This window comes from Haematobia irritans, chromosome 4 (assembly GCF_050003625.1).
Source record: "Haematobia irritans isolate KBUSLIRL chromosome 4, ASM5000362v1, whole genome shotgun sequence".
NCBI classification, from domain to species: domain Eukaryota; kingdom Metazoa; phylum Arthropoda; class Insecta; order Diptera; family Muscidae; genus Haematobia; species Haematobia irritans.
Genome location: NC_134400.1, coordinates 44,801,034 through 44,873,122, shown reverse-complemented (window position 1 = coordinate 44,873,122; position 72,089 = coordinate 44,801,034). Strand labels below are relative to the sequence as shown.

Below are 72,089 nucleotides of genomic sequence, written 5' to 3'. Positions count from 1 at the left end.
GCCAACGATGACAAGCTAAACATTTGCCCAAAACCTTGCATACAAGGTGAACGTTCCTAGTTGTTTACAACGGAACAAGGTCGCTTATCATTGAACTTGAAGGCACCTTGAGTAAGAATTTACTATAAACAGCACAATGTCATCAAAAATCGAACAAACGATCAGGTCCTCTTTCGAACAATGAGTTTATGTTCACATAACATAAACTCATTGTTCGAATTCGTGCCACATACAATAAAAAGCAATAGTAAAAGGTCCGTCGACAATTACTTAATGCGATGAAGTACTGAAATCAAGATATAACATATATAGAAATTTGTGTAGAAAATTTTGTCAAAACTTTATTTGTATAGAAAATTTTATTTTTAAATAAAATTTTGTCAACATTGTATTTCTATAAAAAAATTTGTCAAATATTTATTTCTATAGAAAATCTTGTCCAAATTTTATTTCTATAGAAAATTTTGTCAAAATTTTATTTCTGTAGATGATTTTGTCAATATTTTATTTTTATAGAAAATTTAATACAAATTTTTTTTCTATAGAGATTTTTTTATAGAAAATTTTGTCAAAATTTTATTTCTATAGAAAATTTTTGCAAATTATTTATTTCTATAGGATAATTTTGTTGCTATAGATAATTTTGTCAAAATTTTATTTATATTTTACAGCCAATTTTATTTCTCGCGCATTTAGACGACGCATAACATAAAAAGTAGATGATTCTTTACTGGGGCCGTCATTCGGTATTAATCCCGTCTCGAAATACCGAGATTTTATGGAAAGGATTTATCCCGAATCCCGGAATATTTCGAGATCCCGAAAAAATAGTATAAATTTGCTGTTTAGGATTTTTATTAATAAATTGGTCTTTCTTCAGTATAAACGACCATTAGACCAGTGTCTACTGTGAGAGATGTTTTGCATCTGCAATAAGATAGAATCGTATCGTATATCTGATGAAATTTTGGATGCCATGACATTTTTAAGAGGTTACTTAAAACGATGAGGTCTAAAAGAAAATTAAAATCTTTTGTTGAGTACGAAAGCAATATGAAATAGTTTTTTTAATTTATTTTTGTCTTCATATTTTTTGTTAAGGCCGGTATGCACCCCTCTAGCGAAATTTTCGGTAGCAAATTTCGTTAGCATAAATAGCAATGCATTCCTTATGGGAATAAATTTTTCGCTAGAGGTGCATACCGGCCTTTAGGTAGTAATTTGAAATTGCTTTTTAATGTACTTCTATGTTTACTTTTATGTTTTTTTTTTTTTTTGTTAAAAAAATTGAATTAAACCAAATTTGCTTGATGTACTACAATTTGTTGATGCTGTAGATTGTTATTAATATTTATTTAAAGAATCATAAAAATTTCGTGATCCCGAAAAAATCCCGAGATTCAATATTTTGAAATCCCGAATACCGGGATTTATAAAAGTCGATCACGAATGACAGCCCTATTCTTTACACTCACAAATGTTGTGGAGTTCTTTGTTAGTAGTTTTAACGTAAATTGGGGATTTACCAAAAAATAGAGTACTAGCAAATTAAAAAAAATACTTATTTGACACTACATTCGACAACTACTCACAGACTTGCTTTTCGAAATAGAAGAATAATCAATTTTCTTTCGTTTGGAATACGAAAAAAAGCTTTCATATGAGATAGGGGAATATGATATTACTGAATTGCAAGGAATTTCCGTATCTTTATTAATATTTTATACTTGCAATTTCGGTTTCCATTAGAAAAGCATGAGCTTAGTACCTACCTCTGTTGAGAACGTAATATTAGAATTCGTGAAAGAAAAACATCTGAACGCCCTCTATCATATTCTCTAACAAGTTTGGTGGCAACGCTGTGAATATCTTCAAACAACCCTGTTCTCCTAAAACAGCATGCCTCGTAATCATCATAAAGTCACAACAGCTGTTCGATATAACAATGCCTTTTTGCATGCACTCAGCCCCTTGAGACACCCTGTCTCGCCTTACGCAGATATTGCGGTCGGGCATTTTTTATTAGTCTCCCCAAGAAATTAATAATTGTCTAAGAATAAGGCAATCAAAAGCTCTAAAACCAATTCACAGGCAATCTCTACAACACCATAATGTTGAGTAATATGGAGATTGCTGATTTATTTTGTTAATGGACGTGAAAAAGGTGCTCCAAAAATATTAACAAAAAAATTAACAAAACCCAACCAAGCCAGTACAGAAACAACACACACACAACAAGATCTGCCTGACTCTAGGAGAGGTAAGAATGACAGAAAATAAACGACTAATGGAAAAATTGTCAAAATGCCTGCTGCGAAATCAATGTTTTTTTTTTTGCTTTTGTCCTTTTTGGTGTGACATTCGCAAATTTGTGTATGGCAACACTGTGGGGAACGTCAGAAATATGTGTGGGCTTGGTGTTGCCAAAGTGTTTTTAAAAAAGTGCCAAAACAAATCAAAAATAGTTATTGTGTAGGACTGCTGTACAAAATAATGTTTGTTGGAAATGTTTAGCAAATTCTTATAACCGAAACGATTTTTTTCGACTTAATTGGCACAAAAGGCCTGATTATTGTTCATCGGATGTTTTAGATATTTGGGTCAAACAAAAATGTTTGTTTTGATTGTGAGAAAGTGGTCATTATATTTTGAAAATTAAACATCCTCAAGTCGTATTTTTTGATATTTGAAATGAAAAAAATTCTTGATTATTAGGACTATATATGTAAACATTTAAAATTTTCCTTGAAGATAATTCGACTCTTTTAAATTGAAAATAACCGCCCATTTTGACTTAAAAAAGACGCTTTCTTAAATATTGGAAATTACGTTATTTTGAAATTATGAAAAGAACCCACTGTCCACAATTTAAATTTAAAAACGGAAAGTTTCAATTAGTTGAAAACTACAGCATTAAGTCGGTGAGTCGTTAACCCAAAAGCAATGTGTATTATTATTTTTTTTATATACTCCAAAAGGAGTATATAATTTATAATATACATGTATAATTTATAACTTTTTTAAAATTTGTGGTTGCTAGTACGAGGCTACATAATTTGAAAATATGTAAACACTTTTATTTTTTCCTCGAAGATCGAAAAATTCTACTTCAACTTTGTTAAAAAATTATTCTTGTAAGTCTTTAAAAAAAAGACATTCATGTTGACTATTGTTAGAATAATTACAGTGGGTTATAATCAGAATTAATTCCATCAAAATTCGGGACTCCAAAAATTTTAGACAATTTTTTTTAAATCATCGACATTTAAACATCTTTAAAAATTCATTTTCATGTAAATTAAAATGAGATCCCTTGTAGCCCTCATTGATAAGAGATAAGTCCACCAAGTCTAAGTGAGCCTAAAATAACGGGCTGCCACTATGAAGATAGGATTCCAGTTTTTTTGTGATGATTTTGTTACGATATTGAAATTTTAATTCGGCCAAAATCTCGATTTGTAAAAATTTGAGATCATGAAAAGTCGATTTAGACTTTTTACAAGATTGCCCAGCATGTCTGCTTTGCACCGTTTAGTAAGATATCCACAGACACAACGATTTTATTTTTATCCTCAAATCGGTGCCAATAATCGCTCTCCTCAACAGTTACATCTTAAAGCCAAATTTTCATAATTTTATATCACATTTTGATAATAATACCTTCCATTTTTTTCAGCTTGCTGTTTGTTTTCTTTTTTTATTATTTTCTTTTTTCACCCATTTTCTTGCTGAAATGTCTTCAACTCCTGCGCCAACCACAACGACTACAGAAATCAAATATGTTACCGAAGTGCCTAGTAGTCTAAAACAATTGGCTCGCCTAGTGGTACGTGGATTCTATACAATAGAAGATGCTCTCATCATTGATATGCTGGTTCGTAATCCTTGCATGAAAGAGGATGACATTGCTGAACTCTTGCGTTTCGAAAAGAAACAAATGCGAGCGCGCATCACCACATTGCGTAGCGATAAATTCATACAGATCCGTTTGAAAATGGAAACTGGACCCGATGGCAAGGCGCAAAAGGTCAATTATTATTTCATCAACTATAAGACATTTGTGAATGTAGTCAAATATAAATTGGATTTAATGCGCAAGCGTATGGAAACGGAAGAGCGTGACGCAACCAGCAGGGCGAGTTTTAAGTGTACGAATTGTAATAAGACTTTTACCGATTTGGAAGCCGATCAACTGTTCGATTTTAACACTCAGGAATTTCGTTGTACATACTGTGGTAGCACTGTGGAGGAGGATAGTTCAGCAATGCCAACAAAGGATTCACGTTTAATGTTGGCAAGATTCAACGAACAATTACAGCCGTTATACGATTTACTAAGAGAAGTAGAAGGTATCAAATTGGCACCGGAGATTCTCGAACCTGAACCAGTAGACATAGACACAATCAGAGGGTATGTAATATGGCTTATTATCCAGAGGAATATCATTAGATTTTCATGTATATTTCTGAATTTGACAGGCTTAATAAGCCCACTACATTTCGTGGCGATGGACAACAATGGTCTGGTGAGGCTACACGTAATCAAGGCTTTGCCGTCGAAGAGACTCGAGTCGATATTAATATTGGCGGTGATGATGTACCCGATACAGTGGCTGAACGCAAGGCTCGACCCATATGGATGACAGAGAGTACTGTTATTACGGAGGATAATACAGACAATACAGATGCCATATTAAATGAAGCTGCACAAAATTCACAACAACCTGGTCTTTCTGCGTGGTCATCATCTACTTCTACAGGCACGACCACATTCAATAATAATCGCAAGAAAGAACAGGAAGATATTATGGCTGTACTATTGCAATATGAAAAGCAACCAGGACAAAAAACAAATCATACAAAAGGATTACGTTTTGGTTCTTCCAATGCTAATTCTAGTGATTCGAGTGATGCTGAAAATGATATAGAAAATACCAAAATTCGTAAGTAAAAACAAAATATTATTGATCATATTAAATTGGCCAGAAAGAAGTTGTATACCAAGATTATAGATCTAAAAGTCCATGCCAAGATTATAGATCTAAAAGTCAAAAATTTCCAATTTGACATACATAAATATGTCAACGCGATTTTATGGGAATTTTATAAACGGAAAACTTTTTGAATTTGTTGAACTTTGAAAACCTTAATTGGCTCACCCACAAAGACCGAACTCCATATCACTTTCAGTTATGTTAGTCTGAAATGTTAAATATTGTTTTTTTTTTACGACAAAATTATCTTCCAATTTGTCTGAAATTTGTGAACTGGCGTTATAGATGACCTATGAGCGGATATTTTAATATAATCGAATTTTGGCAAAAGACTCGATAGTTTTTTAATTGAGACAGTGGTGCAGTGGTCACCATGTCCACCTTGCATACAAAGGGTCATGGGTTCAATCAGGACTGTGAAGTCGGAGTTGTAAAAACTTTGTTCGACTCCGGCTAAAATCAACATTTTAAAACTACACAAATATTTACGCAAATTAGATTCCATTGAGTTTTTCAGTCGATAAATGCGCTGCAACTTCCAAAGATGGAGATTATTCTATGTTTACCAGAAGGTTAGGCTAGAAGATGGGCTGCATCGATCCATTTGTGCTATCCAACATAAAATTTTATTTGAAACATTTCAAAAAAAAAATCAATTTCAATTAATTTAGGTTACACCGAGCAATTTTTGTGACATAACACTCACATACAAACCGATCTTCCAATTAGGCTTCTAGAGAACTTAATTGAGGTTAGTTTAGTTTGGTTTTGCCAAAAAGTATTAGAATTTTTTGCCAGCGTGAAATTTTAATACTACTTGCCAGATTTTGAAATGCCTAAAGAAATTTGCAAAATAAGGCTCTTATCTTTCCAAATTTTAATATAGCCTTACATAAACCGATTCTTGAGCGCATAGAAGCGCTCACATTCATTAGATTTGACTAAAATGTTGTGTTTTTTTTTATATATATATGCTAAAAATTCTTGGTATCTACTGAGGGGGCCTCTTTATAGACGTATATCATAATATTGAACTTAGGAGTTTATTTGGCATCAAATGTGAAATTTAGTTGAATCCCTAAATTTCACAATTGATGTGGAATTTGAGTAGGGTTTTTATTGAATAGGGTTTCATCTTCAATCATCTTTTTAATTGGAAATATTTTTTCTGGTCTAACAATCTATTTAATAAAATTGCTCATAGAGACCTGATAAGTGGGCCATATCAGGTCCCTGGACGTTGTGTCACTTTGGTGGCAAATTTGTCACTTTTTTAATTAAATTAAAAACAAACGCACGGACGGACATCCAGAACCATTTCAAGTGCATAGGTGATTCCGACTCCCAATACTTATGGTAGACATATTTCATAAAGATCAAAATTATACTCTGACACCGTATGGAAAAATGACGCATAGAGACCCATTATCTCCACAATGTTACGTTGGCTCAATTTAATTTTATATTTAATTTTAATTTAAAATTTATTTAGTGGCAAATTTGTCACTTTTTCTTGATTTTTTGGGTTCGTTCTAACTCCCAAATTCCTGGCTCTACCGCCGGGGGTGGCGGAAGCGATTAATCACAATAATACTATGGCTACCATCAATAAGCTGATAGGTTGAATTAAAATCTACCAATGCGTAATTGGAGCGTTGTAACTCAAGAAAGGAAAACTAATAATTTTCAGATAGCCTAAAGGTGGCGTTATTGTAAACTTTGATACGAGATCCAAACAGGAAGACATTCCCATTGTAATAAATCATAATTGAGCCACCGTGGTGCAATGGTTAGCATGCCCGCCTTGCATACACAAGGTCGTGGGCCTTGCATACACAAGGTCCTGCTTCGACCGAACACCAAAAAGTTTTTCAGCGGTGGATTATCCCACCTCAGTAATGCTGGAGACATTTCTGAGGGTTTTAAAGCTTCTCTAAGTGGTTTCACTGCAATGTGGAACGCCGTTCGTACTCGGCTATAAAAAGGAGGTCCCTTGTCATTGAGCTTAACATGGAATCGGGCAGCACTCAGTGATAAGAGAGAAGTTCACCAATGTGGTATCACAATGGACTGAATAGTCTAAGTGAGCCTGATACATCGGGCTGTCACCTAACCTAACCTAACCTAATGCGTAATTGGAGCGTTGTAACTCAAGAAAGGAAAACTAATAATTTTCAGATAGCCTAAAGGTGGCGTTATTGTAAACTTTGATACGAGATCCAAACAGGAAGACATTCCCATTGTAATAAATCATAATTGAGCCACCGTGGTGCAATGGTTAGCATGCCCGCCTTGCATACACAAGGTCGTGGGCCTTGCATACACAAGGTCCTGCTTCGACCGAACACCAAAAAGTTTTTCAGCGGTGGATTATCCCACCTCAGTAATGCTGGAGACATTTCTGAGGGTTTTAAAGCTTCTCTAAGTGGTTTCACTGCAATGTGGAACGCCGTTCGTACTCGGCTATAAAAAGGAGGTCCCTTGTCATTGAGCTTAACATGGAATCGGGCAGCACTCAGTGATAAGAGAGAAGTTCACCAATGTGGTATCACAATGGACTGAATAGTCTAAGTGAGCCTGATACATCGGGCTGTCACCTAACCTAACCTAACCTAATGCGTAATTGGAGCGTTGTAACTCAAGAAAGGAAAACTAATTATTTTCAGATAGCCTAAAGGTGGCGTTATTGTAAACTTTGATACGAGATCCAAACAGGAAGACATTTCCATTGTAATAAATCATAATTGAGCTCAACATCATCTGCAACTCTCATGAGTAGGTAATTTACTCAACTTCAGTCTTGAATTGTAGAGGGGTAGAACAAAACCATTATCGTAATGAAAGTGATTTGCTCCAAATTGGAGATATTTTTTTTTTCGTAGGTGGTCGAAATTTTTTAGTTAAGAAACACGGGGATATGATGGAGAATTTCCATAAATTTTTGGTATTTTTTTCGAAATCGGTCTAGTATAATAATCAGGTTTACATGAAATTCGTTTTATTTCTGTATTATTAAAAAAGAAGTGGAGCTAATCGTCAAAGTTTAAAAAAGAAAACTTTGTTCCTCTTTATTCCATGATATACCATGGGGTGTAAATTGAGCATTTGGGCTAAAAGCGGATACAGTATTTTATTTTGGGCACTCAAGTGCTCATTTATAATCCCTCATCCGTGTTTCTCATTGATTTGTATCAATTATAATATAATTTCAGAAATGATGATCATTTACCTTATCTTAATTTTATTTCTTGGGAATTTAGAAGTAAATTCCCATATTAATTTCTCGAGCAGTTGGGATCGTCTACGAAATGCTTGAGAAATAAATATGGGAATGTGGCTCTTCAGTCCCGCAAGCTGATATGACAAAAATGTTATAATTTTATCAAATTTTAAATTATTACTGATTTTGTATAGCATAGTATATTTTTATTATTTTCTAACTTTAATGTATTTGAGAATTTACATTTAAATTGTTTTTTTGGGACGAAAGGGTCCCAATTCGGGGACAAGATCCAGAATAATGCTGACAGGAAGTAGAAATATCTATTTTAAAGAGCGATTTTCAATTGCAACTGTATTGTTGCAAACGTACACACAAACATTTTTTTTCTGATTCAATCACGAATTTAATTGATCCAATTAATTTTTGAATTAATATGTCTTCAATCACAGAAATGATAGTATCAATTAAAAATTAATTGATCCAATTAAAAATAATTGATATTATTAATTTTTGTTATTTTTGTTTCAATTAAAAAATTTGTTGAATCAATCAAATTAAATTTTTAATTGATATTTTTTAAAACTCAATTAAGATTTAATTGAAAAAATTTTAATGATTTTTTTTCTTTGTAGTTTATTTTGCTTGAAGAGTGATATTTTTCAAAATGGACTTTGTAAATTCTGCCCGGCCGAAGTTTAAGCCATATAATTATTTGTTTTTTATTTTTATTGAATATTTTATGATTTAATAACATTTTTTTTATAATATTTTAATATATTTTTTAGCCAATACTGATGACTACAACATTATCAATTCCGAATCTGAAGAAGAAGAAGATGATGCTCCTTCTGTTTTAGTTTCTGGCCGTCCTTATCCAATTGATCAAATCAATGATGTTCTAATTGCCCAAATGTCGCAACAGGAGAAAGAAAACTACATACATATATACCAACAACATTATAGTCATATATACGACTGAGTCATATGCAAACCAACACCACCACCACCTCCGACCGTTAAATCCTTCTTTCTACCTTTGCATACAAATACCCTAAATTTCTCCCATTTTATACAAGTATAATTATATTAATTATTTTTTTGATTTATATTAGTTAATTTTCTGCATATACCAATATATATATGAGTATGAATGATAATGTTTATAATGAATGTTTTTTCTCTTCCATATACAAACTTGTTTTTTAAGCCTCAAAAGTCATTCTCCTCTATCCTACCAACGGCCAATTAGATGTACTAAAAAAAACACACCTACTTCAAAACATTTATAAATAGATACGAATGTTTCCTAGCTTTTTATTTTATTTTTATTTCGTTAACAAGTATATTATATTGAATCAAGAAGAGAGTATAGATAAACAGAAGAATAACAATAATAAAAAATAAATTGTTAAAAAATGTACCCGTTTGTTTTAAATTCCAGGGAATTTGAAAAGTTTATGATTAAGGCCGGTATGCACCTCTAACGAAATTTCCTCCACATTGGTGTAACGCGCTGTTATCGATTGTTTACATTTTTCTTCCATATGCAATACATAGAAAACTGTGTTATCGGCATGAAACATGAATTTTGGCAAGAGCTGCATAGAGGAATTTAGGAACAGACATGCGATGCACCTCCAACCGAAATTTCCGTTACCCATAAGAAATGCATTGCTATATATTTGCTAACGAAACTTCCAAGGGGAGCAAATACTTTCGAAATCCCTCTGAGATCGGAATCGTATTTTGTTTTCTTACCACGTGTGGAAGCAAGAGTGTCTGAGGATTCCAGAAAAATAGAAAAATTGATTTCTTTATTGAATGGTAAATTGTCCAGTAAAAAAATTTCCAAAGTGCATACCGGCCTCCAGGTTTAAAGCTTCGCACCTCTTGCGAAAAATGCCCTTATAAGAAATGCATTTCTATTTATGCTAACGACATTTTCGGTAGAGTTAAATTTCGCAAGCAGGTATTCACCTCTAATAATTTTTTTTCACCATAACGGACAGGGAGAGTTTTTGAGAACTCATAGGAGCTACCATTTTATTGTTTGTTTTAATTAAGAGGTCTGCAAAAGTGAAAAACTTATTTGATGAATATATGGAACAAATATTAAAAAATGTTTAACCGTAGACAGCTTATCTACGTCTAAGAGACGTATGCAGTTTTTAGTTTTTCGCTTTCACAATAAATAAAAGTTTAGCCAAAAACGTATGTATTTAAATGATTAGGATTTGTATATAGAATCGGTGTAAGAACAAAAATGTAAAACAAAAATCCAAAAATTTTGTACACATTATGATAAACTGTGATACGTCCCACAGATGTATGTTTATGTAGCTTATCCGGACTTTCAATAGGTTAAGCTTTCTAGGGTTAATAGCGATCAGATGAATTAATCTCGTGTACATTATGTTTCTCTACACAAATCATTTTTTGTCGGAGACTTAAATAGATATTTGATACCGAAAATTTTGCAAGAAGTACATAGGTTAGTTGTAGTGGTGTCCGGTATTAACTCAATGACAAGGGGCCTCCTTTTTAAAGCCGATTCTGAACGGCATTCCACATTGCTGTGAAACCATTTAGAGAAACTTTGAGACAATCAACAATGTCACAATGTCGACAAGAAGTTTGAAATTCTACAAACAATGTAGTGTTTTTCTGGCTGAAATATTAGCAATAAGAGAGGTGGCTAATTGGCTGAGAAGTAATTTTCCAACAAATGTTGGCATTAATATATATACTCAGATAGTCAACCTGCAATAAAATCCTTGGATTCTGTATTCCTTAACTCGAAAACGGCCATCGACTGCCGCAAATCTCTCAACGAGATGGCTGAGCAGCACAATATTCACCTAATATGGGTGCATGACCATAGGAACATACCGGGGAACTGTGAAGCGGAAGAGTTAGCAAGGCTAGGAACTACCTTACATATTCCAGGAGAACTAGAATTTGTTGGTATGCCTCGGGCTACCTGCAAGCTCTTACTGCGTGAGAAGGCTGTTATGATGGCAAATTTTCGATGGGAGAATTGCAAGGGTTATAACGACACCAAGCAAATATGGCCCCATTTAAACTTAAACCTCACACTAGATATCTAGTGTTCTCAAGACTTCAGATTTCACTCCTGATATCGCCTATAACGGGTCGCTGCCTGATAGGCGATTTTGCAAAAACTATTGGCGTAAAGTATAATGACTACTGTATGAGCTGTCATGATGCGGAGGAAAAGGAATCAATTAAACACTTCTTGTGTGAGTGTCGTGCTTTTTGTGTAAAGGTGAGTACTATGTTCGAGTTTTTCACCAAAACACTAAATTAAAAGTGCAAAAATATATATGAAGACGATAACATTTTTATCAAGTCTCTGCAAATTATGGATTGAAAAGATCCAAGGAATTGATTGCAAATAATTTTATATTTTAAATTAGTTAAATTAGTTAATTAAAAAAAGTAACCGTGAAAACAAGCTGGTTTTCAGCTTGAAAACCGAACATAGTACTCAGCTTTAAAGGTGAGTACTATGATCGTAGCTCAGCTTAAAGGTGAGTACTATGTTCGGGTTTTTCACCAAAACACTAAACTAAAAGTACAAAAATATATATGAAGACGATTATATTGTTACGAATTTGATAATTATAGATATAAGTTTATTTAAATTAGTTTCCGTTAATTTAAAATTTCAAATTGTAACGATAAAATTTCGCTATCACTTGTTGGAATCATCTATTCATTTTCTAGTATTTTCCTGAATTTCTTTTATGTTCTTTTGTTTGCTTACCGCGGATTGTTGCGAGAGTCACCGAGATCTGTGAAGAGGAAGCCCTTGATGACTCAATTGAAGCGGCTGATGTGACGGTGGTTGAAAATTTGGATGGTTCTACGGTTCCTCCAGATAAATCTTCACCATTGTAAGGCCGCTTGTGCTCTCTTAAAAGTTCTCCTGATGAAAGGAGACATAGATATAGTTCTTATTCAAGAACCATACATATGTAAGAACAAGATCTGTGAATTAAGCACTCCGGGTTTCAAACTTTGGCGTAAAGTATAATGACTACTGTATGAGCTGTCATTATGCGGAGGAAAAGGAATCAATTAAACACTTCTTGTGTGAGTGTCGTGCTTTTTGTGTAATGCGCTTTACAGACTATCAGTTATTCCGGACGGAATGTCGGTGTTTGTAAAGAATCTTACAGTGTGTCGGATCGATACGACTTGTCGGCGATGACTAAATAATCGCTAAATGTGTTATCGATCCCATAAACATGCAGCAGTATCGATTATGCCTTCGGACTTAACTTATATTGTGCACAATATATGGGATATGTTCGACACGAGCACTGTCGTCCGGAATAACTGACAGTCTGTAAAGCGCATAAAGGTGAGTACTATGTTCGAGTTTATCACCAAAACACTAAATTAAAAGTGCAAAAATATATATGAAGACGATAAAATTTTTATCAAGTCTCTGCAAATTATGGATGGAAAAGATCCAAGGAATTGATTGCAAATAATTTTATATTTCTAAATTAGTTAATTAAAAAAAGTAACCGTGAAAACAAGCTGGTTTTCAGCTTGAAAACCGAACATAGTACTCAGCTTTAAAGGTGAGTACTATGATCGTAGCTCAGCTTAAAGGTGAGTACTAGGTTCGGGTTTTTCACCAAAACACTAAACTAAAAGTACAAAAATATATATGAAGACGATTATATTTTGATCAAGTCTTACTTTTACTTACTTTTTTTAATAAATTAATATAGAAATATAGAATTATTTGCAATCAATTCCTTGGATCTTTTCCTTCCATTATTTGGTAAGACTTGATCAAAATATAATCGTCTTCATACATATTTTTGTACTTTTAGTTTAGTGTTTTGGTGAAAAACCCGAACATAGTACTCATCTTAAAAGAAAACAGAGTACTCGATTATCCAGGACATCTCCAAAAATATGCAACACTGTCAGCTGTTTAAAAACAATCACAGAAAAGAAGTGAAATCTTGCATTTTTAATGTATGAAATGCTTCAATTAGTAATAAATATTTACTGCTGCGATTATTTATGCCACTGTATCACTTTGAATTTCATGTTTTTCGATAAAATAGTCACAATAAATTGCTATTGTGAATCGAAGAAGCGTCACTTTATCCAAATACATTCTGGCAACATCGGCGCGACTTGCACTGATGAGATGTTCTGGATAGAACACCAGTGCAACGATGTTCTGGATAGCCCATACAAATGTTGCATCCAGTGCAAAAAGAAAACAGCCCTATAGTTTACGATGTTGTTTTATATTTTTTTCTATGGATAGACACATGTGAGTACTTTAACTTATTTAGGCATCATCATCCAAATTTCCGTGGGATATCTTAATTATATTCTAACGGTCTTTTGATTACTAAAATTAATTTTAAGTGTTTGAAAAATATTTGAATTTTTGCAGTTTTCAAGCGGTTGTGTTTATAGGATTGTATTGAAGATATTGAGTACTCATTTAATTTTAACGAGTACTCAAAAAATTAGTCAGTAACGAGTACTTGTAATCAAATACTCTTTACTTTCCCAGAAGCAGCTGATAGTTTCATTTATGTTGTTGTGTAGTGAAGTCGTTTTTTTAATTCTTAATTGTTTATAACCTACAATTAAAAGTGAATATCAATATTTACATAGAAAGAGAAAATGAAATAAAAAACAAATGCAATAAAGGCAATTCCTGTTAAGTGTGATTTTAGTGAAAAGTATGCTTTTTAGCGAATCCCGGTTTTAGCAAATTATCAAACTAATTAGAAAACTCATCATATCAAGAACTAGTGCCACCACCACCACGACCTACCGACAAAATGAAACCTCGAGTTGACAAGGATTTATTGCCTATGAAGGCTCATTATTTTCTTTTTAATGCGGGTGAGTTGAATGAAGTGAATATTAGCTTAATTTTCCTCAATAATTGGTCCATCGTACTTCCATGCCCATTTGTGCTATTAGTTTTATGGCTCGAACGTGCAAAGTCTATCATTTGGAGAAATAAAAAACAAATAAAATTTAGTATCATCTTAGACGATGGCATATTTACCGACAATCTTCAAGTGGCTAAAATTGCAGTTATATTTATTTCAAGATAACCACACGTCGTCAACAAAATATTAACACTTTGACAACCGATGTCGACGACATAGGACAATCGAACACAGTATAACTTACCGCTTAATTTCTATCAAAGACCATAGAGTAGGAAGATATGAAATGAGGTTTGTTGGTACTTGTGTCAATCATACTTGTAAAAATACCACCTTGAATTTTGTATTCCTATTTGTACAGGGTGTTTTTTGGGCACAAGGACGAACGCTATTGAATTTGGAAGAACTCTGATCAAATTTAGATATAGCTCCCATATATATGTATCGCCCGATTTCGACAAATGGAGTCACATTGCGCTTTTTTATAAACCGATCGTCATCAAATTTTGCACATAGTAAAATTTTTCATCACCCTTGAAGTCTGCAAAATTTCATCGAAATCGGTTCAGATTTAGATATAGCTCCCATATATATGTATCGCCCGATTTTCCCAAATTTGGCCATAAAAACCTTATTTATTAAGCGATCTTACTCAAACTTGGCTTACTCTAATCTTTTATGGTACTGACAATTTGTGCCAAAAATAGTCGAAGTCGGTTCAGATTTAGATATAGCTCCCATACATATGTATCGCCCGATTTTGCCAAATTTGGCCGTAAAACACTTATTTATCAACCGATAGTACTCAAAGTTGGCTAAATATAATCTTATATACCTCTAACTGTATGTGCGCAATTTCATCGAAATTGGTTCAGATTTAGATACAGCTCCATATGTGCAACTGTATGTGCAAAATTTCATCGAAATCGGTTCAAATTTAGATATAGCTCCCATATATATGTATCGCCCGATTTTGAAAAATTTGCCACTAACAACCTTATTTTTGACCATAGGGGCCTCATTTAGTAACTGATCGTACTCAAATTTTACACAAAGTGACCTTCTGTGGTATCAATCATACGTGCAAAACATTATACAAATTGGTTCAGATTTAGATATAGGTCCCATATATATGCATCGCTCGATTTTGTCATATTTGGCCATAATACTTATTAACCTATGTTATTCAAATTTCAAATTTTGATGTACTGGCTGATTTTGACTACATGTAGCTCTTACATAAATCTATTGCCCTATTTACAGAAATTTGTATTTATTACCCACAACTAATTGACCGATTTCCTCTTTTTTAATAATGGACTCAATATTAGTGGCATACTAACTCTTTATGTTCTCCAAAACCTATACCAATGATTCCCCAAAAATGCTTATGTTTACTAATACAGTAGGGGTGGTTTAGTGTATTTAGTGTATGATATAGTCGGCCCCGCCCGACTTTCTACTTTACTCACTTGTTTTAATATAATTTCTACTTAACATAGAGACCCTACATCGTTATAAAACATAAATTTTCATTTATCAATAAATAATTATGATTCTATGACATTTTATATTTCTACTTAAGCTTTTTCGGCACTAAGTTTGGCTGCTTTGGAATTATTCCACATCGAGGTACTTCGACAAGTGCATACCCTAAAAAGATAAAATATGAGTATTAAAAAAACTTGTACGTTATATGGAATAAGTTTTCTGAAATAACAATAGCAGAGATTTTTATTCATGTCAAATGAAATAATTTTGCTTTCTGACTTAAAATCGTAAAAAGTTTTTTGAAATAATAATTTGGAGTCTTCCCTCAGTGTTAGATTTCAAACCCAATAAATTGAGTTGATAAACATTTATGGTACAATTTCATCAAAAAATTGAGTAAACGATAAGTTCCTTTGAATAAAGAATGGAAATGGAATACCGCATACTGTTCCAAAAAAAACCCTCATACCAAAAAAACCTTATACCCAAAAAATGGTTCAAAAAAAAAAAACTCAAAAAACGGGTAAAAAACCCTCATACCAAAAAAACGGTTCCAAAACAAACCTCATACCTCATAAAAAAACCTCATAGATGTTGTAGGCCAAATATTTTATTATAGTAAGGTCGTTTGTTCGCAACAATCAAATTTTCTGAAGAAACTAATGTGGCTTTTAGTAAATGAGGTAGAACGACAATATTAAAAATTGTTTTTCTTTATGCTGTTAGTACCAGCAAAGACCATTAGGATGAATACACAGTTTTATTATTACAAAACATAACAACGATGTCATAGATAACTTACAATATAGATAGATGTCTCGTCGGTTTCCAACCACGGTTGCCACAGTAGGTAGTACTCTACCAAAAATGGTAGATTGGTAGAATTCTTGGTACCAACTAACAGGTACTTCACAAATTTTCTAGAGAAATAAAATTTTTATATTTTTTATAGAAATAAAATTTTATTGTTGTTGTATACTTTTCCTCTATTGGTTAAGCTATTCTTGTAGTTTAGTCAACGCATAGTTTTAAGCTGAAATCAAAACAACATAATAATTAAAGAATAAACAAAAAATAACAAAAACGAAATAAAAACAATATTTCTAGAGAAATAAAATTTTTACAACATTTTCTATAGAAATAAAATGTTTACAACATTTTCTATAGAAATAAAATTTTATTGTTGTGTACCTTTCTCTATTGGTTAAGCTATCCTTGAAGTTTAGTCAACGCATAGTTTTAAGCTGAAATCAAAACAACATAATAATTGAAGAATAAACCAAAAATGACAAAAACGAAATACAAATTTTCTTTACTATATAAATTATATAAATAATTTCTATAGAAATAAAATTTTAACAAAATTTTTTATAGAAATAAAATTTTAACAAATTTTTTTATAGAAATAAAATTGTAACAAATTTTTTTATAGAAATAAAATTATGACAAAGTTTTCTATAGAAATACAATTTTGACAAAATTTTCTATAGAAATAAAATTTTGACAAAATTTTCTATAGAAATAAAATTTTGACAAAATTTTCTATAGAAATAAAATTTTGACATCAAAACAACATAATTATTGAAGAATAAACCAAAAATAACAAAAACGAAATAAAAATTATCTATACTATATAAATTATATCAAAAATTTCTACAGAAATAAAATTATGACAAAAATTTCTACCGAAATAAAATGTTAATAAAATTTTTATAGAAATAAAATTTGACAGAATTTTCTATAGAAATAAAATTTTGACAAAATATAGAAATAAGATTTCGAAAAAAATTCAATATAAACAAAATTTTGACAAAATTTTCTATAGAAATAAAATTTTGACAAAACTTTTTTTTGGAAATAATATTTTGACAAAATTTTCTATAGAAATAAAATTTTGACAAAATTTTCTATAGAAATAAAATTTTGACAAAACTATTTTTTGGAAATAATATTTTGACAAAATTTTCTATAGAAATAAAATTTTGACAAAATTTTCTATAGAAATAAAATTTTGACAAAATTTTCTATAGAAATAAAATTTTGACAAAATTTTCTATATAAAAATGTAATTTTAACTTATTAACTTATTCTTTACGAATCATCGATGACTCATGCAAATGTGACTGTTGCAAAAATGAATTTTCTGCCACTGGGTTTGTACTTTTCGCAAAGAAGAAATTTCTTCGAAATCAAATTTCGTATTTTATCTTGAATTTGTTTATAAATCATCTGATGCATATAATAGGTGGATAAATTCCGATAATTGTTCCGAAAATTTAAGTTTAAACAAAACAAAAGTCGAATATCAAATAGAATTTAAAATTTCCCTTTTTTCTTTGATTAAACTTAAATTTTTGGAACTGTCACACTCCGTTTCGATCCGGACATGAAATCTATATATTATATATCTATGTATTTTATAATTATATATCTATGTATATATTATATATCTATGTATTCTGTTTGGTACCATAAATAAAAATTAATAGCTAACGTTTTTCACATTAGGTTTAATTCGGTAATGAAAGGGTTAATAATGTTTAACGAAAGAACACTATTTTTAATACTATTAATCCCCATTTTCATGAAGCTCCGTTAGTGCTACGTTAGCTAACGAACTTTTGAACCGCATTATGAACATATCTGTCATCTTGCGTATATATTCCGTATGCCAGTTAGGAGCTTAACTGTTGAAAATTTTTCAGTTAAAGTTAACCGGAGAGAAGATATTTGCAATTTAATTTCTGTTAACTGGCAGTTAAAGCCTAACGGAGCTACAAGAAAACGGCCGTAAATTGGAAAAAGTTTGATTCTGGATGTAAGATTGATTGCTTTGGCAATTCCAGGCATATTTAAATAAAATCCAGTGTCTATTTGGCACTAATTATAACCCAATGTCTTCCTTAAGATGAAGTATGACCAGCCAAGTCTATTATTTGATAAATTATTTTTGACTTGCAAAGACTGTTGCTACTCGAATATAGAATTATCTATCAAAATTAAAAAAAAAAAAAAAAACAAAAAACAAATCTACCAAATTAAAAGGTTTGAAGATTTTGATCAAATTTTGGTTATGATAACGAATTAGGGTGTCCAAATAATAATTTTAAGTTTCCTTAAAATTGCTTCAGATTTCAATGTTTCCCATATTTTTATACCCTTCACCACTACTGTGGTACAGGGTATAATAAGTTTGTGTATTTGTATGTAACGCCAAGAAGGAAAAGTCTGAGACCCATCGTTTAGTATACCGATCGTCTTAGAATTAAATTCCATACAACGATGTCCGTCTGTCTGTCTGTCTGTCTGTTCATGTATTTTTTGCGCGCAAAGTACAGTTCCCCGGTCTGGTCATAATTGGCGTGTTCTTCAAATTCCGTACATCCGAATATTTTATGAGTGTCGAAAAACATGCAAAATATCAGCCAAATCGGTTCAGATTTAGATATAGCTCCCATATATATCTTTCTCCCGATTTACACTCATATGACCACGGGGGCCAAAGTTATACTCCCATTTACGTGAAATTTTGCAGAGATAGCAGAATTATTATTCTAACTATGCATGTCAATTTTAGTCAAAATCAGTTCAGATTGTATATAGCTCCCATATATACGTACACCAGAGTTGGGGAAATATGGTAGACTGTTTCATATTTTAGGCCCATTTTCAATGGGATTTTCCTCCAATTGACTGGATAGTTTCCACAGAGAATATATTTAATATGATATTTAAGTGTGTCAAGTTTGATCTAATTTGGTTCAGATTTAGATAAAGCCTCCATATATTCGTTTTTCCGGTTTATAAAAATTGGCAAAAATTCCCACACATTACACAAAATTCTGTGATGATTTCCCCATATCTTAGTCATATCATACACACTGTAATGCCAGACTTTCCACAGAACGGTTGAGTTTTAAATAAGGCTCCAAGTCGCCCGACTTGACCAAATAATATATCACAACCCACACTTGACCACATATCATGGCAAGATCTAAATTGTAAATATTACTAAAATTGTCATATATCTCGAATACATATGTATCGCCTGATAAATCATAAATGCTCTTTTGTACAATTGCATTAAAATTTCTCTCGCTTCATATTTCCCATATTTTTTTTACTAACATTGTGTTTCATCCCAGGGCGTTAGCCGATTTAAATTTCAATTCTAGAGTTTTTGTAACTAAAGGTGAGTATTAAGTTCGAGTTTAGCCGCTAAAATCGCTAAAGTGAAAACTAAATCAGTAAGAAAACTGCATGAAATTATACATATTTGTTGCAAATTTTATTATAACTTGATGGGGAAAAGCCAAAAATAAATTTTCACAAAGTTTGTATTCCTTAAAATGGATTATTAAAGAAAAGTAATCGTGAAAAAATGACGTTTTTAGCGGCTAAACTCGATCTTAATACCCACCTTAATTATACAATTATTTTTCGTTTTTGTAAAAGTACAAACAATTGTCTCCATTAAAAGTATTTGTATCTGGAAATGCAAACCTTTATATAGCTCCCAGCAAATTTGAAATTTGAGTGAGATGGTAACACAAATGTTTGTCTACATAGTGGTGAAGGGTATAATATAGTCGGCGCCGCCCGACTTTTGACTTTTATTACTTGTTTTATACACGCTTTTTGATTTATCTAAAAATCCAAATTTTTTTAAAAGCCGGTTTTCGTTTTCTTAACTTCCTTAAAATCGAAAACTAAAAATAAGTGAAAATGAGATTTAAACATTTATTTTATTGTAAAACAAAGAATAAAGAATTCATTGTTATAAAATGAATGTTTGAAAATAAACTAACTACGGAGTATTCAATATGTTCTTTCTGTATGATAGTTTTTTATGTTGGTTTTTGCGTATAAATAGATCACAATTGATGTGCTCAATTCACAAATGATTTTTTGTTTATTTTTTTATGAAACTTGAGCCTGAAAATAATCGTTTACGAAAGGGAGATGTCGGACTAGAAGTCACCAGTGTATTGTACAAATGCATTCGTTTGAGTATTATCAGTAGTGTAATAAAGTTTTTTTATACCCACCACCATAGAATGGTGACGGAGGTATAATAAGTTTGTCATTCCGTTTGTAACACATCGAAATATCGATTTCCGACTATATAAAGTATATATATTCTTGATCAGGGAGAAATCCTAAGACGATATAACGATGTCCGTCTGTCTGTCTGTTGTAATCACGCTACAGTCTTCAATAATGAAGCAATCGTGCTGAAATTTTGCACAAAACCGTCTTTTGTCTGCAGGCAGGTCAAGTTCGAAGATGGGCTATATCGGCCCAGGTTTTGATATAGTCCCCATATAAACCGACCTCCCGATTTGGGGCCATGGGCTTATAGAAATCGTAGTTTTTATCCAATTTGCCTGAAATTTGAAATCTAGAGGTATTTTATGACCATAAAGAGGTGTGCCAAAAAAAATGGTGAGTATCGGTCCATGTTTTGGTATAGCCCCCATATAGACCGATCTCCCGATTTTACTTCTTGGGCTTATAGAAACCGCAGTTTTTATTCAATTTACCTGAAATTGGAAATCTGAAGGTATTGTAGGACCACAAATACGTGCGCCAAAAATTGTGAGTATCGGTCCATATTTTGGTATAGCCCCCATATAGACCGATCTCCCGATTTTACTTCTTGGGCTTATAGAAACCGCAGTTTTTATCCAATTTACCTGAAATTGTAAATATTCTGGTATTTTAGGCTCACAAAAACGTGTATCGGATTAAGTTTTTATCGGTCCATTTGGTAATGCCTCCATATAGACCGACTTCACTTCTTGAGTGTATAGAAGGTGCACTGATCATGAAAATTGCTTGAAATTCATTGTAAAATTTCCAGATTTTACTTCTCGGGTGAAAATCTACAGATTTAAGATTTCAAATCAAGACGTTATTTTATAATTTTCTTGCACATTTACAAGAGATGTTAATGATTCCTCTAAAATTCAAACAAAAATGGTTCTTATAAATCCAGAATCTGATATAGTCCTCATAGGTGAAATCTTTAAATTTATCTTCGGGAAGTGTCCTCAAGCCCTCATGGAATTTCAAAGGAACCCCTAATATTTGGTTCATAGTGGTGGGTATTTAAGATTCGGCCCGGCCGAACTTACTGCTGTATATACTTGTTTTGTACTAATTACACTGAAACAAAGACGTTCTACGTAATATTAATGAAATTTGTCGTTATAATTGAGCCAACGAAATGGTTTCGTTGATACAATGAATCTTTTCGTTATTCTAATAAATTTTTCTATTTAAACATAATTATATTTTTTGACTTGTTAAAGAATATGCTTAAATTAACGCTATATGAAGTTCAACAGATGGGGATTTGTTATTAAAATGTACAATTTTAAGAAATTCCGAACTCTTTTGTGGGAAATACGAATTTCGTAAATCCTTATGCTTCATTTGGATATAATTTTTTTTTTCCAGTTCGTTTAAGTAAAGTCCCAAAAAATTATTAAAATGAAGGTACATTTCTCGTTTTGGGGAAATTTTAATTAAAACATAATTTATTTATAACTCAAAGTTATATTGGCTTTAGTGCCCTGGTGACTTCACTGTGTTTTGAGTGCATATGGCAAATATCACTTATGATTTATTTTATTCATAAAAATTTTGTTAACTCATTCTGTAGAAATATTAAAAAAAATGCGAACAGTCAACAAATTTTCTTATTCTATTAATAGAACAATATCCAATGTTTTGATGGGAAATCCAGTACTGAATTGACATATTTTTGGCAAATGCTAAAAACATTTATCATATCTGCACTTTATGACGCTTTTTTTCTAATTTACTTATATATGGTTTTGTCAATAAAAACGTCCGTATGAAATTTGACTTGCTATTTTGTTTTGGACCGAATTTATGTTACATTCTCCATATGACAGACTACATTATATACACTTTTTAAGCGAATATTTTTCTTATGTATGTTATATGTTATTATGCAATTCAGTTGAAATTAATATTGGCACGTAAGATAAGTTTCTATTTTTTTTATATATAAAGAGAGACCCATGCTCCTAGTTTTTGAGTAAAATCAATTGATAGAAGGTGGTGAGAAATGTTCATAGTACTGGTGTTCATTTTTCCAATAGTGCCTTGAGAAATTCTTCGTCGAATTCAGCAGGTTGTACGCTTTTTTAACTTCAGGCACCATACCTTTGTGCACTAGACACGTCTACGACGCCTTCTTCATACACACCGCATGTGCCTACAATGCCTTCTGCTGCATTTTGATCTCGATGAAAGATGTTAATTTTCTGCTGACTTCCATGAAGTGTTTTTCAATCTTTCGTCTTACAAGTTATTCTTAAAACAAATTCTTCAATATGATCGAAATATTAAAATGAATCTCAATTTGAGAAATTGTTGCTAATGTGTTCATGTCTACACGGACGAAAAAGACTTTTCCATATGTTTGGATGTAAAAATTATATGTTTGGACATTGGACGAAAACCTATGTTGTTAGCACCTATATTAACTGTTTATTTTCATAATTCATTATGATTGTAAATATATAAATAAATAAATAAATTATATGTTTGGAACTCAAATTTTTTAACACAATATTTTTAAGTGCAAGCATATAATGTTCATAAACTAGCATAACATGTTTAGGACATTTAAGTTAATATGTTAGAACATATTATTTTTGGGACATAAAATGTTTGTAAATATAATAGCTTAGATGCAAACATATATTAATTTGGAAATAGCCTATAAACATATATGTGCTTAAAAAGAGAGACCTAAAGAGTATGCTGCAAGTAAGCATGAAGTAACCAATTGGCGCCTTAAAAATATATCCACACAAAGAAAATTTCATTAAAATTTTTTACTACCACTGTATGCCGTAAGATGAAACATAATACAAACAATATTTTGTTTGCATCAATCCTGAAAATATATATGCTTGAAGCAAAATGTGTTTGGGGTATATGTTACAGAAACGATTTTTTTAAATTGTTTTTGTTGAGAATAATATTTTCCCAACAATTTCTCAACTTGAATTTTAACCTAATCCTTTGAAAAAAATTTGAAGGCTTTTTGAATATAAGCATTTCTCCAGTGCTTTTTAATTGTTTTAATCAAAAGTTTAATTGATGTCGATTGGAAAACTCAATCGGCCAAAATTTTCACTAATTTTCGTAACTAATTTTGTGTTCTTAGTTTGATTAAACAAGTATATACAGCAGTAAGTTAAATACCCATCACCATGAATCAAATATACTAGTTTCCTTTGAAAATTTCAGGGGGGTATAATATCTGTCATCAAATATTTTCCAAGCAGCTCAGTTCAACCAGTACGCTTCCCAAAGATAAATGTAAAGATTTTACCTTTTTTTTAGAGGAAACATAAGCATCTCTTGTAAGTGTGCAAGAAAATAATAACGCCTAGATTTGAAATGTAAAATCTGTAAATTTTTACCCCAATTATTTAAATGATTACGAGAAGTAAAATCTGGAAAACATGGAGGGATACACACAATATTCAGCACATCTAATTGTAGTTCTAGAATCTAGAACCCAAATCGGAGGGCCAGTTTATAAGGGGGCTATATCAAACACTGTACCGATACACAATATATTTGGCGCACCTCTTTATGTTCCTAGAATACCTCTAGATATCCAATTTCTGGCAAATTAGATAAAACTACGGATTCTAGAAGCCCAAGAAGTAAAATCGGGAGATCGGTCTGTATGGGGGCTATATCAAAACATGGTCCGATATTCACAAATATCGGATAAAAGCTACGGTTTCTATAAGCCCAAGACCCCAAATCGGGCCATCTTCGAACTAGGCCTGCGTGCAGACAAAAGACTGTGCCAAATTTCAGGACGATAGCTCTATTGTTGAAGACTGTAGCGTGATTACAACAGACAGACAGATAGACGGCCAGACGGACATGCTTATATCGTCTTGGAATTTCTCCCTGATCAAGAATATATATACTGTATATAGTCGGAAATCGATATTTCGATGTGTTACAAACGGAATGACAAACTTATTATACCCCCGTCACCATTCTATGGTGGTGGGTATAAAACATTATTGTATCAATTATTTTTTTTATTAAAAATTAAATAAATTATTTTGTTTACTGACTTAATCTTCCCACACGCAGAGAAGAAACATGATTGTCACAATCATATTCGAAGAGCAAAATAATATGATAGGAGCTATTTTTGCGGCGACCATGTAACATTTTCACCTGCAACCATGTTGGCTCAGTGAACATGGTTCTAAGAAAAAAAATTGTCCTCATCTAAAATGTTATTATATTGATAAAAAGAATTCTGTTTCCATTAAAAAGCAATGGTCACGATCTAAAATGTTATGGTATTCGTCAAAAATGTTTTTCTTCCACACCCTCACAAAAAATCGCTTCTGTAACATATACTCCCAAACACATATATGTTTTGCTTCAAGCATATACATTTTTGGGTATTGCCCAAACATTTATATGTTTGATCTCTTCCAATATATAATATGTTTGAAAACATATTGGTCTAAACAATATATGTTTGGGTAGTCTAAGTTCCAAACATTTTGTATTTTTGCATCCAAATTCAATAATGTTGTCTTCTAAAAAACAATATGTTATTATGTGAACATATAATATGTTTGTAATACAAACATTGAAGAAGAAATTATTCAATTTTATGATTTTTTTTTATTTTAATTTTACCTTTTGCCGGACGGGGATTCGAACAGCGGACCACACAGTTTGTAAGGATCAAAGAAGTAGCTGATCAATTGCCCAAGGAAAAATAAAATGTTAATTTTGTAATAACAAGCAACAACCACCAACTTAATTCAATATCGCTCCCTGTTAAATAGCGCTCCAAGCTACTAAACACATATATGTTTATAGGCTATTTCTAAATTAATATATGTTTGCATCCAAGCATATTATATTTACAAACATTTTATGTCCCAAACATAATATGTTCTAACATATTAACATATATGTCCCAAACATGTTATGCTAGTTTATGAACATTATATGCTTGCACTCAAAAATATTGTGTTTAAAAATTTGTGTTCCAAACATATAATGTATATGAAAAACAGTCTTTTTCATCCGTGCAGTTAAAATAACATGGTCACAACCTAAAATGTTTTGATCTTTATGAAAATACTTTTCTCATCGTCGACGCCACTTGAGAAAATAAAACACAAAATTAACTTTATTTATTTGTTTTTATTTATTTATAAACTAATTCATTGTTTATTTGTATTTACTATGTCGTGCCAGCAAACATCACATATTTGTACACACTCTATTTTGGTTCAATTTCAACAATAAGTAATCATTCCATATTTACTTCGGGCCCATCAAATGTACCAATGCAGACATCATGTAACTGCAAATAAAAATAAATTATACCATATATCAAAATGCAGAACAAAAAACAGGTACATTTTTTTTAATTTCCTTTCTTTTTTTGTGTTCCTTTTTTGTGTTCACATAAAACCACGTGCCACTTCTGAATAAATAAATTAACACACAACACAGTAATTCTGTATTCTCCGTCAATTCCAAGAAACAATCAACACACACCCAGAAAAAAGTGCCTTCGAAACTAAAGGAAAAAATTTTCATCAATATAGTTTATCCATTTTATTTCCATTAAGGAAAATTTTTGTGAAAAATAATAAAATTTACTCGTTTCAGTAAAAAAATCCTAAACTGTAAGCAGTTAGGAATAGTTCATTAACTAGAATAAGGCATGGAATTTTACTCATACTATTTTCTTCGCTGGGTATAAGAATTTACTACTGAAAAAGAAAATTTTATTCACCGATAACAAAGCATTCGTAAAAATAAACAAAAACCGAACTAAAACCAAGTTTCCTCAAAATTAGTAAAATTTCTTATAAAATGATAATTGCAACTTCCTTTATAATAGAAAGTTTTTCATACATACGAACAACACTTGGCATAGAAAAATATTTTAGTTCATACGTACTAAGAGGTATGCAATCCTTTCAAAACTTAAGGAAACACACTTGTTAGAATATAGGAAATTTTCCTAAATTTCTATTGTCTACCTGTAATCGATACCTGTCATCGTAATCGATGTGTTTGCGCGTGGGTGTAATCGATATATTTGCGCGTCGGTTGTTTTTTTAGTTGGAATCGCGTTGTTTTGGTATACGGAGAGATTGTTAAAAAATAATATGGTAAAATAATATAATAAATAACAAATAAAATATATAAAATATTTGTTATTTTAAATTAGTGAGAAAAATTTTCGTTTTTTTAAATAAATATATCAATGTTCGTGATAGTGTATAAAGAAAGAAAACACCAGCAGAATAACAACCCTTTCATTTGTCTTCATTTTGGAATCTTCAATTATCAGGTAATATTCAGTGACGCTAACCTTTTGCAACAAACATGTTTCATGATTTTTTATATTTGTAGGTATTGAAATTGTAAAAGGAGGACAAAATCGTTAGGCAGCAACTTATTAAAAGTGAAAAGTACAAGAAGAAGAAAAAGTGCGTTTTACAGTTGATAATATCACACGGAAATTGGAAATAGTGGATTAATAAACTAATATTTCAAAGAGATTCGATGCTGTTGATTCTTAATAAATATATTCAATATATTAATAAAACATGTCTTTTATTGAAGATAAAGTTGCTTATAGAAATAAATAAAATTGTATTTAAAAACGAAGGTAAGCAGTTCTAATTATGAAGTAAAAGTTTTACCACAAATGTGTAAGATTTGTCGAAATGAATGAAAAAATTTCAATAAAATCATTCCATATATTAATTCAAATTAGTTAAATTTTTTCATTCTGTAGTATAGTGGTATATAAATATAGGAAAATGGTAACTAATATATGGAATGCATTATTCCTAATTTCTACGAAAATCACATCGTTCAAACAAATAAAAATGTCTTTGGCGCTATACGAAGTTCAACTTTCTTCACAATGAGTTCATTTTAACTTAAAGAAGGGGTCACTTTTTTCTGGGTGCACTACTGACGCGCAAATTGAAAATCGTGTATAGCTGCTCAATGTTTTTATAAAATTCTTTTCGATGCAAAAAAATTAAAAAAATAAATGGTCACGAAAACAATGTACATGGTCTTTATGGCCATGTAATGCTTCTAGACATGTCTATACGCAAGCTATAAAAATACTTTTCTCTCTGCAAAAAAGTAAAAAAATTGAATGGTCAGGTACATGATTTTCCCGACCATATAATGGTCTCAAATTCTATCATTTAAATAATAGAACATGTTTGAGACATTTGAGAACCATTTAAATGCTTATTGCCAACATATATTTTTCTCCGCTCGAAAATTATTTTTACAAAGACAAAATACATGGTTTTCGCGGCGATTACATGCTCTATATAAGCATTAAATGCGCCAACCATGTCCAAACATGTTTTTTCTGTTTGATTAAAAAGTTAATTGTATCAATTTTTCGGTGTACCCATCATTGTAGATATATGGTTAAATCTGTTACATCTCAATATGCAACGAATTCCTTTGTTTTGCAATTTTTGAAGTCTACTTCCACGAAATAATAAAATAGAACAGTATTCAACGTGTGGTTGAAATGAGCATCAAATTTAAGGTGTTTCCTTCACTTGCTCCACTATTTCATTTGAATGTACAGTGGGGAGCAAAACCGAGAGCCTGTTTTCACTTTTTGCTGACAGGAAATAAGTTTTTAATCTGATGCAATAGAACTTTACTGATAACGACCTTACAAAATAATAAGGAATGGTTGTCGGAGAAAAGTTCTCAAATGCCCAAAAGCCCCAATTTCAATCCCATTGAGAATTTATGTTCTCTGGTTAAAAGATGCTTGAGATTACAAAGAGCGCCAAAACCATAATTAAAAATAATGGACTATGGGCTAAATACTAAGACATTCGATTTTAATATATTATCTGAATATAAAGATTTGTTTATCAGAAAATAAAGTATAAGTGATGTACATTTTGTAGCAATTTGACTCAATATTATATTAATATTTTATTAAGCAAATAAAGTATACTCCTAAGTGGTTTTGCTCCCCACTATAAATGTGATTATTTGTTGATCCATTTAAAATCGTGGCCTTTACCTTGCTTATATTTAATTTTAACAAAATTGGGCCAACACGTCGAGGAGGCCAATTTTCAAGGACATTCAGTGTTTCGAATATAAAAAAGTGAACTTTTGAAATTGTATAAATCTGGTAATTACTTTAGTCCAATTCTTAAAAGTAGCTATTCCCAATTTCCAAGTTTTCAATAAAAACAAGAATGAACAGTGTTTTAAACTAATAATATTAATTTCTATCGAAAATTTAATTTTTATACAGTTGTATTGCATAATAGCTTCATGTTACATCTAGAATAAATAAAATATATAAAACCTTTCTTATTTGGTATTAAATTTCATTTAGAAATGGGTCTAGTTTTTATTAAATTGCTTGTTGAATATTTTATACATATATGCTAATAATAAACACAGCTGTGGGGAGGCTAAGCGATATGCTGGGAATTTCCAATTCGACTTTTTTGTTCACATATTTACATTTCTATACAATCCCCTATAGGATGGTGGAATACGAATTTCGCCCTCTAATTACCAAAAAAAAGATACTGTCTTTACATTAACAGTTTTGGTTTTGATTCCGAGCCAAAGAAGCGAGTAAGGATACTTTTAAGACACAATTCTCTTTTAAATTTCGGCTTTGTGCACTTGCTTCTACGAAGAAAATTTTAAAAGTTTTCGTTTTTTCAGTTTTTATACCGTCCACCATAGGATGGGGGGTATATTAACTTTGTCATTCCGTTTGTAACACATCGAAATATTGCTCTAAGACCCCATAAAGTATATATATTCTGGGTCGTGGTGAAATTCTGAGTCGATCTGATCATGTCCGTCCGTCCGTCCGTCTGTTGAAATCACGCTAACTTCCGAACGAAACAAGCTATCGACTTGAAACTTGGCACAAGTAGTTGTTATTGATGTAGGTCGGATGGTATTGCAAATGGGCCATATCGGTCCACTTTTACGTATAGCCCCCATATAAACGGACCCCCAAATTTGGCTTGCGAGGCCTCTAAGAGAAGCAAATTTCATCCGATCCGGCTGAAATTTGGTACATGGTGTTATTATATGGTCCCTAACAACCATGCAAAAATTGGTCCACATCGGTCCATAATTATATATAGCCCCCATGTAAACCGATCCCCCAATTTGGCTTGCGGAGCCTCTAAGAGAAGCAAATTTCATCCGATCCGGCTGAAATTTGGCACATGGTGTTAGTATATGGTATCTAACAACCACTCAAAAATTGGTTCACATCGGTCCATAATTATATATAGCCCCATATAAACCGATCCCCCGATTTGGCTTGCGGAGCCTCTAAGAGAAGCAAATTTCATCCGATCCGGCTGAAATTTGCTTCTCTTAGAGGTGTTAGTATATGGTCTCTAACAACCGTGCAAACATTGGTCCATATCGGTTCATAATTATATATAGCCTCCATATAAACCGATCACCAGATTTGACCTCCGGAGCCTTTTAGAAGACCAAAATTCATCTGATTCAGTTGATTCAGTTGAAATTTGGTACATGATGTTAATATATGGCCGCAAACACCCATGCAAAAATTGGTCGATATCGGTCCATTATTATATATAGGCCCCATATAAACCGATCCCCAGATTTGACCTCCGGAGCACCTTGGAAGAGCAAAATTCTTCCCATGCGGTTGAAATTTGGTACGTAATGTTAGTATAGGGTATCCAACAACCATGCAGGAATTGGTTCCTATCAGTCCATAATAATATATAGCTCTCATATAAACCGATCCCCAGATTTGACCTCCGGTGCCTTTTGGAGAAGCAAAATTCATCCGATCTGGTTGAAATTTGGTACGTGGTGGTAACATATGATACACACAAAAAAATTTTTTTCTAAATCAATCACCAAATTAATTGATCCAATTAATTTTTTAATTGAAATGTCTTCAATCACGAAAATGATAGTATCAATCACAGTTTTAATTGGGCATAGAAAAAATTCTTGATTAAAAAATTAATTGATTTTTTCAGCAAATTTCAATTAATTTTTTAATTGATTCAATTAAAAATTTAATTGATGTTGATTGCAAAACTCAATTAATTTATTAATTAAAAAAAGGTATCTATTTTTAATTACTGTCTGAATTGGCTTAGAGTTTTTATTTGGATTAAAAAATGATTGTTTGAAATACATTTTTAATTAGTCTTCCGAATTAGATTAAAAAGTTAATTGTATCAATTAATTTTTTAATTACAAATTTTAAAATTTTCAATCATTGACTTAATTAACTTAATGTTTCTATCATGATTAAAAAGTTAATTGTATCAATTAATTTATTAATTGAAAAAATTTTCAACTTCAATTAACTTTTTAATTGGAAATATTTTGGTGATATTTTTTTCTGTGTATTTAACAACCATGTGAGTTGAAATTTGTGGATGACAGTCTTTCGTAGAAGTTTCTACGCAATCCATGGTGGAGGGTACATAAGATTCGGCCTGGCCGAACTTACGGCCGTATATACTTGTTTTTTTCTTCATATGCTATCAAAGTCCTTTAAAAACGAGTTAACGACAACTTTATTTTCCAAATTCTAACTCGACTTCCAGTAAAAATTTTGTTATGTTTCAAGTAAAAAACGTCTTTAAAATAAAGTGTTGAAAACATGTAGTATTTTTGAACGATTTTTTGCTTTGTAGTCAAGATGCGAAAATACAACAAATTTAAAGACAATTTCATTAATTTAAAAAAAAATTTTCTGAATTATTAAAGTCAAGTTGACCTTAGCCCAACAATTTTTTCTTTCATGTTATGATACACCCATTTTTAAGTCAAATCACTTAATTTCAAGGACAATACGACTTCATTGAAAAGTTTATCAGCTTTTGGACAAGGAAAAATACTTTATATTAGAGAAATGCGTCTTCTATGCTAAGCAAAATTTGCATTCGTATTTTAAGGACATGAAATCTTTGGCCTCACGACTAGATTTTTTCAGTGTGTGTATTGTATTTAAATAAAATACGGAAGAAAGCTTTCGATATAAAGGAACAGGGCATAAATCCCATGAATTTATATAAAGTTAAAATGGATTTAGGGCCCTTGAAGGGTTCCCTCTTTCACTTTTTTTTTTTTTTGCTTAAAATTTCAATACATTTATCAGCGATCAGCCTTGCCACGACCTTTATGAACATTAAAATAAATTTCCATTTCTAATAAGAACAACCCTAATATACATATTTAAATATTTTGTGGTTTACTTCGTAGTTATTCAATTAGTGTCTTGAATTTCATCCCACATTTTTCTCCAAATGACACTTTTGCATAAAATATAGTAAATAATACTTAGTGTGTATTATATTTAGTTATTCCCTCGGGTTTCATCAGTTCCAGAGAACAATAACTCATAAAAGCATTTTTGTATATACATACATTCCCGTATGAATTTATATATACGTACAAAAATACATATTTTTATGTACATTCATAGATAATTATAACAATTGTGTGGGAGCAATACTATTGATAAGAGAAAAGTATGGCCAACGACCTACTACAACTGTGGTATTAGTGGGTTAAAAGTATTTACAATTATCCACACTGAAAAGAAATAATTTATTTTATGGTAAGGATTTTATTATACGTGGTATTTGCCCCAAAACAAAGACAAATTTCATTAATGTAAAGATGTGCAAAAAGTTGTTTTACTTTTCAAAATAGGAATAACTAATCCGCGATAAATACAGGTAAGTGCGTAAACACATTACCATAGCGAATAGCAGAATGCCGTGACGCAGGATTGATAAAGGTTGAGTACAATAAGTACCGTGATCACGGTTGCCACAAATGGTAGAATTCTACCAAAACTGGTAGATTTTTTAATGTTTGGTAGATTGGAAGAATTCTTGATGTTTTGGTAGAGTTTGCAGAATATTCCTCCCCAACTAAGAGGCACTTCACAAATTTTTATAGAAATAAAAATTTGACAAACTTTTCTATAGATATAAAATTTTGACAAAATTTTCTAAAGGAATAAAATGTTGACAACATTCTCTATAGAAATAAAATTTTGACAAAATTTTCTATAGAAATAAAATTTTGGCAAAATTTTCTATAGAAATAAAATGTCGACAAAAATTTCTATAAGAATAAAATGTTGACAATATTTTCTGTAGAATAAGAAAATTTTCTGTAGATAAGAACATTTTCTATAAGAATTAAAATGTGATAAAATTTGCTACACGGATGAAAAAGACTGTTTTTCATATGTTTGGCTATAAACATTATATGTTTGGAACACAAATTTTTAAACACAATATTTTTGAGTTCAAGCATATAATGTTCATAAACTAGCATAACATGTTTGAGACATATATGTTAATATGTTAGAACATATTATGTTTGGGACATAAAATGTTTGTAAATATAATATGCTTGGATGCAAACATATATTAATTTAGAAATAGCCTATAAACATATATGTGTTTAGTAGCTTGGAGCGCTATTTAACAGGGAGCGATATTGAATTAAGTTGGTGGTTGTTGCTTGTTATTACAAAATTAACATTTTATTTTTCCTTGGGCAATTGATCAGCTACTTCTTTGATCCTTACAAACTGTGTGGTCCGCTGTTCGAATCCCCGTCCGGTAAAAGGTAAAATTAAAATAAAAAAAACATAAAATTGAATAATTTCTTCTACAATGTTTGTATTACAGAAAAAGGTGCTAAGAACTAAAAAATCTCGTGGAAGTGAGAAAGATGTGGGGGAATATACAATTAGGCAGAAACAAAATTTTGAGCATTCAGGTCGATAATTCATTATGATTGTAAATATATAAATAAATAAATAAAATTTTGAGCACAATATTGATTGGGAGAATTTTTTTTAAGCATATAATATTTTTGGGTGCAAAATGCTTCCAAACATATTATATGTTCACATAATAACATATTGTTTTTTGGAAGACAACATTATTGAATTTGGATGCAAAAATACAAAATGTTTGGAACTTAGACTACCCAAACATATATTGTTTAGACCAATATGCTTTCAAACATATTATATATTGGTAGAGATCAAACATATAAATGTTTGGGCAATACCCAACAATGTATATGCTTGAAGCAAAATATGTTTGGGAGTATATGTTACAGAAGCGATTTTTTGTGAGGGTGTATAGAAATAAAATTTTGACAAAATTTTCTATAGAAATAAAATTTTGACAAAATTTTCTATAGAAATAAAATTTTGACAAAATTTTCTATAGAAATAAAATTTTTACAAAATTTTCTATAGAAATAAAATTTTGACAACATTTTTTGCAGAATAAGAAAATTTTCTGTAGATAATAGAAACAAAATTTTAGCAAACTTTTCTATAAAAATAAAATGTTGACTAAGTTTTATATAAAGTCAATATCTTTAAAAATTTTAATTTTTGTTTATGCTTTTGTTTTACTAAGGTTCTCTTTTTGGTGCAAACTAAAAATATTTAAAACTTTGACACATTTACAATTCAATGGATAATTTATACACTCGAATAAATTGTCGTTATTACACTGAAAAACAGTGAACCCACCAGGAAGAAAACTTTCTGTTAATTTTAGAAAATTTTGAATATTTGTAGAAAATTTTAACTAAACAGTATTACAAACGTTGGCATCACGCCGATATCATAAAAATAAGTAAATATTTTTCGACAAATTCAAGAAAATTTATTAGACATAACTACGTTTTTTCACTTGTTAAAGAAAGTTTTGTAGATTGAAGGAAAAACATGAAGTTCAAAATTGCAAGAATGTCTTTAGTGACATATGAAGTTCATGATGGACGCATTTTTGGTAAAATTTACAAATTTAAAGAAATTCTGAACTATTTTGTGGAAGACACGAATTTAGTTAATCTTTATGCTTCATTTGAGTTTAGTTAATTTAAATAACGTACACAAAAAATTATTAGAGTAAAGGAAACTTTCTCCAAACATAATAATTCCATGAACTAAAATAAAGTTAAATTGGCTTTAGTGAAATAGAGAGTTCACTTTTTTTTTTGAGTGTAAGAGTGATCAAAAAGTAATAAAAAAATCTTAAATAAAATACTAAAACATTTCGTTTGATGAAACAATAATTTGATTGAACACTGCAAAATAATATTTTTATTTGGTAGTTTTTGCCAAAATTTTCTTCACATTTTGGTAGATTTTTTTGGACTCGAGTGACAACGGTCACCGTGATACCCCTACGATACATTTGGTATTTTGAAACCTTCTTTAAGTTCATAAATTCATAAATATGTACACTGGCTGAAAACAGTTTATCGTTAGACATATTGGGACAATTTACTAGACTTGAGCATCACCAGCTAAGTCGACCTAGAAAAGCGGCAGCTTTTATCGATAATGTTTTTTTATTTGTTCATCGCGCAAAAATCTTTCGCCTATTTTTTACGAGCAATAAGTTTGTTAGTTTAACCCTTTCGACCCCGAATTATTATAGATATCGCTAAAAATGTTGTTATACTCTTAATCGTATTTAAGTCGTTTAAAAAGCGTCTAGCTAAAATTTCGGGTCGCCACGCCCATTCGCTTGGGCGGTAGAGAATGTTGCCTGTGGGCAACTTTGGGCAATTGTGACTATAAAATGGTTTGTTTTGTAATGATAGACGTATTACGTTTTATTGGATTTTTTAAAGTTTATTGTCATTTTTACAGTAAATATATACTTGGATACCCACGTGAGTGAAATTTCACTCACGCTCAGGCACATTCACGAAGAAATATTTGTACTCACGCACGCCATGTGGGTAGGAATTCACTCCCACGAAATGAAAAGTCATACTCGCGTACTCTCACGCACGAACAACGTTTATGCCTCACGTTCCCGCACGATTCACAACAATTTTCGCAATTCACGACGAATCTCGTGATTCAGGAACATTTTCGGAACACGACAATTGGCGTCATTCACGACAAATCTCATGACTCGCTGCAGTTACTGATCGGTAAGTAACATTCATAACTCACGACGGAACCATTAGCAAAATTCAAATATGTTTCACAATCAAACAACGGACGCTATTGAAATTGTAAGCGTGATAAAAATCCGTGAAGGTGATTAAAATCGGTGAGCTTGAATCGTGAACGTGAATTTGTTCGTGAGTGTGATTTTTTCTGTGTCTGTCTTAACGTGAATGTGAATAATATCGTGAACGTCACTTTTATCGTGAGCGTGAATTGGATCGTGAATGTGAATTTTAATCGTGAGTGTGATTTCGAAGAAATTTTACTCACGCAAATCACGAACACAATTTGAGTTTTGCTCACGCACGACAAATTTTTATTTAGTTCCGATCACGTACATTCACGAGATTTAGTTTAAATTTCATTCACGACTTCGCGTGAATCATGCGTGATTCACGGCAATGTTTTTTTTTTTGTCGTTCTGAACCCATGCCAGTTTAGCTGGCGGTCTAAAAAACCAAAGTTAGTAAAGCGCTAATATTCGTGCAAATCCACCAGTATGTTGCCAAGAACGCTGATATCTATGGCTTCTTCCCTTTTTACGATTCCTTTCAAGTTCCTCCTCAGTACCGCAGATATGTCTTCCACATCATTACCGCATTCCTCATCACTGGGCATCCCAATCGAAGTTCAAAATTTGTTCAATATTATAGTTTTTCAAACCTTTTTCCTCTAGGTCCTATGTCCAAAAATATGTAATTTTACTACCACAATTGCCCAAAGTTGCCCACAGGCAACTTTTCAATTTTAAAAATTTCTCACTTGTTGTTTTTTTTTTGCAATTCTAAGATTTGACTTCCACAACTGTTTTATTTGACATGATTTATTTGATATGATTTATTTGAACAGATTTAATAAAAACGTTCAATACTTTTGTTGTAATTTTTTAAAAAATCTCATTTATAAAAACCGTTTTCCAAATTCGCAATTATTTTTTTCTTGAGGCACGTGCCTATTAATGAAAATAAACTTGCTAAATGGCAACCAAACTAGCTGCTTTTTAATTCAACTTAAAGAGAACACTTGTACACACAAAAATTTTTTTTCTGATTCTATCACGAAATTAATTGATCCAATTAATTTTTAATTGAAATGTCTTCAATCACAGAAATGATAGTATCAATTAAAAAATTAATTGAAGGTCAATTAAAAAGTTAATTGATCCAATTAAAAAATTAATTGATACTATTATTTTTGTGATTGATTTTTGTTTCAATTAAAAAATTTGATGAATCAATTAAATTTTTAATTGAATATTTTTTAAAACTCAATTACAATTTTAATTGGAAAAATTTTCGTGAAATTTTTTGTGTGTAGCTTTCGATACCGTTACAGTTTTATGAAAAAAACAAACACAACGCTGACAGTTCGTCCCCAAATACAAAAAAGTTGCCCACAGGCAACTTTAGGGTCGAAAGGGTTAAAATGAGCCCAGTAGGTCCAACTTAAGATAGAGTTCCGGAAATTTTCGTGCAACGTACTCTAAAAGCAATTATGATTCTTATTTTTAGTTCTGCAAAACGAGTATATGAGACTTTACTTTTATATATACACACAGAAAAACATATCAACAATATTTTTTGTATTGAAATTAAAAAAAAAATGGTTCAATAACCTATTAATTAATTGATTCAATTAATTTTTAATTGAAACAAAATGTAATTAATTGGATCAATAAATTTTTAATTTGTTTGGGATTGATATTATTGATTCCGTGACAAAAATATTGAGTTGAAATAAGAATTAATTGGGCAAATTAATTTTATGATTGAAACCAAAAAATATTTTTTTTTTGGTGCAAGTAGACTTGCTGAATGTTTTGCTATATCGGTGGATTCTTTTATTATCTTTCATTCTTTTTAATACTAATCAGGCCTTTTTTGTTAATTGATTTAATATATAGTTTATTATTTTGTATATAATTCCTGTTAGTAAGTTGTTAATATTATTTATTATAATTTAAGATCAATGGTAAGATTAGAATTAGAATCCATACAATTCTGGCTATATAGTAGACTTCGTTTGTTTAACGTCCACCTTCCTTTGTTTACATGCACGCATTAGTAGGTCATTTGGTAGAGGAACTTTGTTAAGAGTAAAATTTTATTATTATTATTGTTTTTTTTTAGTGTATCGATACTAATATTGATGTAGTAGTAAAGCCTGTTCTTACAGCAAAATTAATGTTTATAAATTCCCCCGTGATTAAAGTTTGTATTTACAATCCATGAAAAGCCAATTCGTTACAATTGTATCGAAAGATAATGCCACAATGGAAGTATATTAAACAATAGGTTGATTGTATTTTAGTACCATTTTTAAAAAGGCTATTCAGAACATCATTTCAGATTAGTCCATCAGTTCTACACAGAAAAAATCAGATTTAATCACGAAATTATTTAATCCAATTATTTTTTGTAGAAATGGTTTCAAGCTCTAAAATGATACTATCAATAATAGAATAAAGTGCAAATAAAATATATATTACTTTAAAAAATTAATTGATTCTTTCGGCACTTTCAATTGATTTTCTATTAAAAAATTTAATTGATTTTGATCGCAAAACTGAATTAAGGTTTTAAACAACTATAAAATTAGTAGAAAGTACAGAAGTAATCAATTATATTTTATATTTCTAATTCATTCTGTACACTCAAAAAAAAAGTTTACTTGGATCCAAAGATTTTGACCTTCCCTTAAGGATTTTGGTATTGATTCCGAACCAAAGATGCTGCTTCTTTAAAATAAAGACATCTTTGACGGAGCTCCCTGGCTTTAAATGTAGGACAAATAAAATTAAAATTAGATACAGATCTCATTCATCGAATTTTTATCCTCTTTTTGCGATATATTAATAAAGGTATTTATGTACAAACAAATTCCAATTTAAAATCCAAATTATGACAGGTACTTCAAAGTAAACACTGTTTTCTTAATGTTAAAAAAACTTTAAACCAAAGATGCAAATCCTTAAAATAAGTCTTAACCTATATTTGAAGCGATTTTATCTTAAATTTAAAAATGCAATATGTCAGTTGAGTTAAAGACGATTTCTTTAAATTAAAAATGTTTTCTTTATTTTAGGGAAAATTTGCCTTCAAAGATCTACAACTTCAGCTGAGAGATGAAAAATTTCAAGATTTGTGTCCCAAATTTAATGAAAAAAAATTTGAAGCAAGGATTATAAACGTTCATTTAATTAAAATGTCATTATTTTAAAGAATGTTGTCCTTAAATTTGGGTAAATTTCGATTCCTAAAATTTAAGTTGCATAATCTTCCATATTAGGTCAATATTTTTTCAGTGTAATTGTTACTATCATTCTCGTGATTTACGAAAATTCAATTATTTATTATAAGGCATGGACTGAATTACCTTTTATTTATGTTTTTATGCCTTTGTTGAATTTAGTTAGCGAAGCGCAGACCCCAAACCACTTTGTTAGCACAAATCTATTAATTAGTTAAAGGAGCTTCATAAAAGCGTTAACTGAGCACTGCAAAGGTTTGTGTCTGTGCTCACTAAATTTGGAATTTATTTTCACGCACATATCTCTGACACCAATTAAAAATTAATTCAAATAATTTTTCAGGTTGCAATTTGTTGAATCAATTAATCTCTTAATTGGATATTTTTTAAAATTTAATTATATTTTATTATACTTTCAATTATATTTATTATACCCATCACCATTCTATGGTGATTAGTTGGTATAATAAGTTTGTCATACCGATTTATATTGTCAGAAATCAAAATATCGATTTCCGACTATATATCTTGCTCAGGGTGAAATTGTAAGTCGATATAATATGTCCGTCTGTCTGTCTTTCGTAATCACGCTACAGTCTTCAATAATGGCGCTATCTTCCTAAAATTTGGCACCGATTCGTCTTTTGTCTACATGCAGGCCAAGTTCGAAGATGGGCTATATCGGCCCAGGTTTTGATATAGCTCCATACACACAAAAAAATTCTGATTCAATCACGAAATTAATTGATTCAATTAATTTTTTAATCGAAATGTCTTCAATCTCAGTTTTAATTGGGCATAAAAAATACTTGATTAAAAAATTAATTTATTTCATTAGCAAATTTCAATTAATTAATTAAAAATTTAATTGATGTTGATTGCAAAACCCATTTAATTTTTTAATCAAAAAGGTAACTAATTTCAATAACTTTATGAATTGACTTAGTGTTTTTAGTTTGTTTTTTTAATTAAAAATTAAAAAAATGTCCATCACTTTTTTTAACTGTTTTGGTTTTCCGAGTTTGATTAAAAAGTTAATTGTATCAATTAATTTTTAATTGAAAAAATTTTCAACTTTAATCAACTTTTTAATTGGAAATATTTTGGTGATATTTTTTCTGTGTGTAAACCGTTCCCCCGATTTGGGGTCTTGGGCTTCTAGAAGCCGTAGTTTTTATCCGATTTGTGTGAAATTGGAAATCTAGAGGTATTTTAGCACCACAAATAGGTGTTTTGGTCTGTATCGGTCCATGTTATTGGTATAGCCCCCATATAGACCGATCTCCTGATTTTACTTTTTGGACTTCTAGAAACCGTAGTTTTTATCCGATTTGTCTGAAATTCTAAATCTAGAGGTATTTTGGGACCACAAATAGGTGTGTCGAAAATGGTGTGTATCGGTCCATGTTTTGGTATAGCCCCCATATAGCCCATTCTCCTGATTTGACTTCTTGCTCCGATTTACCTGAAATTCAAAATCTAGAAGTGTTGTGAGTTCATAAATAAGTGTGCCCAATATGGTGTGTATCGGTCCACGTTTTGGTATAGCCCCCATATAGCCGGATCTCCCGATTTGACTTTTTGGACTTCTAGACACCGCAATTTTTATCTAATTTACCTGAAATTCAAAATGTGGAGATCTTTTGGGTCAACACATAAGTACGCCGAATATGGTGCATTATGAAGTCCAAGAAGTCCACACATAAGTAAGCCGAATATGATGGGGCGTATCGATTGATTTTGATATATCCCCATATAGTTCGATTTGACTTCGAGACGTCGCAATTTTATCCGATTTGCCGGAAATTCAAAATTTAGAGGTATTTTGGGTCCGTAAATAGGTGTAACGAATATGGTGTACATCGGTCCATGTTTTGGTATAGCTCCACACCCAAAAAAAGTGTCTACGGAACTAAAGGAAAAAATGTTCATCAATTTAGTTTAGCCAATTTATTTCCATTATGTTAAGTTAAATTTTTGTTTAAAATTAATAAAAATAAATGGCTAAACTAAATTGATAATAATAAATATTTTTTCCTTTAGTTTCGAAGGCACTTTTTTCTTGGTGTACTTGTAAATTAAGAAAATATTGTTGATCATTTTTCTGTGTATGTTTGCTTCGAAGAAAAAATTCAAATACAAGCAGCGATAGTGGAGATCTGAATAGTAATATATATTTGGTTATCTTACTCTTTTTTGATAATTCTCGAAGGGATTTTAATTTTTAATGTCATACACTGAAAAAAAAAGCATACCCGGTTCCAAAGATTTTGTCTTTACTTTAAAGAATTTGGTATTGATTCCGAGCCAAAGAAGCGGAGAATACAAGTAAGGATACTTTTAAGACACAATTCTCTTTTAAATTTAGGTTTTGTGTACTTGCTTCTAGGAAACAAATTTTAATTTTTCGCTTTCCCAGCTTTTTTTTCTTCATATGCTATCAAAGTCCTTTAAAAACGAGTTAACGGCAACTTTATTTTCCAAATTAGGACTCGACTTCCAGTAGAAATTATGCTATGTTTGAAGTAAAAAACTTATTTAAAAAAAAGTTTTGAAAAACATGTCCTATATTTGAACGATTTTTTGCTTTGTAGTCAAGATACAAAAAGACAACAAATTTAAAGACAATTTCATTAAATTTAAAGAATTTTTCTGAATTATTAAAGTCAAGTTGACCTTAGCATATACATTTTTTCTTTCATGTTAAGATACCCATTTTTAAGTCAAATCACTTAATTATAAGGACAATATGACTTCATTGAAAAGTTTATCGAGTTTTGGACAAGGAAAATAACTTTATTTTAGAGAAATGCGTCTTCTATGCTAAGCAAAATTTGTATTCGTATTTTAAAGACATGAAATCTTTGACCTCACGACAATATTTTTTTCAGTGTACGATATCTCATTAACCAAGAAAAGATAATTAGTGCATATAATCATAATATGCCATCGTATTGTGTTTGAATATGTTTTGTTTAAGTTTACTTATCTGAAGTATCTATGAAGAATGTATCTTGCAGATAAAATTAAACATAAATATTTGTCTTTTTTATTTCAGGAACTGCACCAGTAGTCCCCTTTATGCCAACTCTGGCCAAGCAATTAGGATATTCCAATAGCGTTGTGGGGACAATGTATGCGATATTACCTGTTGTTGGAATGTTAGCAAAACCATTATTGGGATTCATAGCAGATCGGTATGAAAATAATATATTTTTTTAGAATACATATTAGCATTAAATGGTACAGCTAAAATAACAGGTTGGCTGATAAGTCCCCGGTCTGACACATAGATGGCGTCGCTAGTATTAAATGCATATTATTTTTATATAGTACCAACCTTCAAATGATTCGTGTCAAAATTTGACGTCTGTGAGTCAATTAGTTTGTGAGATAGAGCGTCTTTTGTGAAGCAACTTTTGTTATTGTGAAAAAATGAAAAAAAAGGAATTTCGTGTTTTGATAAAATACTGTTTTCTGAAGGGAAAAAATACGGTGGAAGCAAAAACTTGGCTTGATAATGAGTTTCCGGACTCTGCCCCAGGGAAATAACAATAATTGATTGGTATGCAAAATTCAAGCGTGATGAAATGAGCACGGAGGACGGTGAACGTAGTGGACGCCCGAAAGAGGTGGTTACCGACGAAACATCAAAAAAGCCACAACATGATTTTGAATGACCGTAAAATGAAGTTGATCGAGATAGCAGAGGCCTTAAAGATATCAAAGGAACGTGTTGGTCATATCATTCATCAATATTTGGATATGCGGAAGCTCTGTGCAAAATGGGTGCCGCGCGAGCTCACATTTGACCAAAAACAACAACGTGTTGATGATTCTGAGCGGTGTTTGCAGCTGTTAACTCGTAATACACCCGAGTTTTTCCGTCGATATGTGACAATGGATGAAACATGGCTCCATCACTACACTCCTGAGTCCAATCGAAAGTCGGCTGAGTGGACAGCGACCGGTGAACCGTCTCCGAAGCGTGGAAAGACTCAAAAGTCCGCTGGCAAAGTAATGGCCTCTTTTTTTTTTGGGATGCGTATGGAATAATTTTTATCGATTATCTTGAGATGAGAAAAACCATCAACAGTGACTATTATATGGCGTTATTGGAGCGTTTGAAGGTCGAAATCGCGGCAAAACCGCCCCATACGAAGAAGAAAAAAGTGTTGTTCCACCAAGACAACGCACCGTGCCACAAGTCATTGAGAACAATGGGCTTCGAATTGCTTCCCCACCCTCCGTATTCTCCAGATCTGGCCCCCAGCGATTTTTTTTTTGTTCTCAGACCTCAAAAGGATTCTATTTTGAGGCAAAACCGAAGGAGTACTACCAAAATGGTATCAAAAAATTGGATGGTCGTTATAATCGTTGTATCGCTCTTGAAGGGAACTATGTTGAATAATAAAAACGAATTTTGACAAAAAAATGTGTTTTTCTTTGTTAGACCGGGGACTTATCCGCCAACCTGTTACTTGCATCTGTAGTATATGACTTCAAACATAATGAGATTGGGTCGAAATCATTGGCGTAGCTAGGGTGGTCCTGGGTGTGCTAAACCCCATCATATCTTTGCATTTGAACATTACTTTCATGTGTATAACTTCCCAGCAAAAAAACGTCGCCAAAAAAGTAATAAAAATGTTCTTTTTGGATCCGGAAGTGGTGCAAAATTGACGCAGAAGCGCTGAATTTAACATGGGCTTGTCATAGGACGGAAGTCCTCCATTTCAACAGCCGTTGCACTGAATTTGCATCACTTCTTTAGGTTTGATCCGAATTCAATGTTTTGGATGTAAATTAAAAAGTTCTGTGATATTTTCTCAAATGAATAATTTTTATAATTTTTAATGGATTCTAACGCTTGTTGGAAACGTTTGACCTCAAATATTTTTCAAAAATTCACAATTTTTTCAGATTTGATGTAGCATTTTGTTTTCGACAAACTTTAAATGATTTGTACCATTTTATGAATTCTTACTCTGTTTTTAACCTATTTGAAACAAACAAAGTTAAAATTACCCATTAAAAGTATGAAAAAACCAAGTTATAAAAAATTGAATTAAAAGAATCACAATCAATCACGAAATTAATTGATCCAATTAATTTTTTAATTGAAATGTCTTCAATCACGAAAATGATAGTATCAATCACAGTTTTAATTGGGCATAGAAAAAAATCTTGATTAAAAAATTAATTGATTTCATTACCAAATTTTAATTAATTTTTTAATTGATTCAATTAAAAATTTAATTGATGTTGATTGCAAAACTCAATTAATTTATTAATTAAAAAATGTAACTATTTTCAATTACCTTTTGAATTGGCTTAGAATTTTTATTTAGATTAACAATTGATTGTTTGAAAAAAAATTTTAATTAAAAATTTAAAAAAATGTTAATCACTTTTTTAACTGACTTAGTCTTCCGAATATGATTAAAAGTTTATTGTATCAATTAACTTTTTAATTAAAAATTTTAAAATTTTCAATCATTGACTTAATTAACTTAATGTTTCTATCTTGATTAAAAAGTTAATTGTACCAATTAATTTATTAATTGAAAAAAAAATTCAACTTCAATGAACTTTTTAATTGGAAATATTTTGGTGATATTTTTTTCTGTGTAGTTAAAATAAAGTGCATTCTGGAAGTGCTTTTAAAGTTGTGCCTTTGGAAGAACTTCCAAATTTTTTTGCTGGGTTTAGAAAGCGAAAACCTTTATTTATTTATTTATGGTACAAAATCTTAATTAAAAAAAGCGCGAAAAAGCTTGAAGTCGAAATAAGACTCTTATAGTACCGGAAGAGAACAAAATTTCTATTTATATAGCTAAAGGATATCAGGCGAATTCCGGGCAAATCAAGATGATCAAACAATTAAATTGGAAAGATGTCTTCGTTAGGACCATACAAAAATGGTCTAATATAAACTGTATACACGCAGAAACTAATTATTTCCTCCCAAATGAAATTTTAAACAAACAGATATGATTTCCCATTTGCTTTTCGCTGCATGGAAGTTTGTTTGTAAGAAAAGTATATACATATTGTGATAAGCGTTGATTCTTTTACAGAAAGGAAAATAGAACTGCAGACTATACAGTTTTTAAGCCAACTGGGTTACGTACACTGAAAAAAAGCATGTCCGGTTCCAAAGATTTTGTCTTTACACTAATGATTTTGGTATTGATTCCGAGCCAAAGGAGCGGAGAATTGAAGTAAGGATACCTTTAAGACAGAATTCTCTTTTAAATGTAAGTTTTGCGTACTTGATCCTAGGCAGCAAATTTTAATTTAATCGTTTTTCCGTTTTTTCTTCATGTGCAATTAAAGCCCCTTAAAAACGTATTAACAGCAATATACATTTTCAAATTCAGACTCCACTTCAAGTAGAAATAATGCTATGTCTCAAGTAAAAGTCGTCTTTAAAATAACGTGTTGAAAAACATCTCCTATTTTTAAACGCTTTTTTGCTTTGTTGTCAAGATGCAAAAAGACAACAAATTTAAAGACAATTTCTTCAATTTTGAAGATTTTTTCACAATTATTAAAGACAAGTTGACCTTAGCCATTCTTTCATTTTAAAATACCAATTTTTAATTTGAATCACTTAATTATAAGGAAAAAACTAATTTATAGATAAGTTCATCGTCTTTCTGGCAAGGAAAAAAACTTTCTATCAGAGAAATGCGTCTTCTATGCTAAGCAAAAAAAGCATTCGTATTTTAAGGACGTGAAATCTTTGGCCTCACGATAATTTTTTTTTCAGTGTAGCTGTTATTGCCATCAACAGATAATATTTGCTGTAGCCATCAACGCACAAGCAACGCAAACAGTTATATAGCATAGTTTTGAACGCCCTCGAGCCGATGTAAAGAACCTTATTTAACAGATACATACATTTAGTTGGCCATCGTGGAGCAATGTTTAGCATGCCCGCCTTGCATATAAAGAGTCGAGGGTTCAATCCCTACTTCGATCTAATACAAAAAAAAAATTTTGTATTTTACATATATCCCAAAAATGTTCTGAGTTTCCGACATCACATTAAATTTTTACTATGAAACTTCAAAATATGTCTTATTAACGACTTGAAGTTAGAAAAGATCATTGATATAAACGAAATGGTTCAAAAAATTATTTCTTTTATTGCAGAAATAAAAATTTTGTAACATAAATTGGACAAATTTGAAATTTTCGAAGAAATTAAAGAAATTTTACCAAAAATTGCGTTCGTTTTGAACTTCCTTAAAACTACGAAAATCTTCAAAAAGTGAAGAAAAAAATAATTATGTCTAATGAAATATATTGAATTTGTTGGCATCATATCGGCGATTGTAATACATTTTAACAGGTGCGCTGATAATTCCCCAGTCTAACAAAGAAAAACACATTTTTTTGTCAAAATTCGTTTTTATTATTCAACATAGTTCCCTTCAAGAGCGATACAACGATTATAACGACCTTCCAATTTTTTTATACCATTTTGGTAGTACTCCTTCGGTTTTGCCTCAAAATAGGCCTCAGTTTCGGCGATCACCTCTTCATTGCAGCCAAACTTTTTCCCCTGCGATCATCCTTTTGAGGTCTGAGAACAAGAAAAAGTCGCTGGGGGCCAGATCTGGAAAATACGGTGGGTGGGGAAGTAATTCGAAGCCCAATTCATGAATTTTTCTCAATAACTTGTGGCACGGTGCGTTGTCTTGGTGGAACAACACTTTCTTCTTCTTCATATGGGGCCAATAACGCCATATAATAGTCACTGTTGATGGTTTTTCCCTTCTCAAGATAATCGATAAAAATTATTCCATGAGCATCCCAAAAAACAGAGGCCATTACTTTGCCAGCGGACTTTTGAGTCTTTCCACGCTTCGGAGACGGTTCACCAGTCGCTGTCCACTCAGCCGACTGTCGATTGGACTCAGGAGTGTAGTGATGGAGCCATGTTTCATCCATTGTCACATATAGACGGGAAAACTCGGGTGTATTACGAGTTAACAGCTGCAAACACCGCTCAGAATCATCAACACGTTGTTGTTTTTGGTCAAATGTGAGCTCGCGCGGCACCCATTTTGCACAGGGCTTCCGCATATCCAAATATTGATGAATGATATGACCAACACGTTCCTTTGATATCTTTAAGACCTCTGCTATCTCGATCAACTTCATTTTACGGTCATTCAAAATCATTTTGTGGATTTTTTTGATGTTTTCGTCGGTAACCACCTCTTTCGGGCGTCCACTGCGTTCACCGTCCTCCGTGCTCATTTCACCACACTTGAATTTTGCATACCAATCAATTATTGTCGATTTCCCTGGGGCAGAGTCCGGAAACTCATTATCAAGCCAAGTTTTTGCTTCCACCGTATTTTTTCCCTTCAGAAAACAGTATTTTATCAAAACACGAAATTCCTTTTTTTCCATTTTTTTCACAATAACAAAAGTTGCTTCACAAAAGACGCTCTATCTTACAAACTAGTTGACTTACAGACATTTTGACACGAATCATTTGAAGGTGGGTACTATATAAAAATAATATGCATTTAATACTAGCGACGCCATCTATGTGTCAGACCGGGGACTTATCAGCCAACCTGTTAATGCCAAACTTTCCACAGAATAGTAGAATTTTAAATAAAGCTCCGACTTGTCGAAATATCGCCCGAATTGGCCAAATAATATATCACAACCCACAATTGACCTGACCACATATCTTGGCGAGATTTAACCAATATCCTGGAAAAATCGCCACTGCTGAGTAGCAAAAATTGTAAATAATACTCAAATTGTCCTATATCTCGAATACATATGTATCGCCCGATAAATCATAAATGCTCTTTTGTACAATTGCATCAAAATTGCTCTACACACAAAAAACATTTTTTCTGGTTCAATCACGAAATTAATTGATCCAATTAATTTTTTAATTGAAATGTCATCAATCATAGAAATGATAGTATCAATTAAAAAATTAATTGAAGGTCAATTAAAAGTTAATTGATCCAATCAAAAAATTAATTGATATTATTAATTTTTTTGATTGATTTTTGTTTCAATTAAAAAATTTGTTCAATCAATTAAATTTTTAAAACTCAATTAAAATTTTAATTGGAAAAATTTTCGTGAAATTTTTTTCAGTGTAGCTTTATATTTCCCATATTTTTTACTAACATTGTGTTTCATCCCAGGGGGCTAACACCCATTTAATTTTTAATTCTAGCGATTTTGTAGAAGTACAAAAAATTTTCTCCAAATCGTTTCAGATATAAATATTTGTATATGGGAATATAAACCTTGATAATAACTCCCAACAAATTTGAAGGAGTTGTGTTGGTAACACAAATTTTGGTCTACATAATGGGGAAGGGTATAATATAGTCGGCCCCGCGCGACTTTAGACTTTACTTACCTCTTGTGTGATTGAATCAATTAAAAACGTGATTGATTTTTAACATAAAATTCAATCACAGTTTTAATTGAATCAATTAAAATTTTAATTAATTTCGCGACAAAAATCAATCAACTATTTGATTCATTCAATTAAATAATTAATTGAAATTGGCTATAAATTTCAATCAAAAAATTTATATATTGCGCCCCCAAAATCGTATTTAGTTTTATTAGAAATAAAAGAAAATATGTGTTTCTTATAAAACATATTCAATATTTTATTATTTGTATACCCTAAACCACATAGTCGTCAGGGTATAATAAGTTTGATCGGCCAAAAAATGTGCCTACCAGAAATATTGATTTTAGACCCCATAAAATATATACCGATCGACTCAGAATCACCTCCTGAGTCGATCTAGCGCTTGGTGTCCGTCCGTCCGTCTGTCCATGTATTTGTTGTTCACAGGATTCCGGTCGCAATTATTAACCGATTTCGATGAAATTTGGTGTAGGGAGTTTTTTGGGCACAAGGACGAACGCTATTGAATTTGGAAGAAATCGGACCAAATTTAGATATAGCTCCCATAAATATGTATCGCCCGATTTCGACAAATGGGGTCACGCTGCGCGTTTTTGCAAACGGATCGTCACCAAATTTGGCAAAAGGTAATCTTTTCCATCGCTGCAAAATTTCATCCAAATCGGTTCAGATTTAGATATAGCTCTCATATATATGTATCGCCCGATTTTCCCAAATTTGGCCACAAAACCTTTATTTATCAACCGATCTTACTCAAAGTTGGCTAAATATAATCTTCTATAGCACTAACTATATGTGCAAAAAATCATGGAAATCGGTTCAGATTTAGTTATAGCTCCCATATATTTGTACCGCCCGATTTTTCTAAATTTGGCCATAAAACACTTATTTATCAACCGATCTTATCCAAATTTGGCTAAATGTAGTCTTCTATAGCACTAACTATATGTGCAAAAAATCATCGAAATCGGTTCAGATTTTGATATAGCTCCCATATATATGTATAGCCCGATTTTCCCAAATTTGGCCATAGAACCCTTATTTATTAACCGATCTTACTAAATGTTGGTTAGATCCAGTCCTCTATAGTACTAACTATACGTGCAAAATTTCATCGAAATCGGTTCAGATGTAGATATAGCTCCCATATATGTATCACCCGATTTTGAAAAATTCGCCCCTAATAACCTTATGTTTGACCATACAGGCCTCATTTCTTAGCCGATCTTACTCAAATCTTGCACAAGGTAACCTTTTGTGGTATTAATCATACCCGCAAAATATTATGCAAATTGGTTCAGATTTAGATATAGCTTCCATATATATGCATCGCTCCATTTTCCCAAATTTGGCCATAGTACTCTTATTTATTAACCAATGTTACTCAAATTTCAAATTTTTATGTACTAGCCGATCGTACTAATACGTACTTGTACTTCTTACATAAGAATATTGCTCGATTTTTACAAATTTGTATTTATTACCATACTGTATTTATTGTATTTATTAGCATACTAACTCCGTAGGCGCAATATCAACACAGCCAGTGTTGCTAGAAGTAGGGGAAATTCCCTATATGTAGGGTTTTTCTAATATTTAGCGTAGGGCCACAATGTAGGACATTTTCACTCAACACAATTTGTAATAATTTTGGTGGCTCTAGAGGAGGAAATTAGAAGCCGACAAGGCTTGATCTTTAACAATGTGTGGTAAACTTTATTCCAGTAGAGAATTTTGTCAACATTTTATTTCTATAGAACATTTTGTCAAAATTGTATTTCTATAGAAATTTTTTTTCAAAATATTATTTCTATAAAAAATTTTCTCAAAATTTTATCTCTGTGGAATTTTTTCTCAAAATTTTATTTCTATAGAATTTATTGTCAAAATTTTATTTCTATAGAAAAATTTCTCACAAAAATTTGTTTATAGAAACTTTTTCCAAAACTTTATTTTTATAGAGATTTAACAAAAAAGATTACTAATTTGGGTAGAATTCTACCAACTGTGGCAACCGTGGTGGTAATACAAATTTATATTCTAAGTTATATACATTGCATATTCATGTTTTAAGATAATAAACTACTTAGAACCATTTTTGTTTTGTAAAATTTTTTTAAATTAAACGAAAAATATTGTAGGGAAAATTGTTTGGAAATGTATGGGAAAGTAGGGAACTTTTTTGTCCTTGTAGGGTAAACCGAACATTTTCCCTGGCAACATTGACTATGAGCTATAGTCAGATTGAGACAAAGCACCCATAAACATGTACCCCTTAATTTTCTTAAATATGCAACTGCGGTTTATCTCCCCGACCTATATGTTACCCCACAAATGCTATGATTACTAATTCTGTAAGGGTGGTTTAGGGTATTATATAGTCGGCACCGCCCGACTTACTACTTTCCTTACTTGTTTCAATTATGCAATAGACAAATAAATTTGGTTCTTCTCATTTATGTGTTTTGTTCTAACATAACTTACACATACAATTAATAAATTATATAAATCATTATCTTCCTTATCATAATAACCATGTCAGCATGTTCCTTCTAATATGTGGATGCGCCTATCATCAATACCCATTCTCTTATTCTCTTTTCGCTCTTTCCATTGCTCAAAATTATTCTATTTCAATCACAAAGGTGATTGGATCGATCACATGTGTTATTGGAAACGGAAAATTTTTCAATCACGTTTGTAATTCAAAATTATTTCCGAATTGATTAACAAATTGATTGAATCAATTAATATTTTAATTGGAAACGTACATATCAATCATTTTTTAATTGGTTTTTATTCGGATTTGATTAAATAATTAATTGAATCAATTAACATATTAATTGAATCCGTTTCCAAATTCAATTAAGTGTTTAATTGAAAAAATTTTGGTGATAATTTTTTGTGTGTAGAAATTGAAGCGACTGTACTTACCTGATGTTAAATAGGCCAAAATGACCTTTATAAATGACCTCTCTTCTTCACTTCATTTGTGCGTTCTATCGTGGAATATGGATCAAATTACCTACACTGAAAAGTAGACGTACCATGCTGAATATCTGTTTAACGTTTGATGTAATTAACGGAAGATTTAAATCTGATTTCCTTCTTAACAGTATATCGTTCAATGTACCGTTAAGATCTACCCGCAACTTTGAACTGCTTCATATAGAATACTTCCGAACAAACCTTGAAAACAACGATCCGCTTCGCCGACTTTGTAATGTATTCAATAAATTTTATACATATCTCGATTTGTCAGAGGAGAAAAATAATATAAAGAAAAAGATAACATTATTATTAAATACTTAAGATATTAACAAACCATAGGTATATATTGTAATATATTAGTGTTAGTCTGCAAGGTTTACTCCATAGATGAAAAAAAAACTACCATGTCCTGCCACGAGGTCTCTTTCCTCCGGTGCCATGGGCGCCGGTCGAGCTCTGAGAACAGGATTAGCCTTGTAGCTTCTCATCGCAGTATCCTCCTGAATTCTGTTGAGACATGTTTGGTATGCTGTTTGGTCTAGAGACTCTCATTTGCTGGATCTGGCGTTCTACAAGGTGAAGACTAAAAGTGTGCGCGTGACTAAAATTTCACTCACACTCACGCACATTCAATGTTTATTCACGCACGATACGTGTGATAGCCAATCCCAGTCACACACATTCACTCAATGAAAACCAGTACTCACGCATGCTCACACATGAACTACTTTTAAAAACTCACGCACGATTCACGACAAATTCATGAGACTCACGACATTTTCCAAACGGAAATCAGCAGAGGTAACAAAATTCAAAAATAGAATATAGTTCGAGAACTAAATTAATTTCAGTTAACATACGAGTATGAATTAAATCTTAATTATTTTCGTGAGCGTGATTTTGCAGAAATTTTATTCACGAACCGATTTTATTTCTCACGCACGACTTATTTCTTTGAGTCCCATTCACGCACATTCACGAGAGTTGCTTTGGATTTTGTTCACAACTCACGTGATTTAGGAGTGTCACGCGCACACCTCCATTGAAGACCATCCCTTACACTTCTGGGTGGTTGTCTATCCACAAGATGGTTATTTGGATGGTTACTGCGATAACAGGAGATACTGCTTTGACCACATTTAATTGTGTCTTCGCACAGCGATGATCTTGGTGTCCACATAAAGGCGATCCAGGGATGTACCGCAGATACATCCTGTCTCTTTATGTTATTCCACTGCGCATCGCTTGTTTGAGGTGTCCACACTGACGCAGCATATTTTGCCACTGACCGGCCAATTGCATTATATGTAGTCAACAAGTTTTCATTGTCCGCATCCCAAGTGCTGCCGGCAAGCGACTTGAGGATCTTGTTTCTACCACGGAGCTTATCACAAATTGAAGTGACAGACGACTTGAAAAGGCTGTCGAATATAACCTCGAGAATCTTGGTGTAGTTTGTAATCGACTCTAACATTCAACTGTCTGGGTACTTCTGCCCTCCATGTAGTGAATAGTGTGGCAGAGATTTTGGTGGCGGATATCCCGTGAAATAACTGGTGTGATCAGCAACGTTGATTTTTAATCGATCGCACATATCATCAAAAATGGGATCGGACGCCAGATTGTACAACGCCGTTGGGGTGGAATAGAGGATAAGTAGAGATTGAACAGTGCCGGAGATATCAGCCCACCTCGGGGAACTCCCTATTTCATTTTACTGGGTTTCGACTTTTTATCTCTAAATTTCACGTACGACAGGCGCCCACACAGATAATTATGAACCCAACGTTTGGTTTCTGTCGGTGGGGACGTGTTCTCGATATCTTCTGGCATGCTTGACCATAGGTTAGGTTAGATTAGGTGGCAGCCCGATATATCAGGCTCACTTAGACTATTCAGTCCATTGTGATACCACATTGCTTGACCATACTGAGTCCACTATTTATGTATGCTAAAATGGTATGCAAACCCGTTGTTGTGCTATGCACTTTATGGAATTTATGTTGAGGGTAGGCAGCTGGAGAGGAGTATTACCTCAAGTATCTTGGCTAACATAAGTACTCAACTCACAGTAGTACTAGATGCTTCAGCATTAACATAGAAATTCGGTCGGTTCTCAGGTGAGGAAATTGTTAATTTGGGCTGCGGTAAATTGTGGTATGTCGCTGCCTCAAAGACCACGGATGCGACGAATAGCTTTCCTTTTCGCTCTATCACTCTTGCGATGCTCAATAAACTGTCGGTTGAAAAACTTTGCGCATCTCTTCGGATCAGTTACTGTCACCTCGCCACAGGTCACTGAGATCCCATCGTCCCTTGTAGCGGGGTTCGAGAGGGCTCTTACTGTTGACCACAACTTACCTGTGCTAGTACTTAGGTTAAATTGCTATAGGTGTTCTAACCCCATGTTCCGCTTCTGCTCGTCGACTATCGTACTAGTGTCAAGATTCAGTTCCAGAAGCTGGAAAGTTGGGTCTTACCTGTGCAATTCGATATGCTATGAGCGAGCGGCTGCTGCGTTGATGATGCCCCGGAATACTCTTTGTGAACATACACATGGGCTCACTGAAGCGCCGATCTATGTATTCTCTGAAGCCGTCCCAGTTGGGTTTCTTTTTGTTGATGAACGTCCGGAGTTCAGAGGTTATGAAATCGAAGGATCAGTCAATAGTGAGAACACCGATCCCAGTGAATTGACGGGTTGTTAGGATACATCGGGTCAATCCGGTGCTGAGAACTCGCCGCCTTGGGATTGATCGCGTATTTTGTTTACCGTTGTCGTTTTTCCAATGCGGTTTTTAGACTCGGCTTTAAAAAGGAGGTCACATATTGCATGTGTATAATTACTTGAGGCCGGTTCCAGTTTAATGGCAGATCAGTTATAATGTTTTTGTTTTTTTTTACCTATGATTACCTGTGTGTTATTTGAATTTCTCTTAGTAGATATTTTATCGCAAATTTTAATAAAAATTTTGATTTTTATAGAAAATTATTTTCAAATTTGAGTTTAATTGAAAATTTTTCCATAGTTCTATAAATATTTCTATAACTTTTTTTTATAAATTAAAAATCCTCAATTTTTACCATATACCTTCCTTCTTTAGTTATCAACGTCATCGTATGTTATTCATCATAGGTGAAATATTAACCGCAGTTGCCTTCTTCCTTATAATGTTTACTCCTGCCATACCTCAAACATCACCTTCCGTCACATTCCATTGTCATGCTGGTGAGGCAAATATTAACTATTGCACCGGCGATCAATGTACCCTGAACGAAATAGAAAGTCAATATGGAGATAAAACGTTAGCATGTAGACTCCATTGTCAAACTCAGCCATATATGTGGGACATTATATGTCAAGATTGGTTTAAAAATAATGTCACTTGTCCGGCGAATAGTACGACGAGTGTCGATGTAACTACCACATTAAGTAATTTATTGGTGGAGAGAAATACAACAACCAATGTGGGTTGTATGTTCTTCAGTGTACCTCACATTAAGGGTGTGATTAATGGCAATAATGTTACCATGTATTGTCCCAAAGATAAACCATATTTTAATACCACTTGTTTGTTGGATTGTAATGATGACTTTTTGGACAGTAAGCTGGCCGATAGTCCAGTAATCAGTACATCATCGGCCATGACGTTATATCAGTTCTGGTGGTTCTTTGGCATGCTGATTATTAGCTGGATTGGTATGGCTGCTGTTGTAAGCATTGGAGATGCTATATGTTTTGGTATCCTGGGAGATCGTGGTCATTTATATGGTAAGCAACGTTTATTTGGCTCTATTGGTTGGGGTGTTGTATCGATAATGGCTGGAGCCCTAGTGGATAATATGTCAGATGGAGTGGAAAAAGATTATACCATAGTATTTTGGATGACAGCGATTATTATGGCTTTGGATGTAGTGGCATCACTGAAACTAAAGGTAAGTCTAGAATACAGATAGATATGGCGAAGGAGTTTTATAAGAACCTTAAAGATTTTAATTTTACTTTTCTTTGTTTTTTTTTTTATCACAGCACACTCAAACCCATTTCTCACCCAATATCCTTAAAGATGTCGGACAAATGTTTCTCTCAGTCCGTTGTTTAATCTTCTTTATGTGGTGTATATGTATTGGTTTGGGAACTGCTCTTATTTGGAATTTCCTATTCGTCCATTTGGAGACATTGGGTGGTTGTGGTGCTACATATATGAAAACTCTCCAAGGTTTTGTTATGACCATACAATGCTTTTGTGGCGAGTTGCCATTTTTCTTTTTCTCCGGTTGGATATTGAAAAAAATCGGTCATATTAATGCCATGAGTATGGTGCTATTTGGATTTGGTGTACGTTTCATATTGTACTCAATGCTAGAGGATCCTTGGTATGTTTTACCAATAGAATTGCTAAACGGTGTCACCTTTGGTTTGTTTTATGCAACAATGGCTTCATATGCTAGCATTGTAGCACCTCCGGGGACGGAGTCTACCATGCAGGTAAGTTTAGAGTGCTTTATTTTGTTTTTGGCAGTATAATAATATGACAGGGTAGCTGAAATGAAGGGTTCCGTAGTTCACAGTGGTATTTCTGTAAACCTAGGAATAACATCTGCTTGATATTTGTTTTATTTACAGCCGATTGGTTTACAAGCCACCAAAAGCATTTACATCAGAGTTCATTTCAAAAAGCAGGTGGTCGTGATAGAGATAGTGTCATTGTCCTGTATTTGAGTTGGCGGGCTCAAGTAGCCCATAGTAAACAAAATGTTTATGTATCTCACAATACGTCGTTATAACGATACTGGTAGCATTGCCAAACATTGTGGTAGTGTTTGGAATAAGTTTGTAACTGCGAATTCAACGAGATCCTCTTAGCAACGGCAATGACTTATCTAAAGATCCGAATATATCCTGTGAAAGGATTCCAGATATATGATCTTACACCATAGCAACAAAATTAAAAATTAAGAGTTTTTTGTTTAGAAGTCACCGAAAGCATTTACATGTGAGTTCATTTGCAAAGACAGTTGGTCGCGTATTTGAGTATACCGCAAAGACTATTAAAGAGGAAGATGTGAATTGGGCATGTTGTTATTCTTTCTTCTCAAGAACCAGAGATTAGCCCCATACATGTTCGATGAGAAGTTGCAACTTTTTTCGGTTTCTCTTTTCATTTTGCATTCGTAACAAAACCTAATTCACTTATTTTAGCAATTTTTTTAAGTTTTAAAAGAACAAAAACACTTCATGAAACATTTAGTTAATAATTTAGTGCAATCGACACAGAAATTTGCGGAAACTTTTGAGAAAATAGCAAAATAAAAATTGTCTGAATCAAACCAGTAAGTGCGAAGCGTCTTTCCTACAAGTATGGGGCTAATCTCTGGTTTCTGACACTAACACTATCAAAGCCCAATTCACATCTTCCTCTTTAATAGTCTTTGGTATACCGCCACTGTTTGCGGGCTCAAGTACTCCATAGTAAACAAAATGTTTATGTATCACAACATAGGTCGTTATAACAATACTGATAGCGTTGCCAAACATAATGGTAGTGATTGAAAAAAAATGTAACTGTGAGTAAAATTCACTCCGTAACGGCAATGACTAAGCTAAAGATCTGAAAATACCCTGTAAAAGGATTCCAGATATAAATACGATAATTTAAAGTCTCATAAGCAAAGACCATTAATAAAGAAGACGTGAGATAAGCTTGCTCTTCCTCTTTTTCTTGAAGAAACAGAGATTAATATCATACATGTTCCATGAGACGTTGCAACTTTTTTTCGGTTTCTCTTTTCATTTTGCATTCGTAACAAAACTTAATTCGCTTATTTTAGCAATTTTTTTAACTCTTAAACGAACAAAAACACTTTGTGAAACATTTTATCAATAATTTAGTGCAACCGACACAGAAATTTGCGTGAAATGTTGGAGAAAATAGCTAAATAAAAATTGTCTGCATCAAACCAGTAAGTTCGGAGCGCTTTTCCAACAAGTATGATATTAATCTCCGTTTTCTATTACTAACAGCCCAATTCACGTCTTCTTTATTAATGGTCTTTGCTCATAAGGTCCAAAGGCTACAAAAAAAAAACGATCTTACACCAAAGCAAAAAAGTTAAAGAGTTTTTGCGTTTGTACGAATGGGGTGAATTTTCGAAAATCGTTGTGACTGACCAGACAATTTTCCCATTTGAATTCGTAAACTTCTGGCCGCTCTGCAGTCGTTTTCATGCAGTTTGGTGTCAAAGTAATCGTAAACTATTATATTTTGGGAGGCGTGGACCCGTGAATATTCGTATAATTAAAAAACTCCGCTCTTCATTTAGACCACACCGTGGCTGTAAAATTATTCGCCAGGTGATGAGTTTCTATCTTATCAATGATTGCTGTCTGATTCCACCGCCGTAAAAATAGTCAAGACCACACAAAGTAGACAAAAGATGATCACATTGAGGAAATGTTTTTATTATATTCTACAAGTATAATGACTATTGTATGAGCTGTCATGATGCGGAGGAAAAGGCATCAATTAAACACCTCTTGTGTGAGTATCCTGCATTTTGTGTAAAGCGCAAGCAACTTTTAGGAGCATATAGCTTCAGATTACTGGCGGATCTGGAAAACGTTAACTTAAGCAGTCTGCTAATGTTTTTGGAACAATCTGGTTGGTTCAGCAAAGAAAAATAATCAAGAAGGTTCAGCGGTTAAAACTAGAAGTGCCCATATGTAATAGGTACTTTTAGTAAATGTGGTATCACAATGGACTGAATAGTCTAAGTGAGCCTGAATCTTAATCGAGCTGCCACTTTAACCTAACCTATATTCTACAATTTAGATAATAGCTTTCTCATTGAAAAACTATGGATATTTCAATTGGTAACACTTCGTAACAGCTACCATATATAACACAATATTAATAATAATATCTAATATATGTTTAATTGGCAATACTTCTGTTAATACTTCTTTAGGGTTTGGTTGGTGCTATCTTTGAAGGTATAGGCGTTTCCGTTGGCAGCCTTATTGCTGGAAATCTTTTCGATGTCATTGGAGGTGGTCATACTTTTGAAATATTTGGTGTGGCGGCCTTCGTAGCATTCATTGCTCATGTCTGTGTTCAATTGTATTTGCAACGCCATGAATCTAGTTCTGAAAATGAGAATGGTAAGAAAATATCTGACTTGCGTGTAAGTGAAATCGATAATCTTAAAGATGAGATTGAGGGTGGCGCAGCAGGAATTAGGCAAAATAGTTGTGACAGTGATCAAGAAAATATAACCACAACTTCTGCTATTACTAATGACAATTAGAATTTCTTGTATTTTATTTATTTATTTGTATTTTATGGGTTTTGGTAGTGATAGACTAACCAGATTTTAGTTCACTTGATGAGCATATAAATATTATTTAATTTACATTTAAAATCTTTCAAATAGTTTTTGATTCTTGTTTGCATATATTAGGTTGTTTGCATACTTTTGTCACATACAAATATATGTATATCTATAATGTTCAATTGACATACATATATGGTATATGTGTTTTTTTTATACCCATATTAAATAGTAACCTTAAGATTTGAGATAAGCAAACACACCTAATAAGATAAATTAAAGATTAGAAACAATGTTGCACCACTTGGCGACGATATTTTTAACTTTATGGCTGTGTCATAAAATTATTTATACTCAGAGTATACCAATATGATTTTCTGTTTTATACCACAAAAATTAAAATCAATAGACAACTTGTAGATTAAGATTGATATACAAAACCGAATTTATATTTTATTTTTGATTTTTATTTATTTTGTGACAATAACTTATACAAAAATGTTTCTAAATAATAGATTAAATTTTTTACACAAAATAAATATCCTAAAAATCTTTCCAATTAAAACCTTAAATTGAATTTAAAAATATTATCAATCATAGTCAATAATTTTTAAACAGCCAGTCACATAAATTAACTGAACCAATTAATTATTTATTTGGATCAAATAATTTGTATTTGGCCATGATTACAGAGATGGTCTGTATCAAACTCTTTTAGGTTTGCGACTGTCGCAAAGTTGTAAACGTCGTAAACGTCACATACGCGTCGTTAATGTAGAAAAAGTAACAAAAGTCGCAAACTGAAAATACTTTAGTCGCGTCAGCTAGGCAGCGAATTCGATAATATCCAAGACGATGGTATGTGCGAAGAAGTTTCAATTCTTAGGAATGTTCACAATTTTCGGTTTTAGTCCCCACATTTTCCCTATTGCCTTTTGCACGAGTTCGGGGTAACCGTGGATTTTCTCGTCCTTTCTTAACTTTAAGTTCAGTCTCCTGTCCAATATAACCCGAAGGTATTTTGCACACTCACCAACGGGAATTTCGATACCACCTAAGAAAATAGGCTTGATCATGGGAAAACTTTCACAAATTTCGGCAGAAACTCACAGCGAATGCTGTCAAACTAAATTAAAAAATGTTCAGGATTTCTTCTATTCAAAATTTGGTTTTCTACAGCAGGTTTACGACTTTTGCGACATACGTATTATACCGTCGCAAATGTATGTCGCAAAAGTCACAGTTTGTGACAGGCCAACCCTGCATGATTATGGTTGAAATTATTAGTTTCCACAACAGCAGCATTTTCAATAAAAAATCTAATTAATTAGATTTGTAATTGAATACCAAAAAAAATCTAAAAACAATACAAAAACAGCTTAATTAAATTAATTTTAATTAAGCTGTTTTTGTATTGTTTTAAAAATATTTTTTTATTTTTAAAGATGTTTTCCTTATAATATCGAGGCAGTAGTACAAAACACAGCTTGATTACATTAATTTTAAAGAATTATTTTTTATTTTTTAAAGATTTTTTTGCTTATATTATCGTTTTTTGTGTATGAAAATATATTGTTGATCTATCATTGTAATTAAGGGTTTTTATTTATGCCATCAGAGATCACAAATCTAATTAATAAAAGTTTTATTGAAAATGCTGCTGTTGTCGAAATTAAAAATCTCAACCACCATGGTCAATTAAAAATTATTTGCTACCAATTAAACAATTAATTAGTTTAATTAATTTAATAAAAATAAATTGCCAAAAATATATATTTGAGTATGCTGGGAACCATTTGACCAGTTATGTTAAATATTTTGGCAATTTTTATTAAATTAATAGGTAGCAAATAATTTTTAATAAATCATGGTGGTTGAGATTATTAATTTCCACAATTGCAGCAACAATTTACTATAATGAATTCATAAAAATATTCGATATAAAGTTTATATTTCATTTAGTTTCAATTTGAATTTGACAAGTTTGATTTTAAAAATTTTACAGCTATGACATGTATATGTCAATTAGATTTGTGATTGAAGACTAAAAAAAAAACTATGTACCATGGTAAAATTATCGTTAATTTTAAATATTTTTTAAGATATTTTCCTTACATTTTCACAGTAGTACTAAATTTAAAAATTTATTTTATTATTTATTTTTTAAAGAATTTTTCTTATATTATGGTTGTTTTCTCTGTTTCTAAATATATTGTTGATTATCCATAGTATAATAAAGGCTTTTTATTTATGTCATCAGATAAACAAAACAGGTCAATTGGTACCCAGCCTACCAGAGTCAAAGCCATTTTATTTATAATATATTTTGTTATTAATTGATCCAATTGATTTTTAATTGATCCAATTACTATTTTAATTATCCAATTAATTTTTTAATTGAAATGTCTTCAATCACAAAAATGATAGTATCAATCACAGTTTTAATTGGGCTTAAAAAAAAGACTTGAGTAAAAAATTTAAAAAATATCCATCGTTTTTTTTTTTTTTTTAACTGACTTGATACTATCATTTTTGTGATTGAAAACATTTCAATTAAAAAATTAATTGGATCAATTAATTTCGTGATTAAATCAGAAAAATATTTTTATTGTGTGCAGTAGACGTCTACAATTCCATTTGTATTTGCAGAGTACACATATACTGGCGATATGAGAACACCTATTCAAAGTGTCGCAAATGCGGGAGTTTAACCCAAGCATAAGCAGTTAGTATAACTTTCGCTACCCTTTTCAAATGCTTCCGTTGAAATGGCATTGTCAATATTCGACATTAAAAAAATAAAAAAATCCAAGAAATCGTATGTTAACTTCAATCGCTGGAAGTATTTTAAGAGTTAAATGTTCCTTCCTAAATTATGGGTGTTATAATTGTAAACCCTTACAAGTGAAACAATTTAATTCCAACAAATTGTAGACTGCAATTGAAACAGATTTAGAAATTTTGGACTCTTTTTGTAGAATAATGGTGAAATATTTTCTGAATTTTATTTTTGTTTATTTTTCTACTTTTTAAACCCGAATTATTTTTAATTAATTTGATCTAAAATATTTATACATTGAATTTTTCGTGCCCGTTCTGGTACACACATGGGTTGGTTTCGTGAAGAGGTGTTCGGGTCTACATTTCGCATCGTCACAGACTTGAAAAATGTACACGGACATTTTTTCTGTGTGGGCCAAGTGCAGAGCTATCGTATGCACAGTTAGATTTTTAACACAAATAATTAACATATTATGAAATTTAGTGTTTTTCTATATATACTTTTATACGGTTGCCAGTCGAGCCAAAACTAATCCAACAAAATTTGGAGACATTTTTACCAAAAAACTACCAAATAAAAAGATTTTATTTTGTCGAAATTTCTATAGAAAATTTGGTTAAAATTTCATTTCTATAGAAAATTTGATTAAAATTTCATTTCTATAGAAAATTTTGTCAAAATTTTATTTTTATAGAATTTTTTTTTTTCAAAATATTATTTCTATAAAAAATTGTGTCAAAATTTAATTTCTATAGAAAACTTTGTCAACATTTTATTTCTTTAAAAATGTATGAAGTACCTCTTAATTGGAGAGGAATATTTTGCAAAATCTACCAAAACATCAAGAATTCTACCAATCTACCAAACAATAAAAACATACTGTTTTTTCTAGAATTCTACTGTGGCAACCGTGGGTGAGACCCAGAACAGGCATGATTATTATATATATTTATTTATTGAATTTATGAAATGCATCACTTCAGGATTTGTTAACAAAATATGGAAACCCATTTTGCACTTATATACATACCTAAATTTTTTGGGGGTTTTTAAAAGAATCTAATCCAATTTAATTTTTTTCTTAACATTTGGTGAGACGGTTCAAAAATCACCTGGCACTAACGTAATTCAATGTTTATACGATCATTCGCTGTAAAGATTGTCAGAATTTATTTAATCTGTTTAAAATGGTGTTGGCTATCGATGCCTGTATATGCCCTCTAACTACGATGCAATATCCTCTATATAAACCGATCAAGAACTACACAGAAAAAAAATTCAGGAAAATTTTTCCAATTAAAGACTTAATTGAATTTTAAAAAATATTCAATTGAAAATTAAATTGATTTAAAAAAAATTTTAATTGAAACAAAAATCAATCACAAAGTTAATAGTATCAATTAATTTTTTAATTGGATCAATTAATTTTTTAATAATACTATAATTTCTGCGATTTCAATTAACAATTAATTAGATCAATTAATTTCGTGATTGAAAACAAAAAATATTTTTTTTGTGTAAGTGGCTTATATAGGTATTCACAATGTTTAGAAGTTTTAACCTAAACTATCACAACCCAAGTAATTCGATTGTGGATGACATTCTTTAGTAGAAATTTGTACACAATCCATGGTGAAGGGTACATAATATTCGGCATGGACGAACTTTCGGCCGTATATACTTCTAATTTTTACACTTTTTATTTAAGTCCTGTAATGTAAAATTTATAATTTATTTCTGTTCAAAAACTAAGTTTTTGATTTTTTATTTTAGTTTTTTTTATATAATACTGGCTATTTATTTTTGTTTTATTTTATTTAATCACACTGACCATGGTTTAAACTATAAATTCCTTACATTAAACATTGCTATGGTACTAACAAAAAAAATCCTGAGACTATAATTATAAGATACTGTAATTATAAGATAATTTATGTCTTATTGTATGTGGAAACGCCAAAAAAAACCTATAAACAAGTCTTCCGTAATGCAAATAATTAAAAATATATCCAAAAACTTACCATTTTTTGCCAATACTACGTGTAGTATAAGAAATAAATAAATGAAAGAAATTTTCTTTACAAAACAAAGGCTTTTATTTTCAATATATAGGCAAGATTTTATATTTACCAACATATATGTATATTTAACAAATATTTTTATTAAAAATGTATTCTTAACATTATTTTATAACCTTTATTGATTATTTCTAATATTGACTTTTTTCTTTGCTCAATTTTAGGCACTGTTAAATACTTAGCTCCTACAGATGCCATGCAAATGCTTAACGATCAAGAATATGTTACGTAGATGATCTGCATCATTATTTGTTCTGTGTGTTTTGATTTTTTTTTACAATTTTACCATTTAGATAAAATATTTTTATGTAGTAGTAGTTTGGTTTCTTTCTTACTCTCTGTGTTGTGATTGTGTAAAATTATAAAGAACACACCAAATAAGTAGTAAGTTGTCTAAAGATTTGCTGAATTTGGATGTAACGATCTATTAAATAGATTGTTATGGTTATAATATTTCTATAGAAATTATTTATGGCAGAGAGAAAACACGTAGTTTAGTTCATTATCATGCAGATGTCAAAAGTATTTTTTGACTTCAATCACGAAATTAATTGATCCAATGAATTTTTAATTGAAATGTCTCCAATCACAGAAATAATAATAATATAAATTACCAAAGTCAATTAAAAAATTAATTGATACAACTAATTTTTGTTCAATTAAATATTTTGTTGAACCAATTAAATCTTTAATTGAACATTTTTTAAAACTCAATAAAAATGTTAATTGGAAAAACTTTGGTTACATTTTTTTCTGTGTAGCCACATAGAAAAAATTAGTTGCATTTAAAGATTAAAAAATCGGAAATTTCTAATTTATTGCAAGTTTTTTTCTAATTATTTCGCGAAAGTTGATCTATGTTCTGTAAATATGATGAACTAAACTGTATATAATTATAAATTACGAATGACAAGCTTTTTTATAGATAGAATAGATGTTTTTTAGCCTCATACCATTTTCATATGTAATCTATAAAAAAACTCAATTTTTGCGAAATATATCAAGTAAATCTGTTCAGTTATTTTGGTTTAAAATGCTTGGGCATGGGTATTTTCCCTCAAAGCCCATCTGAAAAATACAAATATAAAAAAAAAATTGAGAAGGTGAAGTCTCCCTAATCTACCAAATTCCATCGGGTCATGACATGTGTATATTAAAGAAACGATTGAAGACATTTCAATTAAAAAATTAATTAGATTAATTAATTTCATGATTGGAAAATATTTCGTGTGAAGTTAATTTTAGTGCGATATAGCAAACAGCAAGACGGGTTGGTTTCACATATGTAAAGTAAAACGCCGGCCGGACTTATTTATATATGCTACCTGTAGTACCAACCTTTAGGCCACCACATATATGGTCTTCTTATCGTATGAAATTAACTCCAGAGAACTCCAAACGGCAGTGAAACTTCACAAACTTGCACGCTTTGAAATGTGGGCACCTGCCAAAGGTGTACAAGTTTTATAAAACACTTTGATATATTATCACATCAAAATTAATTTCTCAGAAGTGGACACCGCTCAAATATGCGCAAAACTTAGGAGATCGTAGGTGTCCACCTCTGAGAGGTTTCACTGTATTTCAAGTGAAGAATTTGATTTACGTTTATCGCATCAATAGCTTTTATATTACATTTGAAAATGGTGTAGTAGAATTTATTTTCATAATATACATTTTAAATTATTTATTTGTTTTAAATAAATTACAAAAAATATGATAATAATTGGAACTATGTCCCTTTTGGTTCTCCTTAAGCATGAATCTATTGTATGTTCTATTTAGATTAACGAATTTCCTATAAACTCGCACAGAAATTAAAAATTACAACAAATCAAATACAAAAAATGGACCATTCCAAAAGAGGAACAAAAAAAATTAATACCTAAACGCAAATGCATGTTCCAAAATTTGCTATTAGATATTAAGATGTTGCAAAATAAAACTAAGACATAAGTACTATTTAAGTAATTTTATCTAAGCATGCCTCACATAATTGCATATTTTTTCTAATGAAATTAAGCAAATAACTTCGAAAAATGTATACAAAACATGTAACTACCAAAGTGTTAAGATTTTCCTTATGTGTGATTTGTATTTATTTCTAGCCTTTTTTGTTCTTTAAGACAAAATAAGGAAATATCTATATTCTATATATATATTTTTTTTAATATTTTAAGGAATAAAGTCTCCCTATTTAATACGGTTGTCAGTGTTTTTTTTTATTATTTGCAATTGAAGAAATGAGTGGTAAAACCTAGAGGCCACCTTTGTACACAACTTCGCCCAAAATTCTGGTCTGCTTTCGGTTTTCGGAAAAAAATTTCAAATATTTCAATTTGCCTATTTGCAGCCTTTGTAATACTAAGGACAGAAAATAGAATAAACGTGGAAATGTGGAGTGACATGTTTGCAACGGGAGACTGTTAAGTCAGAAATCAAAGGAAATCGGACATACTTTCCTTAGCATGAATAAGGAGTGAGCCGGTGCGGTATTATGGTGAATAACGTGCTCTTTTTTCAAATTCAGTGTCGATCGATCCAATAATTGGGGGTAGAACAGTTCTATGATCGTTTTACCCTTATTTCATTTAATTTTTATTGAGTACCTACACAACAAGATTAAAATCTTATAATTACAGTGCAGGATTATAAATGTTAAAACATCCAGGTATTCCTTCGTATTGTGGATCACAGACTATGAATCCCAGAAAAAGGTGGTTATCATCCTTATGTCGATCTACGCCATCCTTGGAGCCGAGTTCGGCCCACGGCAGTATGAGTAATAACGGAATGCGACACATATGAGAATAGATACCCAAGTATCTGATAAGTTTTTAGAAATAAAAAAATACGGAAACTAAACCTTTGTGGCGGCAATGCCCTCGTCATTCTGATATTTGTGAAGAGTAAGAGACACTTTAAAGTCTGGAAAGAAAATGAATTCACACGATACCAAAGTAGGGGTCCCGTTTTTAAATACGTTTTTAATCCGACTCAATAAAGTACTAACTATGATCGTTTACTTTATCCAGGTGTTCGTTCGTATTGTGGATAACACTCTGTGAATCCTAGAAAAAGATGTTTCAGCTATGGTTTTTTCGTGGCATCTGGAAGCAGCTCACAAAAATCGGGCCACTAACTTGAAATTTAGCATAAATTTTGGCGGTAGTGACCGACGGAGCAATGTCTCTACAGCATCTCTCTCGATTTGACTGTGCGATTAACTATATAGCTGATTCTTAAAACAAGCACAAAAAATTGAATCCAATTTGGAAAATTGCTCTTACGATAATCTTCCATTGAAGGCTACGTTATTATCGGAATGATGGCAAATTAAGAACATAAATGAAAGCTAACATATTTTTGTTAATTCTTGTCAAACAACTAAATAGAAAACGTCCTATGCATTAACCGACTAAAACTATGTTAAAATTAAACAAATAGCCGAGAAGTTAGGATTGCGAAAACCGTACATAGTTACGGCTTTCACATAAAAAAAAATTCCCATTCATTAGCCAAATGCCAAACAAAATTAAAATTATATTTTATTTTCTCATTGAAACCATATAAATATTTGTATTTGGGGGAATGGCTAGAATAAATAATAATAAAAACACTTGGATGTGTATAGTTACCATACATATCGGTAATAACTTCAATGATGTTGTAGCAGCTTAAGAAAGCTGTGTCCTTTACTATTGTTGTGTTTGTTGTTTGGCTATCAATGCCTCTTCCAGTTGTCGTTTCTGTAATTTACGTTGTAGCTCCTTTTCTTTAGAAGTTTGTATATTTTGAGCTCTTTTCTAAAAATAAATTTAAAATATTTATATACATATGGAAAAAAACGTTTTTATCGAAAAAAGTAATTTTCTTGTGAGCAACTTCACAAAATTGATATAAGTTTTGATTTGATATAAATAAGAAAATTGTCTAAATTTATGTTTTTAACGATATTCTTCAACTATTTATTTTATGGAATTGTGAAAAATCTCAAAACAAATGATAGAAATAATATTAAGCTAACTAAAATATTTGTGTTCTATTTATTATCTTATATAGCTTACCTTTAAAACTTTTGTACGTTGATATATGTTTTGCATTTGTTTTTTAATCTTCAATAGTTTTTCTCGATATAATTTAACATCATTCATCTGAAAAGAGATTTTTCACATACTATAGTTTGGCGTGTTTTTAATTTTGTATTGTAATGCATTACTGCTTCTTATTTATTTTTGTGTTTAAGTAGAAATTTAAATACTCCTTTAAATAATTTAAAAATGTTTAATAAAATCGTAAGTATAAAAGGTATTTTGAAACAAATTATTTTGTTCACTTTATTATGACGGCCTCTTATTCATGACGACCTCTACACATATGGTTGGAGCACCTGAGTCAATGTCACCTAGGTACAGGAACAGGTAAGTTGTGGTTAACAGTGAGAGCCCTCTCGAACAAGGGATGATGGGATTTCAGTCACCTTTGAAATGTCGAATGCGTTCGACACGGTCAACCGTAGTTTAGTCTGATATTAACATAATTTTTTCTTTGTGTAAAAGTTGAGGTGTTTTTCTCTATGATTTTTTTTTTTTTGATTTTTTAAGTAAAAACTCAATTATGTGAATTATTATACCTAATGGTACAAACATTCTATTTTATTAAGTCATTAACAGCCAACTGCATAAAAATTTGAGAATAACAATTCGAAAATTACCGAGAAGTATTTATTTTTGTCGTTACAAGTTAGTCATTATAACTCACCACAATGTAATGCAACGTGTAATGACAGCTGTACTCCTGGTAATGCCAATTGTAATGAGATGTGGTTACCTAGTTTTTGCTGGGTTAGTACTTATGTTGAGATCTTTATCCATGCAAAAGTTGCAGAATAATTTCCAAAAAAGCGAATTGGAACCACTGTGTGACGTATCACAATGAGTTGAATACTAAGTTAACACAAATCACGCACTCCCGAGTTTTGCAAATGTCAAAATAAGAGATTTCGGCCATAGTGTGAACGTAAGACTGAATAATGAGCTGTAACTTTACCTAACCTAAAGTAGTAAAAATTGGAGAATTTTGTTATGAGCACAATTAAAATTAATTAATTTTAAATTTTTAGAAAGCTAAAGGTGAATTGTTGATATTTTTTGAATTTTTAAAAAAGTTACCACCTATTTGTTAGGAGATGGTGTCTATATCACTGCTGTAAAATCTTTTGCTGTTCGGTTATGGTCACTCTTTCTATGTGAAGGTCTATTAACTATTATACCAGCTTGTTTAATGTCAAAAATCGTTGTGATTTCTATGATCGATATAATAAAAAAAATGTTATATGTACGATAAACAGATTTAACATACCATATCATGCAATTTAGCTACTTCACCATTATCCAATTTGAATTTCTCTGCAGATAAATCGATATAGATTTTATTCTGTTTCCCTCTGAAAAAGAATAGCAAAAACACCAAATTATCAAATGTAATTTAATCTTAAATGAAAATAAATAAACACTAATTTATTAATTCCTATTAACTTACATTAACTCTTTTAGCTGGGTTCTGGCTTTTGTTAGGGGCGGAGAAAACGATTGCATAAATCCACTTGAAAGTTGTCGTGCTGCTAGCGAGTCTGTAGTATCATCCATATAAGCATTTCTAGTTGACATTCCATTTGGACTAGTCGTTGGTTTAAATTCATCATTTTTGTTAACATTATTTGAACAATTGTTCCTATTTTGATCAAATGTCGACACTGGTATATTGCTGGAGGTTGTTTCTAATTCAAGAGTTGTAGGTCTTAAGGCTTCAAAAGTTTCTTGTTGACTAAATGCTTGTAAATCGTCTAAAATACTTTAGAGTAAAAAAAAGAATACACAAATGCAATTGTTTTGACTTTAGAAATACACACGATGATTGTGTCCATAAAAGTAAAATAGATTATCAAGTTATGAAAATAATAAAACTGTAGCACACTCATGCAAAAATCACTGATAACACTAGTTTACACTGAAAATGTACAATTGATGAGAGTCAGCTTTTCTTATGTATTTATGGAACAGTTTTTGAGATATCCCGTTATTTTTAGTTTTTTGCTCTTTTTTCAATAAACAAATTATATCTCGAGTTGCAAATGTCCGATTATATCATTGTTGGTACTTAATTGAAAGGTCTTAAGATGACAAATAATCGGAATGGTCCATTGTAAAATACGATGTTTTGAAAATTTTGTCTTTTCGCATCGATACTTTTTGAACCACTTAACTTATCACCGATTCAATTATAAACGGTTATTCGTCATCTTAAAACCTTTTCTAACTCGAGATATAATTTGTTTAGTGAAAAAAAGCGAAAAACTAAAAATAACGGGATATCTCAAAAACTGTTCCATATTTTTTTTCTTTCGAATTCAGCAGATCAAAATACATAAGAAAAGTTGCCTCTCATCAAGTGTACATGAACTTTTTTTTGTAAACTAGTGTCATTTTAACTTTGTTGACAATTGTGTGTTTGCCAAAAGATCAGCCAAAGCCACAAATCAGTCATTACAAATATCATTATGACCAACACCAAAAAAATCCCTCAGCATTCATCATTGCACCTGGGACGGAAAAATAGCAAACTCTTTACCAGCTTTGTTTTTGTTTTATTTTTACAACAAGCTGATCTTTTTCTAAAATGCATTAAAAATTAGCCCAATTTCCGGTTTTAAGATGGCTATTTAGTTCGAGTTTAACAGCTAAAGTCGAAATTAAAACGTAATGGAGAATATCCTAAAGCAAAGTTTATATCCTTTTTAATTGATTATTAGAGAAAAGTAATCGTGAAAAATGGCGATTTCAGCGGCTAAACTCGAATTTAATACTCGACTTTTGGAAAATATAAGGAGGTACAAAAACACGGTTTATTTCTTACACCAAGAAAGACAAGATTTCGTTCGACAAAAATTAAAAAAAGGAAAGTCTAAAGTCGGGCGGGGCCGACTATATTATACCCTGCACCACTTTGTAAATCCACATTTTCGATACTATATCAAATCCGTCAAATGTGTTGGGTGCTATATACACAGCCTCCATAAGTTTACATACCCTTGAGGTTTTTACCTTATAACTAAACATGTTTCTTGTTGTTGTTTATAATACAGACTAAAAAAATCTTCTTGAAAATTGACAAATACTTTGTTCTTGAAATTAATTTACATAATCTAAAGCATATACGTATGTGCATATTTTATTATATTTTATTAATTAAAGAAAATACAATTTCTTAAACCGTATGCAAACTTGTGTAAGACTGTGTATAAATGTGTTTGTCCGAAATACATACATTTAAATCTGACTCCATCTGAACAAAATTTATAATCTATAGACTAAGTCGCCTAATGCCCTGGGATGGTACACTATGTTAGTAAAAAATATGGGAAACATTTTAATCTGAACCAATTTTGAGGCAACTGCGGAATGTTCGGGTTTCGCGCCGAAAAAAAAAAACTTATATAGCCCAATTCTCAATAACAACTCCCTGGGAATTTTTCCCTATTCCCTGTTCCCCTATTCTAAATAAAATCTCCCTGGGGAATTTTTCTTTATTCCCTTTTCCCTTATTCTAAACCAACTTCGAAAATGGGAAATGTTTCCCTTGGGGAAAAATTGGTATTACAAATGACAATAAAAAGGGAAAAACGATGACATTTTTTGGGAATAATTCCCCCCAAAAAATCAAGGAAGTTGTAACCAAAATGCATCATTTCTCTGTAATTTCCGGTCAAAAACCTTAAATTAAAATTGATGATGGGATGCATCCAACTACCGACCGCTCAACTCATGGTCACAGATCTGTACATATTTTAAAAAAAAATTTATATAGAAAATAAAGGTTTTACATTTAAACCATAATAGTATCCCTTTCTGTTTTAATGTAGGTGCTTGTTTCTTAAAGGAGCAATAATGCGAACATGTGTCCCGCGTGGCCTAAAAAGCTGAAGAAATTTACTAGTTTTCTTCTTCCGTTTTGATGAAATATATCCAATTCGGGCATAGGTGTTCTTTAAATATATTTATGACATCTTTATGAACTTTGTTCAGGCTACTCTGGGCCACAGATATGTCTCGATCTTTCCTACGCCCTTTTTGGTAGCCACCTTCGACAAAGAAGCTTAGCACCTAATCTTACTAGTGGAGATAATCCAAAAGACTTGCGTTGAGGTGGAATGTGGGCTGCTAATACATCTAACAGGTATTTGAAGGCTGGATTATTTACCCTATAATATTGTATCACAATGGACTGAATGTTAATATAGTAAACGTCCCCAGACAACTGTCCATTTTTGGGAGGTGTCCGGTTTTCAGAGTGCCCAAGTTTGAGAGTTTTCACGCAATTTAGAAAGCCAAACTGGTACGCTTTTGCTACTAAAAATTTCTGTGGGTGTGACA

At 31.6% G+C, this 72,089-nt stretch overlaps 3 protein-coding genes across 6 annotated transcripts in view; 2 read left to right on the top strand and 1 right to left on the bottom strand.

Annotated features, from left to right (window-relative positions):
- Window positions 1-1,986: 1,986 nt before the first annotated feature.
- On the top strand, window positions 1,987-9,636 carry TfIIEalpha (transcription factor IIEalpha). Its single transcript, XM_075305703.1, has 4 exons — window positions 1,987-2,260; window positions 3,677-4,410; window positions 4,479-4,942; window positions 9,002-9,636. The coding sequence occupies exons 2-4, from the start codon at window positions 3,734-3,736 to the stop codon at window positions 9,193-9,195; spliced, it is 1,335 nt and encodes a 444-aa protein (XP_075161818.1). The 5' UTR covers window positions 1,987-2,260; window positions 3,677-3,733; the 3' UTR covers window positions 9,196-9,636.
- A 4,163-nt stretch (window positions 9,637-13,799) lies between these two features.
- On the top strand, window positions 13,800-65,865 carry Sugb (Sugar baby transporter). Of its 3 annotated transcripts, XM_075304440.1 has the most exons (6): window positions 13,800-14,129; window positions 42,094-42,232; window positions 54,570-55,401; window positions 55,496-55,954; window positions 58,435-58,627; window positions 63,822-65,865. In XM_075304440.1, exons 1-6 carry the CDS (start codon window positions 14,066-14,068, stop codon window positions 63,887-63,889), a joined length of 1,755 nt encoding a protein of 584 aa, XP_075160555.1. In that variant the 5' UTR covers window positions 13,800-14,065; the 3' UTR covers window positions 63,890-65,865. The 3 variants fall into 3 exon arrangements, with proteins under 3 accessions (XP_075160555.1, XP_075160556.1, XP_075160554.1); XM_075304441.1 differs by lacking the exon at window positions 58,435-58,627; XM_075304439.1 differs by lacking the exon at window positions 63,822-65,865 and having other exon boundaries at window positions 58,435-61,639.
- A 1,302-nt stretch (window positions 65,866-67,167) lies between these two features.
- Window positions 67,168-72,089, bottom strand: part of Pldn (biogenesis of lysosomal organelles complex 1 subunit pallidin) — a 7,314-nt gene continuing 2,392 nt past the window's right edge. For both annotated transcript variants that reach the window (XM_075304442.1, XM_075304443.1), the window contains 4 exons: window positions 69,199-69,510; window positions 69,019-69,103; window positions 67,725-67,811; window positions 67,168-67,463 (listed from right to left, as the gene is read on the bottom strand). In XM_075304442.1, coding sequence (XP_075160557.1) covers window positions 67,356-67,463; window positions 67,725-67,811; window positions 69,019-69,103; window positions 69,199-69,510 — 592 coding nt within the window. In that variant the 3' untranslated portion in view covers window positions 67,168-67,355. The remainder of the gene's footprint in view (window positions 67,464-67,724; window positions 67,812-69,018; window positions 69,104-69,198; window positions 69,511-72,089) is intronic.

Excerpts from the sequence above, each read along its gene's own strand:
- TfIIEalpha (XM_075305703.1), top strand. The coding sequence starts at position 3,734 with ATGTCTTCAACTCCTGCGCCAACCACAACGACTACAGAAATCAAATAT. Across the intron at positions 4,411-4,478 it reads GACATAGACACAATCAGAGG|GCTTAATAAGCCCACTACAT; the intron begins GTATGTAATATG and ends TGAATTTGACAG. Across the intron at positions 4,943-9,001 it reads TATAGAAAATACCAAAATTC|CCAATACTGATGACTACAAC; the intron begins GTAAGTAAAAAC and ends TATATTTTTTAG.
- Sugb (XM_075304439.1), top strand. The coding sequence starts at position 14,066 with ATGAAACCTCGAGTTGACAAGGATTTATTGCCTATGAAGGCTCATTAT. Across the intron at positions 42,233-54,569 it reads TTGGGATTCATAGCAGATCG|TTATCAACGTCATCGTATGT; the intron begins GTATGAAAATAA and ends TTCCTTCTTTAG. Across the intron at positions 55,955-58,434 it reads GGACGGAGTCTACCATGCAG|GGTTTGGTTGGTGCTATCTT; the intron begins GTAAGTTTAGAG and ends ATACTTCTTTAG.